This window comes from Pituophis catenifer, unplaced genomic scaffold, assembly GCF_029215685.1.
Source record: "Pituophis catenifer annectens isolate HBS135680 unplaced genomic scaffold, rPitCat1.0.hap2 SCAF_13, whole genome shotgun sequence".
NCBI classification, from domain to species: Eukaryota; Metazoa; Chordata; class Lepidosauria; order Squamata; family Colubridae; genus Pituophis; species Pituophis catenifer.
This window is the reverse complement of record NW_027256893.1, coordinates 20,470,020-20,542,108: the sequence shown is the minus strand read 5'-3', so window position 1 is coordinate 20,542,108 and position 72,089 is coordinate 20,470,020. Positions and strand designations below refer to the sequence as shown.

General features: G+C 42.3%; 1 protein-coding gene across 2 annotated transcripts; it reads right to left on the bottom strand.

Moving 5' to 3' along the window:
* Nucleotides 1-45,238: 45,238 nt before the first annotated feature.
* CYLD (CYLD lysine 63 deubiquitinase) lies at nt 45,239-71,426 on the bottom strand. Of its 2 annotated transcripts, none has more exons than XM_070953244.1 (17): nt 71,290-71,426; nt 65,815-66,488; nt 64,428-64,730; nt 63,253-63,358; nt 61,332-61,427; nt 60,011-60,127; nt 58,141-58,523; nt 57,166-57,331; nt 56,686-56,827; nt 55,872-55,994; nt 55,453-55,544; nt 55,013-55,079; nt 53,509-53,641; nt 51,989-52,097; nt 51,107-51,225; nt 50,251-50,467; nt 45,239-49,091 (listed from the first exon to the last, which is right to left on the bottom strand). In XM_070953244.1, the coding sequence occupies exons 2-17, from the start codon at nt 66,322-66,324 to the stop codon at nt 48,907-48,909; spliced, it is 2,868 nt and encodes a 955-aa protein (XP_070809345.1). In that variant the 5' UTR covers nt 66,325-66,488; nt 71,290-71,426; the 3' UTR covers nt 45,239-48,906. The 2 variants fall into 2 exon arrangements, with proteins under 2 accessions (XP_070809345.1, XP_070809346.1); XM_070953245.1 differs by having other exon boundaries at nt 64,563-64,730.
* Between the last annotated feature and the right edge of the window lie 663 nt (nt 71,427-72,089).

The window sequence follows — 72,089 nt, the reverse complement described above, 5'->3', positions numbered from 1 at the left end:
AATTAAATGCAAGTGAACTTAGGCAAGAACAAAACTGATTTCTGAGTAGGTGTGTGACAATTCACCACTATATCAAGAGATAGATAGATAGATAGATAGATAGATAGATAGATAGATAGAGACAGATAGAGATAGAGATAGATAGAAAGAAATAGAGATAGAGAAGAAGATAGAGATAGAAGAAATAGAGATAGATAGAAAGAAAGAAATAGAGATAGATAGATAGATAGATAGATAGATAGATAGATAGATAGATAGATAGATAGATAGATAGATAGATAGATATAGACAGATAGAGATAGATAGATAGATAGATAGATAGATAGATAGATAGATAGATAGATAGATAGATAGACAGACAGATAGACACACAGATAGATAGATAGATAGATAGATAGATAGATAGATAGATAGATAGATAGATAGATAGATAGATAAGTTCAAAGACCAGTTGTGCGGCACACAAGCGCGTGCTGAAACCCAGAACAGAGCAGCTGGCCAGTGTGCATGCATGCGATGGAACCCCGAAGAGCCACTGGCTGCCACGCACATGTGCACCGGCCAGCTGTTCTCTTCTGGGTTCCAGCACACCAGCAGGTGCACCCACTCCAGTTTTGGCACTTGGTGCCGAAAAGGTTAGCCATCACTGCTCTAGAATATGATGGTCAGAAATAATTGTACAGCACTAGCACTGTTTAAAATAGTATATATGCTAGTTTGTTTTTAACCTTTGTTTCATGGCAAGTGGAATACCAGGACAACTGCACTGTATTCCATATATTTATGTCTAAACAGTAAATATATATATATATATATATATATATATATATATATATATATATATATATATATATATATAGCTTGAAAATGTAGATTGCTGCATACAAAAACTCTACCTTGACGGAGTATTTGGGTAGCGTTTGCATAATCGTTAATCTCCGGAGACCTCCTGACATGACTTCTCATGTAGCTAAAGGGAGGCCAGAGAAAAACATTGCAGGACAAAATGCTTGATCAGCCTCTCTCTGCTTTTGCCTGGTTCCGGCAGGTAATTGAAAATTGGGAGAATCGGGAAGGGTTTGCCATCTCTGCAAACGGAGACCCGTTAAAATCTATAGCCCATCACCTGTATCGGCAGGAGGCCCCCTGCCTTAATTACATAAATACAATCCTTCGGCTGTTGCAGAGTAAACATTACGCAGAATTGCTCTTGCCAGCTATGGATTCTATCTGGAATTTTTTTTTTTTTAAAGGAAATAAATAGCTCACTGCCAACCATCAGCACAAAGTGCGGCAACGGTTTTGCCGGGCCCCGTTTCAGCATCGGTGAAGCAGGAGATCCAGTTCCCAGGGCAAGTCATCTCCGAGGGACATTAGCAGAAAAGAGGGGAAGACTGGTCATCACTGAATCCAGTTAAGTTGTATTTGACACTTTACGCCAGGGGTATCCATCCTTGGCGAGTTTAAGACCTGTGGACTTCAACTCCCGGAATTCCCCAGCCAGCAGTGCTGGAATTCTGGGAGCTGAAGTCCATAAGTGAAACAGAAACGGAATAACAGAGTTGGAAGGGACCTTGGAGGTCTTCTAGTCCAACCCCCTGCTCAGGAAGGAAGCCCTGTGCCATTTCAGACAAATGGTTGTCCAATATCTTCTTTAAAAATGAGCCACGGTAGCACAGTGGTTACAGTGCAGTACTGCAAGCTACTTCTGCTGACTGCCAGCTGCCTCCAGTTTGGCAGTTCAATCTCACCATGCTCGACTCAGCCTTCCATCCTTCCGAGGTGGGTAAAATGAGGACCCAGATTGTTGGGGGCAAGAGGCTGACTGTAAAATGCTTAGAGAGGGCTGTAAATCTCTGTGAAGTGGTATATAAGTCTAAATGCTGTTGTCCTTCCTTCCTTCCTTCCTTCCTTCCTTCCTTCCTTCCTTCCTTCCTTCCTTCCTTCCTTCCTTCCTTGGTGGTACAATGGTTAGAATGCAGTATTGCAGGCTCTGCCCACCGCCAGCAGTTCGATCCTGACAGGCTCAAGGTTGACTCAGCCTTCCATCCTTCCGAGGTGGGTAAAATGAGGACCCAGATTGGTGGGGACAAGAGGCTGACTCTGTAAACCGCTTAGAGAGGGCTGTAAAGCACTATGAAGTGGTATATAAGTCTAAGGGCTATTGCTATTGCAATAGCCCTTAGAGCATCCACAACTTCTGGAGGCAAGTTGTTCCACTGATTAATTGTCCTCACTGTCGGGAACTTTCTCCTTAGTTCCAGGTTGCTTCTCTCCTTGATTAGTTTCCATCCATTGCTTCTTGTCGTGCCTTCAGGTGTTTTGGAGAATAGGTTGACTCCCCTCTTCTTTGTGGCAACCCCTGAGATATACTATTAGTATATCTAGTCCTTCTTTCCATTAAGTTAGACATTTCCAGTTCCAGCAACTGTTCTTCATATGTTTTATCCTCCAGCCCCCTAAACTTCCCCTATTCCCCAACTTTAATAAGTCCTAAAGTTGTCAAGGTTGGACATCCCTACCGTACACAGACAGCAGCTTGGTTCTTTAGGATTGTTTTCTGTCCTGCTTCTTCCTAACCATCTCAACCGACCCAGTGATACGACGTTCTCTGGAAAACAATAGAATGCCAGGGCAGGAACCTTTCTTTTTGCCCTTATCTGGAGGCCATATTTGTGGAACGCTTTACAAGCATTTTCTATTTGCAGTGTGTTGATTCCTATTAGATATCATTAGGTACACAATAATTATTATAATTATGTGCACTGCTTGGGCTGCCCTGCCAAATAACAACCACTTTTATTCAGAAGTCATAATTGCTGCATCTAGACTTTAAAATGAAATCTAATTAGATGTCAGTTTTAGCCTTCGAACCCCTGTCTAATCCCTGCTGGCTGGCATACTGGGTGAAGTTCTAGCCTCTGTACAGTTCAGAAAAATCTCATTCCGCTGGGGTGTATTAGGTGCACATTGTTACAACGCGCAGCAGCCTTCAGATCTGTTGAGTCTACCAGTCCATCAATCATCGATCAGAATAGAGCCGGAAGGGACCTTGGAGGTCTTCTAGTCCAACAGGAGACCCTACAGTCAAGCAGGAGACCCTATACCATTTCAGACAAGTGAAGACAAGTTACAGTGCCAGTAAACATTCAGCTGCATTCAGTTGCCCTGACTCCATCCCACAAGGGATTATGGAGTCATTAAAAGGCGATGATGATTTGCATGCTTTCGAACTGCTAGGTTGGCAGGAGCTGAGGTGAGGACGGGAGCTCACCCTGTCACATGGAGCTCAGGTCTCAAACCCGGGCTGTTAGTTTTCCAGACAACAAACCCATGCATACTTAGAAATTATGAACGTAATTTGTATAATGGAGAAGACTACAAGTAGGTGATATTGTTTTTTAAAACAATATTAAGATAACATTAACACCGAATATGTCTAGATAATCCCAAGTATTACACCAACTCCTTTCAGTATCATGGACATTTCTGCCTTGCAAATGCATTCAAATTATTTCTAAGAGACATTTATTCATGCCAAGCAAGTGTATTTTTGTTATTGTTGTTGGCAAACCAAACCACAATAAAAAGCATTGTTTCATCCTGTAAGCATATTATTCTTGCTATCTGTAACTGTACCTCATGTTCCCCGCTCAAAAGCACACAGAAGAACATAATGCAGATTGGAATCAATCTTACTCATCATCACATGAACACTTGAGTTAATGGTGCAACAGTTTGCACAATTAAGCTACTGTTGTTGCACAATTAAGCCACTGCTGCTGCTTTTTGTAGTATTTTTAGTCTGATCATTGTCGAGGCTGCTTATCTGTAGATATACATCGATGAGAGAGAGAGAGTGTGTGTGTGTGTGTGTGTATGTGTGTGTGTGTGTGTGTGTGTGAGAGAGAGAGAGAGAGAAATTTGGTTTTATCCAGAAACTTTAAAGAAAATGAGCTTCTGGATTTTTGCAGAGTCAGAGTTCTCCAGAAACGTTGCCAATCTGTGAAAAATATCCTAGCAGGGAGATGCACTGCAGGTTCCAAGAACTGAACCAAAATTTAGATCTGTGAACATTTGATAATTAAGCTCATTCAGGGTGGGAATGGTTGCTTCTCAGGATAATTATTAGACATTTCAGATGCTAGGGAGGAAAAAAATCTCCTTCTCCTCCTCTTCTTCTTCTCCTCCTCTTCCTCTTCTTCCTCTTCTCCTCCTCTTTCTTCCTCTTCTTCCTCTTCATCTTCCTCTTCTCCTCCTCTTCCTCTTTTTCTTTTTCTTCTTTTTCTCCTTCTCCTTCTCTTCGTCTTCCTCTGCTTTGTCTTCATCTTCTTCTCCTCTTCCTTTTTTTCTTCCTTTTTCTCCTTCTCCTTCTCTTCTTCTTCTCCTCCTCCTCTTCCTCCCACTCCTCCTCCTCCTCCTCCTCCTCCTTCTCTTCTTCTCCTCCTCCTCCATCTCTTCTTCTTCTCCTCCTCCTCCTCCTCCTCCTCCTCCTCCTCCTCCTCCTCCTCCTCCTCCTCCTCCTCCTCCTTTTTCCTAAGGAACTCTAGCCAACCCCTGTGGGACACCATGTGAACTTGCTGTCTTATTGGCCAAAGTCCTCAAAGTTCTTCTTATGCTGGAAGAAAAGGCCGACATCTTTATTTATTGCAAGGCCAACTGGCCATTCAGAAATCAAAACTAATCATCAAAAAAAACCCAAAATCTCCAAACTCTCTTCAGGCATGTTCACCTTTCCTCAAAATACTTTTGCGTGCAAAGGAGTTTATTCGGGTTCTCCCGTCAGAAGGGCTTTAGGCTTGTCTCGTGGAAGACTCGCTTCGGTTAACTGGACCCTGCTGCCACATAGTGGAGAGTTGGCGCATTCTGCCTTCCTGACGCTCGACAATGTGTCCCACATCCCTGAAGATGAAATAATGAGGCTTGTTCATTCCTGTAATAATTAACGGTGCATTTGCACTCCACGTGGATCACTGTTGATGTTTACTGTTTCGTCAAGTATGATGGATGCCTTGTGTTTGCAAATTCAGATTAGCATAATTTCTTAACCAAGGGACCCATGGAAAGGTTCAATTATGAAGCAATCTCATTAATACCAGGGCTTGTTAAACTAATAGAACAAGACAACCTCAACAGCTCTGCTCTGCTCTGGATGCATGTGCTTCAAATATAATTAATGGAGAAGGACTCGGGGCTTTGAAACAAGCTTTATGCTATGAAATATGACATGCTAGCATAACTGTATTAATAATGTTATCATGCTCAAAGCTCAGTGGCTTTCCCCCACCCTCCCTTTAGAAATTCAGTAATTTGTTCCAAACACGTTCAATTCCAAAACACAGACACAGGTTTATCAAGTTTAAACACCAGCCAGAAAATTCTGCTTAAACCCGGATCTCCAATTCTAATATAAGCGAGGTAAAATTCCATCTAGTGACGTTCCCTTCAAACATTTCGTCGTGCAGTTTGATTTGCTGCGATCATGAATTGGGGTTTGCACCCATTTTCTGAGCTTTAATCGGGCTCTATTCGCAGGACAAATTCTATTCACGGATATCTCTCCTCTTGACCCTCATCCACAATTTCATTTTGCTGAAAGTATGTGTCAGGGTAATGGAGATTTAAAGCTGACCAGCCCCTTTAAGACTGAGGATGAGTCAGCAGGGTTATTGCCCTTTAAGAAGCTGTCTATATAAAAGAGGCCATTAGAGGGCGTCTCTTTCTCTCTCCTCGTGATGTTCTATCTGCATTATAGTTCTCCGTGTAGAGTTGAAGAATGATTGCTTGTCTGGTATGTGCCTACTACTTGTATGTCTGTATATAGAAGTCTTGTATATAAACCACTGTTTGTAATAATAATAATAATAATAATAATAATAATAATAATAATAATAATAATAATAATAATTTTATTTCTATACCGCCCTTCTCCCGAAGGACTCAGGGCAGTGTACAGCCAATTTAAAAACACAAGACACAACAATAATTAAAAATTAAAATAATTAAATAGATTTGGCCGATTTAAAACCCCAAAAATTAAAATACCCCAATTTAAAATTATTATATTGACAGCCCTGCCTGGCGGAACAACAGGGTCTTCAGTGCGCAGCGGAACACCCGGAGGTCGGAGATCTTACGTATTTCCGGGGGCAGTTCATTCCACAGGGCTGGGGCTCCCACAGAGAAGGCCCTCCCCCTGGGTGTCGCCAGCGGACATAATGACAAACTCTGTGTCCTGTATTTTGCTCCTGAGTGGTTTCACAACCGCCAATATGCTATACCCACTGGCACACGGTTTATTGGGCTTTTCAACCCCCAGTAGGCCAACCATGGATAAATCCAAGAAAAGAAAAGTTTCAGAAGAAAACAGAATGTTTAATTCAACTACATATGCTAGTTTTCTGGCCACTCAAGAAATAGTCAGGCACGGGAAAGGTTTTGTGGCTCCCGGTGTTTTCTTTTCTGTGGGAAATGGATCCAAATGGCTCTTTGAGGGTTTAAGGTTGCAGACCCCTGGGGAAGACCAACCCAACTGTCAACAACCAGGAATGAAAGTTTGGTATAATCTGTATTCCTTCACAAAGCCCAGAAAGAAATTGGATGGCCCTCAGAGGCTGACTGATTTTAGGAATCATGTTTCCCCCCCCCCATACCTGTGAACCACCACTAATCACTAATTTTGCTGAATAAAGTCTCCAACTAAATAAATATTCTCTCTCCTCAACAAATGGCCCAAAAGAGTCTACAGCAGGGGTTTCAAACTCGATTTCATTGAGGGCCACATCAGGGTTGTGTTTGACCTCAGGCGGCTGGGTGGACATGGCCAAGGTGGGCGTGGTCAGCTTAATGTCACTCATTGAGGCTCTGTTTTCGGCCATGACAGCCTCCTGCAGCCCTCTGCCAACAAAAACAGAGCTCGGGAGGGCCATGCATGGCCTCCCCAAGCTCTGTTTTCGCTGGCAGAGGGTTGCAGGAGACGGTCGCAGCCCAAAACAGAGCCTAGGAGGGCCGTGCGTGGCCCTCCTGAGTTCCTTTTCCGCTGGCAGAGGAACTGCAGGCTGGTCTTTGCTGTTTCCAGAGTGGACCCGCAGACCAGATCTAAGGATCCCATGGGCTGGATCTGCCCCCCCCCCCCAGGCCTTGAGTTTGACACCCCTGGCCTACAGTTAAAGCAATAGAATCAACAGTAATTTTTTTAAAAAAAGCAAAATAAGATCAGTGATGCCACTTGTAAATTGAACCAAGAGATAGTTGAAAAGATAATAAGGCTGCTCCATTTTCAGCGCTGCATGCAAAGCGCATGCTTACCGAATCTGTTGTTAAACCAGCAGCATCCCACCACTGGGTAAGATGTTTACAGAAAATTAGTTTTGATGTATGGACTTAAGACAAGGCAGTCTGAATCTGCCAAGTATGGGCAGAGTTTGGATGAAATTTTTCTCAAAATGACGTTGGCCTGAAAATGTACAATCTAAAAATCAAGTAAAAAGAGTGAAAGAATAAATTTGGACGTCTCCAAGTATTGTCAGCTTGGATCCCATGAGAAACTGGAAGCTTTTTTTTTTTTTTTTTTTTGGCAGCTTCCACGTCCTTTTCAGCAAAATGGGTCATGTGGAAAACACAATATCTTCCTAACAATTCATTGTTGAGCCTCACACTTGCTTCCTCACGCTAATGTTTGTTTCCTAGATTAATTATCTCTGTGCCATTATGCATACGCTTGCTGTCTCTTTCTCTTAATCAACAGGATAGGAATTTTAAAATCACGTTGCTTTTTCTCTTTCTCTCTCTCTTTTTGTATCACCAGGGACCAAAAATAGTTGAGGAAAGATAAATGATTCAGATTGCTCAATTCTGCATCTTCAGGGATGCAAAACTCCACTGGAGAAAAATTGTGCCTCCCATTGCAAAAAACCCACATTTTTTTTTTAAAAAAAAAGTGGGATTTTATGGCTCAAAGTCTGTAGAGATTCTCAGTCATCTAGGTTGTGGTTGTTCCAAAGGTGCTTTTTTCAGGAGGCAACTGGATTTTCTTGTTTTTTCTCTTTGAAGATGTTTCGCTTCTCATCCAAGAAGCTTCTTCAGCTCTGACTGGATGGTGGGGAATGGAAGGATTGATATTCCTTGCAGACAGCTGGTCATTTGCATCCTTTTTAGAGGGTCATTGAAGCACTTGGAGGTTTACCTGTGTCCTCAGGGTCCCACCTGAGTGATGCTCCTGGTTCCTGTAGTCAGCAACTTTTTTTCCTCTGGAAATCCATTCTATTTTATGGTTCATTACAATTAAAAGAATTCATTAAAAACTGGTTTAGTTTTTCGGCTAAGGTTTGTCAAAATTCCGGTAACCATCCCTATGCATCTATGTGTATTTTAAGCAAGATAATGAAACTTAAGAAAGGAAAGCAAGTTTGCTAGATTCAATTCAATTTGTAAATGTTGATTAATTCCATGCAAGGAGGTTAATGATCCAGAGGAGAGGAAAAAAATGATACTGGAAATGAGGTTCAAAGAATATAGCAACTATGGACAAAAACTCTGTAGCTTGAAGTTACAAAGTGTATTTTTGAGGTTTGATGGTTAATAACACCACTTTTTTGGGGGGGGGAAGTTTCAAGATAATCCTATTCCACTGCTGGAATGGCCTGGGAATAGCCCAGACCTTAACCCAATTGAAAATCTATGGAGCCGACTAAAGAATCTTGTTAGTCAGAAGTGACCCAGCAATAAAACCCAGTTAATAGAAGCCATCCTTCAATCTTGGTTTCACATGATAACAGCTGCAGAACTAAAAGACTTTGGTTCACTCCATGGGAAGACGTTGTAAGGCCATCATTCACACTAAAGGTTACCCAACGAAGTATTAACTGACATGGTGATCGTTTTTGCATATCTCGTTTTTTCTACGTGTTTCACTTTTCTTCTTTCTACTGTAACTGCTATTCTAATAGCAAATCCTTCATAAAAGTTGTTGCATCACATTCTTGATTCAATGATCTTTCCATTGATATCTAATTTTATGGTACTACTAAAAAAAAAAAAGTGGTGTTATTAGCTAGTTTTAGAAAATACGCTTTTCCCAAAAGGTTTCCACAATTTTGACCACTTCTGTACCTTCATTCATCTGAAGCAAGGATACTGTTTAATTAAAACTGCTGGGTTAATGGTATCACTGTTGCATTGCCATTATCACAAGTGACAGGCAGTGCGGTTCTCCCAGCCGAGCAGGGATCAGGTGGCCATCTGGTCCTGTAAATCTGCCAATTCTTGCTGGCCTCTTCTACCAGATCTATTCATAGATTTCCTGTCCTGGGTTGGATCAACACTCTCTCCATTTTCGTCTGTTGGCTATTAGCACTGGTCCAGGATTCTGCTCTGAAAACTAATTCCGTTTTTGTATTTCCATCACTCTCTTACTCAAATTTTCCCCTTTCTCCTTTTCACCTTCATTATTGTTCTGACCTAGGCTCACTTAATCATTACAAGACACAATTAATCCCAAACAAAACTGTTTTATTATAACAGCTGAGAATTACTTCATTCCCAGTTTAGTCCAAATTAATTCCAAAACAAATCCTTCAGAAAAAGTCCTTCGGGCTTATCACAAACCTTTATCTTCTTTGGCACCCTGCCAAAGGCCTTTCTTGGCAAAGCCCCATGAAGTTCAGAAACAAGAGACACCGACTGGAAACAGATTTAGCAATGTTGCTTTCCTACAAAGAGCCCAAGAGCCTTTGCTGCTCTTTTAAGCCTTATGGGAGGGGCCAATCATCTCCTGGCCTTACTCCCGAGTTGTCCTTTTTGCTTTAGCTGCTCTTGCCTTCTGGCAGCTCTGCACATGCATGCACTAGGCTTCTCCTGTTCCTCTGCCTCTCTGCTGTCTGACTCTGGAGGCTCCGGAGTCCGCGCATCACTCCCAGATGGCCCTGGCCCCATCTCTGCCTCTGATGCAGAGCCCTCATCCGGGCCTTCCCCAGACTCCAGGACTGGCCCACTGGGAGGGAGGGTGGGAGGGAGGGAGGGAGCAGGAGTGGAAAGAAGGAGAGGTGGAAGGAAGGGAGGGCGGGAGTGGGGGTGGAAAGGAGAGGTGGAAGGAAGGAAGGAAGGGAGTGTGGGTGGAAAGGAGAGGTGGAAGGGAAGGAGGAAGGAGGGAAGGAAAGGAAGGAAAGGAACTGAGAAGACACACCTGCTTGCAGTGCTTTTAACTCTACTCAGCAGGTACTTATGCAGATACCTGTCAAGAAAAGGGAAAAAAATCATTTTACATTTCTGTCTGAACAAAAAAATCAATAATTTTGATTATACGTCAGGGAAAGTGATCTTTGAAACCATCCTTGGTGGAAATAGAAAACATAATCAAATCAGACCTCTGAAACGAGATGTGTCAACACCAGTTGAACAGAAGGCTTTACCTGATAATGGCAGGCTTGGAGGCGAAGCCAGAGAAATCACTGCAAAACAGAATATTCAGCTCTGAAACTTTGGAAAGTCAGAGGCGAAGCTGATGATGATGTGCTGACGGGCCTTTCAAAAAAACCTTGGGTGAGCACCAATGGAAAGAAAAAATGAGATAACAACCATGCAACCAAGGCAGAGTTTCTTCTTTGAGGTTCATAATTAACAACATTCAAAATCCAGATACTGAAAAGAGAAAATTGTGAAAATACAAACACACATATTTCCAAGGTACTGGAAAATTGGTAAAAAAAATAGGCATATAAAAAGAAATAAACACCAAAAGGTAAAAATATCTGAGAATATAATGTCCAATGGAGAGGAACGTAAACGGTAGTTTGTTCTCTGTATATATATATATATATATAGGTGTTTGTATGTAGGTCTTTGGTTATTCGGGTTTTCTCCCACGTAAAATTGGAAGTATATATATACATATATATGTATATATTGGAAGTACATATATACATATATATATTGGTTCTGGGAAGGAAGGAAGGAAGGAAGGAAGGAAGGAAGGAAGGAAGGAAGGAAGGAAGGAAGGAAGGAAGGAAGGAAGGAAAACAGAGAGGGAGGGAGGGAGGGAAGAAGGAAGGAAGGGAGGGAGGGAGGGAGGGAGGGAGGGAGGAAAACAGAGAGGGAGGGAGGAAGGAAAGAAGGAAGGAAGGAAGGGAAAAGTGGAAAGGAAGGAAGGAAAAACAGGGAGGGAGGGAGGAAGTTGTCTTATATGAATTCAAATATTTCATTTCATAACCTCAACCAAAGAATTACATGCTAGTTAATGGCATTCTGTACATCTGAAATGGAGATACCTTATATTGATGATAAGACAAAAGAACAATCTTTGGCATCTGTGCAGCTATTTATCGTTAACTTGCTTATAAATCCAATGAATGTCCTACCAGTTTTATTTCAACTTGCATATAATTTAGGCCAAGAAGAAACTGAGGGGGTGTTGAGCTCTCTATTCTGCTCCTGATAATATCACCAAATTTTAAATCTCCTATTGTAGGAGAGAAGGAGAAGACGGTGGGGTAGCGGAAGCCCCCCTCATTTCCTTTCCTTATGGAAAGAGCCCAATTTCTCAAGCAAAAAGACTTAGAAAAATGTACAATTTTTCTTTAGTTATCCTTCAAGCTACTGTGGCCAAGCCAGACCTACTGACTGGAATTCAAAGAGAATTCAGCTTCACAGCTTTGTAAGCCAACAAAGCTTCATTGTGTAACTCGCACAACATTAAAAAAAAAAAAATCCATGACATGAAACTTAATTTCTACTGTATCTTAAAGGGGGGGGGGAACCACCAACCACAACGAAAAATAGGAATCAATAATATCTTGAAGGACACGAAGTTATAGTCTTCTTCCCTTCTTGCCAGCTTTCTCCCTCCGTCTTAATAAGAGGCAAGGATTTTCACAGGCAGATCCATGCTGAGTTTTTGACAACATGTGCAAGGTACACAATGGCCAGGGAGATTAATCACAGATCTGGTGAGGTAAAGATTCCCAGGAGGAAAATATTCAGTGTCTGGTTTTAATATCGGCTCGGTTTCTGAAGGGCAACCTGGAAGATCGCTCGGTTTTGCAAATCTTTCATTTTGTCTGATAACATAAAATAATATTTGGGGGAGGGGAAATGAAAATGGAACTGCCTGTTGAGTTTTGCAGAAGTTGTTTGAAGTTTCGCTCCCCTTTACTAGGATCCACCCGGATCTAAGAGGATACCTAGGTAATACAGGTAGTCCTCAATCTATAACAGTTTGTTTAGTGACCGTTTGAGGTTACAGCGGCAGTGTTGACTTATGACCGTTTATCACACAACCACTGTAGCTTCCCAATGGTCATGTGATCAAAATTCAGACGCTTGGCCACTGACTCATATTTATGATGGTTGCCGGGTCCCAGGGTCATGTGATCCCCTTTTGCAAACTTCTGACAAGCAAAGTCATTGGGGAAGCCAGATTCATTTAACAACCATGTTACTAACTGAACAGCTGCAGTGGTTCACTTAACCACCATGGCCAGGAAGGTCGTAAAATGGGGAAAACACTCACTTAACAACTGTCTCGCTTAGCAACAGAAAGTTTGCCCCCAAATGTGGTCATAAGTCGAGGACTACTTGTACAGAGACAAGGCCCCATAACAATCCCATTAAGAACTCCTGAGAAAAATTCAAGTCATGCATTATCCAGCTTCTTGTAATTTCCTCTCTAACGATGAAACTAGCTGCAGAAATTAATTAGGTAAAACTGACAGTGTGTCCTCCAATCAATGGTCCCCTTAGATTTGAAGGTATCCTAGCAAAACACTCTCCAGTCCATCTTCCTCCTTCTCGACTTCATTTGCACATCCAATGTTCCATATCTTATTTCTCCTCGTTCTTGTGAGGACTTATTGTTTTACTCTGACTTAAACTTTGGATTGTTTGCTTTGATTACGTCGCAGATACATCGCAGGAAATCCTCGGTATAATAGATCTTAATAATCCAGAACTTCCACCATAGGGACTAAATTGGAACTGTCCAAGGTCCTGATTTCTGTTCTGCTCTTTATCAGAAGAGATTTTTGCTCTGGTTTGGACTTCAAGTAAGAATTTTGTCTGCTGGCCTCCTCAGGTAGAATTGGGATGGTCTCCATATTTTATTCACAGGTGTCAAGATCCCAGCTGACATTATCTCAATAACCAAATAAGTAAATGAAGTTGCTTCCTTTATTCCATTATTGCATTCTAGGAAAATGTACCGTACTTTTCAGAATATAAGATGCATTTCCCCCCCCCAAAAAAAAGTGGGTGAAAATTGTGGTGCATCTTATACACTGAATGTTGACAAAGCCCCCCCCCACCCCCCCCACCCTTTGGCTGTTTTTGGCCTCCACATGTCGCATTTTCGGCCGGTTCCAGGTGGTGGGGATGGACAGCGGCAAACAGGTGCAAAAACAAAGGAAGGAAGGAAGGAAGAAAGAGAAAGAAAGAAAGAAAGAAAGAAAGAAAGAAAGAAAGAAAGAAAGAAAGAAAGAAAGAAAGAAAGAAAGAAAGAAAGAAAGAAAGAAAGAAAGAAAGAAAGAAAGAAAGGGGAGGGAGGGAAAGAAAAAGAAAGAAAAAAGAAAGAAAAAAGAAAAAGGAAGGAAAGAAGGAAGGAAGGAAAGAAGGAAGGAAGGAAGGAAGGAAGGAAGGAAGAAAGAAAGAAAGAAAGAAAGAAAGAAAGAAAGAAAGAAAGAAAAGGGTGGGCTGTAACATTAAGGCAGCTGGATTATCTCCTTCAGATAAACACAGTCACCAAGAGGAAATGTTAGTTTCCATTTTAAAATTTTGATTGTGTTAGCTTCTCTTTTAAATAAGCAATTCACTATTAATGCCCATTTTACAGATGAGGGTTTAAGACTGATCACTGTAGAACAGTATTTCTCAACTGTAGCAAATTCAAGACCCAGAATTCCCTGGGTTTCAGCATGGCCATCTGGGAAATCCTGGGAATTGAAGTCCACTCATCCTAAAGGCCCTAATGGTTGAGAAACACTGCTGTAGAGGGTCTAGAAGTAGTCTCTGTGTTAATGGAAGCTCTGGACAAAAGTTCACCTTTTGAAAGCTGACCTGATCGGCAGAGCAAAAAACAGAGGGGGCCACCAACCCTAACACCTACCCATTTTTCCCCGAAAATAAGACCTTGCTTATATTTTTTTTGAACCCTGAAATAACCACTTGGCCTTATTGCCATGCGCTCAAAAGCCCAATTGGGCTTAAGAGAAGAGGAGAGGAGAGGAGAGGAGAGGAGAGGAGAGGAGAGGAGAGGAGAGAAGAGAAGAGAAGAGAAGAGAAGAGAAGAGAAGAGAAGAGAAGAGAAGAGAAGAGAGGAATAGGAATAGGAATAGGAATAGGAATAGGAATAAGAATAGAATAGAATAGAATAGAATAGAATAGAATAGAATAGAATAGAATAGAATAGAATAGAATAGAATAGAATAGAATAGAATAGAATAGAATAGAATAGAATAGAATTCTTTATTGGCCAAGTGTGATTGGACACACAAGGAATTTGTCTTGGTGCATATGCTCTCAGTGTACATAAAAGAAAAGATACGTTCATCAAGATTATCAGGGGATGTCTTATTTTGGGGAAAACAGGGTACGTCTCAACCTCTGCTACGATGCACCGCAGGAAAATGAAAGCTTAATGCGACCCCCTTCCACACGCAACCCTATTTGGAACAGCAGCCCTAGGAAAATAAATAAAGGGGATGGGGGGAAGGGGAGCCACGGATGTCAAATGTAGGCTGTGGACTCATCCAGGGATGACTCGGTTTCCCCAAAACCTCCCTGGAGTTTTCAGCTCCTATTGAAGGCAAACAAGCATTGATCCCTCCGCACATCAAAGCAGCTGCCATTAAAGCCAAGCATTAGAAGAGGATTCTATCGATTCTGCTTTAAGGTTCCTGATATTGACCAAAAAGTGTGTTCCAGCTACAATATGGTTGGCATCGCCGGAGAGGGAAAGGAGGAGAAAACGGGCCTCTAAATCCCTTGTCTTCTGGGTATCAATTACAGCGTTTTCACCAAAAATACTTTATTACAGAGACTGGCAAACAAGGGGGAAACATCCCGTGTCATTTGCCATGTCTCAAACCCTCTGTGTCAGAGATAACAATAGGTCCTTTCTGTACGCTGACATATTTTTTGTTTTCTAATGTATTCCACCCTTTTGTGCCGGAGAGTATTCTTAAATAACAGGCACAGATGTACCGTTTTCCAAAGGTCTTTGACTCATCATGAGGCTACTGTCCTTCCCAATGAAATAAATTGATTACTAGCGACAATGTTAACTGTTATACAAAGACCACAGCTCGGGGGGGGTCCTTTGTTGCATTTTTAAGAGCAGAGGGGGGGTTGTGGGGGGGGAGGGTGAAAAAGCGATTATTTGTTCTTTATGACAGTTTGCAAGATTTGCCAGATTGGGAGGGGGGGGAAAGAAAGAAAGAAAGAAAGAAAGAAAGAAAGAAAGAAAGAAAGAAAGAAAGAAAGAAAGAAAGAAAGAGGGAGGGAGGGAGGGAGGGAGGGAGGGAGGGAGGGAGGAAGGAAGGAAGGAAGGAAGGAAGGAAGGAAGGAAGGAAGGAAGGAAGGAAGGAAAGAAAGAAAGAAAGAAAGAAAGAAAGAAAGAAAGAAAGAAAGAAAGAAAGAAAGATTGATTATGGGGGCAATAAGCTGACTTTGTATAAAAAAGAACACCGCTTAGAGGGGGGCCAAAAGCCCTACTAAGCAGGTATATACAAAAGTATGAAGGCTGTTGCTTAATGCATTGTAAGCCATCCTAAGTCTCCGGAGAAGGGAGGCATATAAATTGAACAAACAAACAAACAAACAAACAAATAAATAAATAAATAAATAAATAAATAAATAAATAAATAAATAAATAAATTTGTCTGGAATTGTATAGGATTTCCTACAAGGGGTTGGACTAGAAAACCTCCAAGATCCCTTCCAATCAGGGGTGAAATCCAGCAGGTTCTGACAGGTTCTGGAGAACCGGTAGCGGAAACTTTGAGTAGTTCAGACAACCAGCAAATACCACCTCTGGCTGGCCCCAGAGTGGGGAGGGATTTTGCAGTATCCTTTCCGCAGGAAAACCCAGGCCAGTATCCTTTCCCCAGGCCACGCCCACCAAGCCACGCCCACAGAAGCGGTAGCAAAAAAAAAAAATTGGATTTCATCACTGCTTCCAATCCTATTGTTCTGTATCCTTTTAATGAAAATGCAATAATTGCACACCAACATATTTTGCTTCCCTTTCATGTCTTCCAAACTCTACCGTCTGCGGCAGCTGATTCGTCTTCTTGGCGATAGGACAGGTGGCCCTGGCAATATTTCACCTCGCTTTGGTTCCTATTGGCATATTTTATATAAGTCTCCAATTATTCACTATGGCCTCTGGCATCTTTTTTTTTTTTTCCTCCCATGTTTCTTCCATTACTTTAATCTGGAAATAGTCTTAATTGCTTTATAGGGTAGGCGTCAACTCAAGAATAATTCAAGCCGGCCGTGTGGCTGTAACAGGAACGGTAAGTGTAAGAATCAAACATCTTTATGGGGAAGATTGATATAAAACCATAAAACTTCCCCTATTTCAACCCACTAGGCCTAACCGCTTCCCAGATAAAGTAAATGAAAATTCATGGTAGCGTAGTGTGCCCAAGAGCCAGCTTAACTACCGGCAATATACAATTATTTATAGCTGGGAACCATCAAAGAGAATTGCTTGCCCACCTCCTTGCTCTGCGGGGTAATTGATGTGAAGTGAGGCATCACTTCCCTGGTGACCCCAGTGGAGCAAAAGTCAGATGGATTACATCTGACTCGATTATGATTGATATGATCAAAATCCGTGATGCATAACATGCCATAACAAGCTTTCTCAGGGTAGCCATTGATTGACTCAGCTGGAGAGGGGCAAGGCGGGTAGGAATATCGGGGGGCCTTCCAGCTTATGACAGGGAAGCCGTAGGCAGAAGGAGCTACGCTCTCACTGGAGCCCAATGTCTATATCAGTGACGGCTAACCTTTTCGTTGTCGCATGCCGAAAGCGCGCACGATCGCGCGAAACAGCGCGCACGGGTGCCTGCACCCATAATGCAATGCACCAGTGGTAGGTTTCAAAAAAGTTTTTACTACCGGTTCTGTGGGTGTGGCTTGGTGGGTGTGGGCTCATCTTGGTGGGTGTGGCTTGGTGGGCATGGCAGGGGAAGGATACTGTAAAATCTCCATTCCCATCCGACCCCAGGGGAAGGCTACTGCAAAATCCCCATTCCCACCCCACTCCAGGGGAAGGATACTGCAAAATCCCCATTCCCACCCAATTCCAGGGGAAGGATACTGCAAAATCCCCCATTCCCACCCCACTCCAGGGGAAGGATATTGCAAATTTCTGACCACCAATCAGAGTGCATTTCTTACACAGGAACAGGAAGCTCTAGGGTGGGGCCCATAGAAGACATAAAACCAGGACACTCTTAGCATCTCTGCCCTTTTTCTGTTCAGGAACTCAAGCCGTGTGATCCTGTTCATCAATAAACCTTCTTTCCAAGCAACTTCCATGGATCCAGGGTCTTTTTCCCCACTTGGAACTGAACCCAGAACGATATTTCTTCTAACAATTGTTCTCAACGGTCAGGAAATTTCTCCTTAGTTCTAGGTTGCTTCTCTCCTTGATGACTTTCCATCCATTGCTTCTTATCAGGCCCTTCCGTGCTTTGGAGATTAGGTTGAAACACACACCACTCTTCAGAAGAAAAAGAAGACCCCAAGAAACATTTTGCCTGGAATTTAATTAAGCGTGACAAACCACAGATTGCTGTGGCCCGCCAGCGGCCTGCGCAGATCGTGGCTGATCCCGACAACGAGGAGGCTGGTGTGGTGTCGCGCCAGCAGCCTGCGCAGCTGGTGCTCACGTCGGACAGCGAGGAGACTGAAGAGGATGTGGGTGCCAGAGGCAGAGTCTCAGCCAGGGCCTTCAGAACCTCCAGAGGCTCCTTCAAGTGGAGAGAGCGAAGTGGAGGAGTCTCTCCTCGATGCTCGAGCACGCAGGGCTGCCAAAAGGCAGGAGTGGCTACTCAGGAGGAGGAGGTCTCCTCGAGAGTAAGGCTTGAGAATAATTGGCCACTCCCTTAGTCTATTTAAGTCACACGCCTTTAGTAAGTTTCTTGCTGGAAACAACTTGTAATTATCATCAGAGCATTTTTGGAAAAGTCTTATCGTATCTTGTTTTCTGGGCTGGTTGCCAACCTTTGCTGGACTTTGGTTTATTCTTGCTACTTAATAAATTTGATAAGGACCATTGGTGTGTGTCAATATCCTTGGAAATCCGGAGCTGGGGGAGAACACAGATGTTGTAATGACTGGCTGAGGAACTCCGGGAGTTGAAGTCCACAAGTTTCATGCAATGAAAGGCAAGGTATTCACCCCTATCCTTTCACCCTCTCTTCCTTAAAAAGTGCAAGGATACCATCCTCCCTCCCATGAGAATTTCTATAGATCACCTCCTCTTAGAAAGAAGTTCTAAACTGATTTATTTTTCATCAAGTTGGGTGAGAACTGGTAGGGATGAAATGCAGGAAAATTTCCTGGAATGGCCCTCATACGTGGGACTCTTTCTCCTTGTCTATGTTCTTCGAAATGTTATTTCTCCACTGGGATACCAGGCCATATATAATATACAAATCTGATAAAGCTGACTATGAATATTACTGAAATGCACATTGTAATATAAATCGTGTTTAATGCAGTAATGTATTCTTGATGCCCAAACTATGTTTGCAAAATGATATCGGAAGCCACTAAAAAACCTTTTGATTGCAGTAAGTAAACATTCCATAGATAAATAAATATCCAGAATGGTTTTGTAAAAACTTATTTATCGAATTTACATGCCATCATCATTACCTTATCAGCTCAAGGTAGGTTATGCTAAACCAAAAATATCTGCAGTATGTGATAAATATATAAATAAGATTTGCACAGTAAGTTTGAAAAAGAACACCCGTACCCCAGAATTAAAGCATCCTTATTAAGAACAAATAATGTCAAACCCATAACATCACAACACAATTAACTTATAATCAAACTCACTTTATTTGTCACACTTAAGCATAAAAGAAAAGTACACAATTAGAAATCAGCCAACTCCAGCAAGGCAATGCCTACCACCAAAGAAAACAGTGTTCATTTCCAATCCAGAAAAAGGCTCACTGAGTCTGTTTTGTCTTTTGCTCAGAATCCAAAACTACTACTACTACTACTACTACTCCTTCTCCTCCTCCTCCTCCTCCTCCTCCTCCTCTTCTTCTTCTTCTTCTTCTTCTTCTCTGCCTCCTCCTCTTCTCCTCCTCTTCTTCTTCTCCTCCTCCTCCTCTTCTTCTTCTCTGCCTCTTCTTCCTCCTCTTCTCCTCCTCCTCCTCTTCTTCTTCTTCCTCTCCTCCTTCTCCTCCTCTTTTTCTTCCTCTTCTCCCCCTCCTCCTCCTCCTCCTCCTCCTCCTCCTCCTCCTCCTCCTCCTCCTCCTCCTCCTCTTCTTCTTCTTCTTCTTCTTCTTCTTCTTCTTCTTCTTCTTCTTCTTCTTCTTCTTCTTCTTCTTCTTTCTTCTTCGTCATCTTCTGCCATATCCATCATCGGATGTTGACGATCATGTTGGCAGTCCTATTTTTATCAACAGCCGCACAAAAAAGTGCTGTTGAGTTTTGTCCAAACCAGTCTCTTACATTTTGAAGCCACGATGTTCTTCTTCTGCCTGGTCCTCATTTGCCTTCAATCTTTCCTCGGAGGATTAAGTGAAGTATAACATATTTTTCCGGGTGTCGTATCACATATCCAAAATATTTAGCTTTTTAATGGTTTTGATGATTTCCCTTGGCTTTCCCAGGTGACTTACCACCTCATTTCTTATTTTGTCAACCCAGCTTATACGTAACAGCCGTCTGTAAATCCACATTTCAAATGCGTCTAGTCTCTTCAAGTGGCTTTCTGTCAGAGTCCAATTCTCCACTCCGTAGAGCAGGATAGAGAAAAGATGTAACATCTGGCAAGCTTCATTTTCAGTCTTAGGCTTATGTCGTGACTGCAGAGGACCTTTTATCATTTTGAAGAATGCTGTTCGAGCTTTCTCGATCTTTGTTTTTACTTCAGTGGTCATGCCCCATCTTTCATGTAAATTAGAACTGAGATACGTGATCTTTTCAATTTTTTCTAGCGGTCCAAAATACCACCATGCATGAACTATGAAGATACGGATTTTACCATTCTAGATTTTTATCACTTGAATTCTACACGAAACAACCACATGGACGGACACATCCCTCCGAAAAATGTACATCTGAATATGTTGTTCTACAAGAGAGAAAGGCCATGGCTCAAATTGTTAACCATAGATGGTAGGCTTCAGCGTTTCTTCAGTTCAGCAGAATGTGAAAACAAGAGAAGAACATCTTCAACAACATAGTCCAGTTGCCTTTTGAAAAAGCACTTTTAAGGCCACCATAACCTGGATGACTGAGAATCTCCATAAGGTAAAGGTAAAGGTTCCCCTCGCACATATGTGCTAGTTGTTCCCGACTCTATGGGGCAGTGCTCATCTCTGTTTCAAAGCTGAAGAGCCAGTGCTGTCCAAAGATGGCTCCATGGTCATGTGGCCAGCATGACTCAACGCCAAAGGCACACGGAATGCTGTTACCTTCCCACCAAAGGTGGTCCCTATTTTTCTACTTGCATTTTTTACATGCTTTCAAACTGCTAGGTTGGCAGAAGCTGGGACAAGGAACGGGAGCTCACCCTGTTATGCGGCACTAGGGATTCGAACCGTTGAACTGCCGACCTTTCGATCAACAAGTTCAGCATCTTAGCCACTGAGCCACTGCGTCTCTCCATTGTCGATCATGTTATGTATGTTGACAACGGCAAGATTACTTAATGCATAACAAAACAAAATCCAGATATCTAACATGTTTTGTGAACAACTCATGTAATTAATTCCCACTTCAGTCTGTTATGCAAACTCCCAAGGTGAGTTAATTAAGCAAATCATGGTTCATCAAACTCTAGGTAGGTATGTCCCACAGCCCAACCTTGGGGAAAAGAACCTAAGAATAAAAGAAATTGCAAGAGCCATTACTAACTCTCCCCCCTTCCCACACCTCAATAAGCATACCTACCAGAGGTGGGTTTCAGCAGGTTCTGAGCAGTTCTGGAGAACCGGTAGCGGAAATTTTGAGTAGTTCGGAGAACCGGTGAATACCACCTCTGACTGGTCCCGCCCCCATCTATTCTCTGCCTCCAGAGTCCCAGCTGATCGGGAAGAAATGGGGATTTTGCAGTAACCTTCCCCTGGAGTGGGATGGGAATGGAGATTTTACAGTATCCTTCTCCTGCCATGCCCACCAAGCCACACCCACAGAACCGGTAGTAAAAAATTTTGAAACCCACCACTGATACCTACCATATTTTCCATTTTGCTCTCCTTGGCTATAATCTTAATTTTTACAAGGGAGGTAGCAGAATGAGAAGGGATATTTTGCTTGAAATCTGTATCTAATTTCATCTTGTTCAAAGGCTGCTTTGAGAATGGTCCTTCCAACATCCCCAACTAATGAATTAGTCTAAACCCTCAGGATTCCTTCCGTAAGTTGAGTTTCTTGTGGCAGACACAGTCCTCTACAAGCACAGAGGTCAGTGCCCGACCCACCTGTTGTAACGCTGATGAAAGCCGGTCTTTGAAATTCATAAATTCAGGGGGAACCTGTTCTACCTGGACTGATAGCGCGGTATTAGTTGCATGAAGTTAATGAGGTCCTGTGTTTGAGTAGGACCAGATTAAAATGAAAAACGAACTACATTACATTCTGTTTCAACAATTATTATCAGTGGGTTGTAATATAAATATGCAAATTTCCCCGGCTTGAACTTTCACATCCTCCGTTGAGACCATTCATCTCTTTAAAGTATTAATTTAAGTTGGAAAAGGATCCATACATCACCGCCGTGTCATTTTGAAAACAAATATTAATCAATTTTAGAACGGGGGATTGCCGGGGTGCAAATCCAACGTCCTCTTACGTTAGCAGCACGGCGACAACGAGAACGATTTACATATTCATCCTGGGCTTAAGAAGTCATACGATAAATACAAGAACAATCTCCAGGAACTGAGCGGACTTAAGACCTTATCATCCTCCAGGCTAACGGGGTGGAAGAGAGGGAAGCCTGGCCCCGCATCTTCAATGCAATAAGCTCCTTCTTCATATCTCTATAACCTTGAAAGCTTGTGACACTTGATGTCCAGGAATAGGATCCTCCTTCTCGCTCGAAAAGCAAAACACACGACGTACACACAAAAGCGTGAAGAGGCCGTTAACTTTTTCTTTTCTTTTCCTTTTTTTAAGAGCCAGGACAAGTTTCAAAGAGGCCTTCCTGAACTGTTCTTTCTTCTGTAGCTCTTTTTCTTTTTCTTTTTTTTTTTTGTCTCATGAGATCTGCAAGGAATTGATAGCCCTATGAAAAGTTGCAACTGCTTTTTTGTTCCTCCTCTCCCTCCTCCTCCTCCTCCTTCCCTCCTCCTCCTTCTCTTCCTCCTTCTTCTCCTCCTCTCCCTCCTCTTCCTCTCTCCCTCCTCCTCCTCTCTCCCTCCTCCTGCCCTATCCCTCCTCCTCCTCCTCTCTCCTTCCTCCTCCACCTCTCTCCCTCTTCCTCCTCCTCTTCTTCTTCCTCCTCCTCCTCCTCCTCTCTCCTTCCTCCTCCACCTCTCTCCCTCTTCCTCCTCCTCTTCTTCTTCCTCCTCCTTCTCCTCCTCCTCCTTCCTCCTCCTCCTCTCCCCACCTCCTCCTTTTCTTCCTCCTCTTCCTCTTCCTCCTTCTCCTCTTCTCTCCTTTCTCCTCCTCTCCCCACATCCTCCTTCTCTTCCTCCTCCTCCTCCTCTCCTCCTCCTCTCTCCATCCTCCTCTTCCTCTCTCCCCTTCCGCCTTCTCTTCCTCCTTCTCCTCCACTCCCTTTTTTGATCCTAAGCCTAAGCTTCATTCAGGCCTTAATCTGAGGCCCTCCGTTGCACACATCCAACAGGTTCCCATGATAACAGCAAAGCTGCCAGAAGAGGCTACCCTTAGCAAACTCCAAGAGAGAGCCAGGGAAGTCCACTCTGCTAGTTTATTAAAATGCAGTGCCTGATATTGGCAACTCAATGTGCTGGGCAGATGGCAGAGGGGGAAAAAATGCTGGTTTATTCAGAAGCACTGCTGCCATCTGCTCTTGAAAAGTCTTCCCGGAGTGAGTTTGGGGGCAGCAGAAGAAGCAGGGGGAAATAGCACTCTTTCATGGCCAGCAATAACAGTACGTGGAAAGGAAAGGACTTCGATAGGTTTTCCATTGTTCAAGGAAGTTCTCCCCCATTCCAAAAACTGTTGCGCAAGGATGAAGTTTACTGTTGAGATCAAAAACCCCAATCTTGCCCTTTCCATGCTCTTGTTTGCAATGATTGTGAACTGAACCTGGTCAGAAATTCCTGGACATCATCTTAAGAAAGCCAATGGAATGAGTTTCAATTACAGGACCCCCGACCTTTGAGTGTTACAGATCTATAATATATGCAGGTACATTCCTAATTCTGTATTTATTTATTTATCTGGTCATGTTTATGCTTATATTAGAGGTGGAGACCCTTTGAGAGATGTATGCAACGTAATTTCATTTTAATGTATGCCGATTAGTGTACATTCAAAGTGACCTATTCTATTCTATTCTATTCTATTCTATTCTATTCTATTCTATTCTATTCTATTCTACTCTACTCTACTCTACTCTCCTCTACTCCACTCCACTCCACTCCACTCCACTCCACTCCACTCCACTCCACTCCGTTCCATTCCATTCCATTCCATTCTATTCTATTCTATTCTATTCTGTTCTGTTCTATTCATCTTGCTTCCAAACAGAACTGAGACATGATTTCTACCTGCTCCTGTCCGTGTTGAGATTTGGTTAAAGAATATTTTACAAAGCACAACGCTGATGCGTCTGAATGCATAGCAGCGATACTGAATCAGTAGAAGCAGGAGAGAGAGAGACAGAGAGAGAGCGAGAGACAGAGAGAGAGGGTTCTCTGCTTGGTTGCTGGGTGGGCGTGACCATGGTGGGCGTGGCCTAGTCGGCCTCCTGCACCATGTCAGGGGGGGCATTTTTGCCCTCCCCGGGCTCCAGAGACTTTCCTCGAGCCTCCGGGAGGACGAAAACGGCCTCCCCAGGCTCCAGAGGCCCTCTGGAGGCTGGAAACATTCCTGAACTTCCAGAAGGCCCATTTTTTCGCCCTCCCCGAGTCTCCATGTGTGCCCTGCACTTACCTGCATCCAAAACAGGCCGTGTGGAGACTCCTGGGAGGGGAGGGGTGGGGCCAGCCAGGAGTGGGATTTGGAGGTTCTCCGAACTGCACAGAATCTTATCTAGAGGTTCTCCCGAACCCCTGTGAACCCCCAGCAGCCCATCCCTGAGTAAAGCATCTGACTTCTGCCCCCCTGATCGTTTCTGCAAATCCTCTTTGCCCCCGTATGCATATTTGGCAGCCAACCGTAAGACCCCCAGAGCTCCTATCCATCCCTTCCTTGTCGTGTCAACAGCTTTTTTTTTTTTTCCTCTTGCACTCGGCATAACAAATATTAAAAGCAAACAGAGTCTATTAGGCAATTACCGAGGGGGCCGGGAAGCGGGATTCGCCCCTATAAAGCCAATGAAGTTATGACAGCTACAGCCCAGGAGGAATCAAGGCAGCATCAAAGACGGTCTCTGCGCCAGACAAATGATGATAAAGTGTGCCTTTTAGCCGGCAGTCAATGGAAATTGACAATGCCAAACCTTGGAAGAAACGAATGGGTGGGCGGGAGCCTTTGCTGTGACGCCTGGCCGAGTTGGGCTGCGAAACTTTCCTCTGAATCTTCTTGAGAAGATCAAGACGGAGTTTAAGTAATCGTGCGAGTTGTTTGCCTTCCCTTTCTTCACATCCTTCCATCCGTCTTCTTTTCTTTATTAATTTGGAGCGCATGTTCCAGGGTGCCCGTTTGTATTAGGAAAACTGGGGAGGGGGGGGAGAGAAAAGACATTGGACAAATCCAAACTCCAACAAAATAAAACCCACCGGCCATTGAGTGCCATTGGAAAGTTTATCAGGAAAGCAAAAAGGTTCAGATTCAGCTGGTGCAGCGGTTGGAGTTGAATTTCTTTCCTTCTTTCCTCCCTTCCTTCCTCCCTCCCTCCCTTTGTATCTCCCTCCCTCCCTCCCTTCCTATCTCCTTCCCTCCCTCCTATCCTCCCTTCCTTACTCCCTCTCTCCTCTACTCTTCCTCCCTCCCTCCCTTTCTATCCTTCCTTCATTCCTTCTTTCCTTTCTTTCTTCCTTCCTTCTTTCCTTTCTCCTATCCTCCCTCCCTCCCTCCTATCCTCTTTCTTTACTCCCTCTCTCCACTACTCTTCCTCCTTCCCTCCCTCCCTTCGTATCTCCTTCCCTCCCTCCCTCCTGTCCTCTTTCTTTACTCCCTCTCTCCTCTACTCTTCCTCCCTCCCTCCCTTTCTATCCTTCCTTCCTTCGTTCCTTCCTTTCTTCATTCCTTCTTTCCTTTCTCCTATCCTCCCTCCCTCCAACCTATCCTCGCTTTGTTCCTTCCTTCCTCCCTCCCTTCCTATCTCCTTCCATCCCTCCCTCCTATCCTCCCTCCCTTCCTTACTCCCTCTCTCCTCTCCTCTTCCTCCCTCCCTCCATCTATCCCTTTCTCCTATTCTTCCTTCCTTCCTTCCTTCTTTCCTTTTTTCCTATCCTCCCTCCCTCCCTTTTCTATTTTTCCTTCCTTCCTCCTTCCCTCCCTCCCACTCCCCCACAAAGGGTGGCCGTATCTCCATTTGTGTCCATCTGGAGTATGAAAAAGGGGACTGGAAAACTGACAAGCAAGGCCCCACTAGAAGACAGCTGAATCCTGGCTAATAAAGCACCCCTCCTCCCTATGCCTGAATATTTATCTGAATGAAAAGACAGATTCAATTGATGAGCGGGACTGGGAGTTGGGTGGGTGGGGAGGTGGGGAAGGTATAGATTGACTTCTGCAGCATCGAATGCCTTTGAAAACTGGATCCACCCCTCCACTCCCAAGCAGAATAAAGAGGAGGTGTGGTTTTAATCAAATCACCGCCAGGCCCATGTCTCGTCCCGTGTTTTGCTCTGAAAAAACCTCCTTCCTCCAAGTTCTTCCATTCTTAGAGATTCATCCCAACTCCAGAAGACCATTTCTCCCCCACCCACCCCCAATGGACAGAGTGTGTTACATCCAACAGGCGTGGAGGGTGTAGCAATCACGCACAACAAAAGGACAGCTGCACATTAATAAATATGTAATGTTTGATTAAAAAATATGGATTGTATTTCTCTCGTTTCTCTCCACCACCACCCCCCCAGGCTCCCCACTCTCCCCCCCCCCCCAAAAAAACCCCAGCTTGGTTGCCAACTACCCCCCCAAGGCAGGAGCTGCGAACTGGCACGCGTACTTCTTGCTTGGCTTTGGAAATCCAAGCCTCAAATGTTTTCCTGTCCCAGCTGTTTCCCATTGTTCCTCTTTATCAGCTCAAAGGGCGAAAAGAGGAACAAAGACGCACCAAAATAAAAAAAAAAAAATAAAAAAAAATCTCCCTTGCATTTCAAATGTGCCAGTCAGTCAGTCCATTGTTAAAAGAAGAACGCTGAATTGTCTTTCCTGCCAAACTTCTTTTTGGTGACTGTCCAGTTTTTAAGAAAAGCTATTCAGCTGTGCAATTTTGTTTAATACATGCAGGGAAAGGGGGGGAGGGGCGGCGCATGAGATCACATGTTATGCGGAAGGAGGGGGGGGAGAAGTTAAAAAAAACAAAAAACCCATATCTATACATTTTGCAGATTTTGTAAGTTTTTGGCTGCCGCGCTGAAATCGGGGCCTTGGATTGAGAACAGTCCGGCCAACTTAAATTATTAATTGGCCACTTTCGGGAAGACTTCAATCAACAGTAAAACATCTGACAAATGACAGTTTGGTCAAGTGGATAAGCCACCAGGCTAGAAACCAGGAGATTGGGAGTTCTAGTCTGCCTTAGCCATCAAAGCCGGCTGGGTGACTTTGGGCCAAGCACCAGGAGACTGGGAGTTCTAGTCCTGCTTTAGGATGAAATCCAGCTGGGTGATTTTGGGTCAATCACCAGGAGATGAGGAATTCTAGTCCCATTTTAGGCATGAAAGCCAACTGGGTGATTTTGAGCCCATCACCAGGAGGCAGTGAGTTCTAGTCCTGCCTTAGGATGAAATCCGGCTGGGTAACTTTGAGCCAATCACCAGGAGACTGGGAGTTCTAGTCCTGCCTTAGGCATGAAAGCTGGATGACTTTGGGCCAAGCACCAGGAGACTGGGAGTTCTAATTCTGCTTTAAAGATGAAATCCATCTGGGTGATTTTTGGTCAATCACCAGGAGATGAGGAATTCTAGTCCCATTTTAGGCATGAAAGCCAACTGGGTGATTTTGAGCCCATCACCAGGAGGCAATGAGTTCTAGTCCTGCCTTAGGATGAAATCCGGCTGGGTAACTTTGAGCCAATCACCAGGAGACTGGGAGTTCTAGTCCTGCCTTAGGCATGAAAGCTGGGTGACTTTGGGCCAAGCACCAGGAGACTGGGAGTTCTAGTCCTGCTTTAGGATGAAATCTGGCTGGGTGATTTTGGGTCAATCACCAGGAGACAAGGAATTCTAGTCCCATTTTAGTCATGAAAGCCAACTGGGTGACTTTGGCCTGTCACTCTCTCTTTCTCAGCCCAACCCACCTCACAAAGTAATCCCTTGTTGTGAGGAAAAACAAGAGAAGGAAGGTGTGTCGGATACGTTCACCATCTTGAGTTACTTATAAAGAAAAAGGTGGGATCCAAATAAATAAATAAATAAATAAATAAACCTGCCCCAAAGAAATTACAGTCAGTGGTTAAAAAGGACACTTTTTAAGCTAACCTGCATTCCCAATTGTTAGAGATCTTCCCCTCTCAAAAAATAGTTATTTCTCAAAAATAACTTTTTAAGCCTGAAGGGAACTTTCAACATTGTTGTTGTTGTTGTTTTTTCTGAAGCAACCTGAAAGGAGAACAGTCTCCACCAGACCACTCCAGATCAGGGGTCCCCAACCTTTCGGACCTCAGGGACCACTAAATTCATAATTTTAAATCCCGTGGACCACTAATATGATCTGCCTAATGACCAGCTGGGTGGGCGTGGCTAGGTGGTCATGTGACTGGGTGGGCGTGGCCAACTCGATGATGTCACTCACATCAAGGGGCGCCTCCCCGCCCTCTACTCGCCCTTCCCCTCCCAGCCACTCCTTGCCTCCCTGCCCGGGCTCCTTAGGGCCCAACAGGAAGCAGTTGTTGGAGCTAAGCAGCCACCACGAGAAAGAGTTGGCAAAACAGCTCAGTTCAAATTGGATCTGGCCAAGAAGGAGGCTCAGCAGAAGCACCTCACTGAGGACTACGAGCATGGGCTTTCCAAGCAGAGGGAAGACCTGCGGGGGTGCAAGACCAGGTACTGGTGCCTGGAGGCTCAGAGGGCTGAGATGGTCAGCCAGTTCCAGGCCATGATGCAGTCCCACTGGAACAAGATCCTCTGGCTCTTCGCCACCCGTGGCGCTTCCCTCCAGCCTTCGCCCAAAGCCCCGCACCAGGAGGCTGAAGCAGATCCCAAGTTGGAATTTCTGCCCCCCTCCGACCCGCACAAAAAGACTCCGAAGGGGGAGACTCTCTGCAGCAACACAAACATTCATTGCACGTATCTGTCTCAGGCGCTGTAGATTGAGGACCCCTGATTTAGTGCAATATAAAAAATGCAAATAAATTTTTCTGCAGACCACCAAAATTTTCTCACAGACCACCAGTTGGTGACCTCTGCTCCAGATTCCTTCTTTTTGGAAACAGAGCTGCTTTGATTTGGGGTTTTTCATTTTGTTTTTTGCAATAAAAGCAGAAGACGTATTTTGCTTGATATAAGAGGAGAAGTTTCTTCTCATTCTCCCCTACTCCCTCCCCCCCCACCCCGATGTGGACTTTTTTGTGGGGAGGGGCAACAAGCCTTTGTCTCCTGAGCCATAAAGAGTAAATTGGCAGGTCTTGGCAAAGGCAGTGATCTTATTGAACCTGTAATTGTCTCGTGCCTTTGTTTACAAGTTGGAGAGTCAATACGATATGATTGACACCAGCTCCAGCTGCATTAATGTCATATGCAAAAACTGGGGATGGGAGGGTGGGGAGATTAACGGATCCTTTTGAAAGACCTGGAAATTTCAGCTTTGGGCTAATTAAGCAAGCAAGCAAGCAAGCGAAGAAATGCCACCAGCGGTTTGGGTGACAAGAAAACCGTTTCGCTCTTGCGATCTGCCTCTTTTCTGCCCTGCTTGGATCAGTTGGCATTGGTTCACGATTCACTCTGTTAACATAGAACAACGTTCTGCGAATCACACGCTGGGAAATTTGCAATTTAAAATTCTAAGGTTCCAACGTTCTAAAGATGCAAAAAAGAAAAGAAAAGAAAAGAAGAAAAGAAAAGAAAAGAAAAGAAAAAAGGAAAAGAAAAGAAAAGAAAAGAAAAGAAAAGAAAAGAAAAGAAAAGAAAAGAAAAGAAAAGAAAAGAAAAGCTGAATGACTAAATTTGTAAAAGACTCTTGAGCGGTTCCCAAAGGGATCGTTTGGGATTTGGGATTTGGGGCTCAGTGGTGAAACTGGAAAACAAATCAGAGGATGGGACACGGGAGCTGGGGAATAGATGTAAGGTTCTTGAAAAAAGTAGGACGGTCATTAAAAATGCTCCTTTCGTAACATGTACGTCTTTGGCAACTGTGGGATAAGAGTGGGAGGAAAGAAAGCATTGAAGCAAAATCAGGCCCACCAGTGGCCAGTGGAGCTGGCAGCAGATTCGGACAGTGAGGAGGTTGGGGAGGAACATGGGCAAGTCCTGGAGTCTGGGGAAGGCTCTGATGAGGGCTCTGCATAGGAGGCAGAGAGGGGGCCAGGGCCGTATGCCAGTTATCAGCTGCCTTCAGAGTCAAAACATCAGTGAGGCAGGTGAACAGCTGGAGCCTGTTCCCAGTGTGTGCATGTGCAGGGTTGCCAGATGAAGGGAACAGCTAAAGAACAAGGGTCGACTTGGGAGTAAGGCCACAGGTGGACAATGAATGGCCCCTCCCAGAGGGAATAAAAGAGGAGCAAAAGGGGAGGGGAGTTTGCAGGAGACAATTAGTTTGACAATTAGAGCCGAGGTGGCGCAGTGGTTAGAGTGCAGTACTGCAACTACTTCAGCTGACTGCTAGTTCAGCAGATCAGCGGATCAAATCTCACTGGCTCAAGGTTGACTCAGCCTTCCATCCTTCCGAGGTGGGTAAAATGAGGACCCAGATTGTTGGGGGCAATATGCTATTTAGTATACTGTCGATTGTTGTAAGCCGCCCAGAGTCCTCAGAGAGTGGGCGGCATAGAAATATGAATAATAAAAATAAAATAAATAAAAGTTTGCTTAATTGGTTCGTGACCAATTGGTTCGTGAGCTGCCAGGCCGATATCTTCTTGCCAAGTTTTGAAGATATCGGCCTGGCAGCTTTCCAAGCCAGATAAGGTCTACGACTCTAAATTCTCCCTTGAAAGACCTTGCTGGATGTGAATGAGAGGAATTCACAGTAACTTAATAAAAAGGGGTTTTTGCTGGGACAAGGAGTCTGCTTCATGCTCTTGGGAAGCCGAGGTCAGAACAGGACAGAAGAACAGAAGAACAGAGTTGGAAGGGAGCTTGGAGGTCTTCTAGTACAATCTTCTTCCTCAAGCAAGAAACCCTACACCACTTCAGTCAAATGGTTATCCAACCTCTTCATAAAAACTTCCAGTGTTGGAGCATCCACAACTTCTGGTGGCAAGTTGTTCCACTGATTAAATGTTCTAACTGTCAGGAAATTCCTCCTTAGTTCTAGGTTGGTTCTCTCCTTGATTAGTTTCCATCCATTGCTTCTTGTCCTGCCTTCAGGGGCTTTGGGTATTTCCTTCTTCTTTGTGGCAGCCCCTCAAATATTGGAATACTGTTATCATGTCACCCCTTAGTCTTTCTTTCCATCAAACTAGATATACCCAATTCCTGAAACCATTCTTCATGTGTTTAAGCCTTCAGTTCCTTAATCATCTTTGTTGGTCTTCTCTGCGCTCTTTCTAGAGTCTCAACATCTTCAACTGCAGGTCAATAAAATAAATAGTGATTATTAATTGTCACAACCCGCTTAACCCACCCCCAAAATCTGAAGCAGGGACCCCAAAACAAATAGACCGCGTACAACCTATGCTATGATAGCAATCAAAGGGAACGGCTAGTCAAACTTTGCTATTTGATGTTATAAACATAGCTGTAGGCGGAACATGTTCAGCTGACACCCCCAGATAATCATCAGTTTGGAGTGCTAGGCGATGAAATAGTTTCTGCTATCTTCAATTGAGGATAAGAGGAATTTGAAGTGGACCAAACACTGCAATGATTGGGTTTCAAGGGCCCGAGAAATGTGTGCGAATATCTTGCTTGGCCTTCTGTAATTCTCTCTCCAGCAGTCCCCGTCCGTCCCCCCCCCCCCCCGGGCTTCTTATGCAAACACAAATTCCAAAGAGAACATAGAACACTGTCACAGTTGGAAGGGATCTTGGAGGTCTTCTGGTCCAACCCTCTGCTCAAGCAGAAGACTTTATACAGTTTCTTTCAGGCATAAATGACTGTCCAGTCTCTTCTTAAAAGCCTCCAGTGTTGGAGCACCCACGACTTCTGGTGGCGAGCTGTTCCACTGGTTGATTGTCCTCACTGTTAGGAAGTTTCTCCTCAATTCCAGGTTGCTTCTCTCCTTGGTCAGTTTTCATTCATTATTTCTAGTCTTGGCTTCTGGTGCTTTGGAAAATAGGTTGCAAACCCCCCCCCCTTCTTTGTGGCAGCCCCTCAAATATTGGAATACTGATATTAATGGTAAAGGTTCCCCTCGCACATACGTGCTAGTCGTTCCCGACTCTAGGGGGTAGTGCTCATCTCCGTTTCAAAGCCGAAGAGCCAGTGCTATCCGAAGACGTCTCCGTGGTCATGTGGCCGGCATGACTCAACGCCAAAGGCGCATGGAACGCTGTTCCCTTCCCACCAAAGGTGGTCCCTATTTTTCTACTTGCATTTTTGACGTGCTTTCGAACTGCTAGGTTGGCAGAAGCTGCAACAAGCAACAGGAGCTCACCCCATTACGCGGCACTAGGGATTCAAACCGCTGAAATGCAGACCTTTTGATCGACAAGCTCAGCGTCCTAGCCACTGAGCCACCACATAATACTGCTATTATGTCATCCCTAATCCTTCTTTTCACTAGACTAAATTTACCCAATCCCTGCAACTGTTCTTCATATGTTTTATCTTCCAGTCCTCTAACCATCCTTCTCTGCACTCTTTCTAGAGACTGGACATGGCGAACCTATGGCACACGTGCACAAAGTGGCATGCGGAGCCATGTTGCCTGGCATGTACGGTGTCGCCCGTTCCTCTTCCAGGTTTCTGGCACGCATGCACGTATGATGATCAGCTGACCTTTTTGCATGCGGCAGTGCCAGAAACTAGATCTTTTAGCTGGTCTTCCGTTTTCCTGCATGAGCACGCGCGCCGCCCAGCTGATTGCCGCATACACATGCACGCCAGAAACCCAGAAGAGTTGGCTGAAACCGGAAGTTCAGTAGTTGAAACCGGAAGTTCATCTTTGGGCGCACGCATGCACCCTGGGCAGCTCCTCTTCCGGGTTGCAGCCCAGATGCGTGCGTGTGCATACGCTCCTTTTTCGGCACTGAGTGCCGAAAAGATTCGCCATCACTGTTCTACAGAAAACAATCTGCAGAAAAAACAGTTGCTACCAACCTGCCTTCCATGGAGGACCTGTATACGGCACGAGTCAAAAAGAGGGCTATGAAAATATCTACAGACCCCTCGCATCCTGGACATAAACTGTTTCAACTCCTACCCTCAAAACAATGTATAGAGCACTGCACATCAGAACAACTAGACACAAGGACAGTTTTTTCCCGAACGCCATCACCCTGCTAAACAAATAATTCCCTCAACACTGTCAAACTAGTTACTAAATCTGCACAACTATTAATCTTCTCATTGTTCCCACCACCCATCTCCTTCCACTTATGACTGTATGACTGTAATTTTGTTGCTTGTATCCTTATGATTTATATTGATATTGTTTCCTGATTACTTATTTGTACCCTATGACTATCATTAAGTGTTGTACCTTATGAATCTTGATGAATGTATCTTTTCTTTAATGTACACTGAGACCATATGCACCAGTTCTCCAGGTTGCACACGACAGTCCTGCATGTCAAGCCAGCCTCCTTCTCCTCCTCCTCCCCACCCCCCAGTCTTCCTCCTCACATTCTCTTTTTCCTGCTCCATTCCACACACTCCACTCCCTTCTAGCACTGATGATATTACCTAGTTAGGTCATGAAATGTCTGCAAGAAAACAAACTCAGAGAGTACCAAGGACCCCACAGTCCTCCTCCTCCTCCTTTCCTTCCTTCATCTTCCTCCTCCTCCTTCTCCTCCTCCTCCGCCTCCTCCTCCTTTAACCTCCAAGAGCAGTCTTTTTCTTAATTATAGTCACTCCACCACTCCGTCCGATTCTCAAACATATTCTTATTTATTTTAGGCCTCTGGTTTCTCCTCCACCCCACCCAGGTAATGAAATGTCAGAATCCCACTTTTTCTGGTTTTGTAGTATGTTGATCAAAGTGACCTTTGAGTGCAAGCAGACACAAATCAATACCGTGCAGAAGCGACGTTTGACAGATAAAGGTGCAACATATAATAAATGACAATCACCGACGAGGAGAGGCCGAAAGCACCTGCCAACTTCGGTTCACACCGGCAATTTTCAGACAATGCCGCGTGTTATGTTCAAAGCGAAAATTCATTTGTCCATCTAATAACAGAGATGGGGGAAGATATTAAAGGACTGGTTTGGTTAAAGAAATGTTTCATCCACAGTAATAATTCAGAGGCCAAGCAGAGGCTGCGATGCTGCTGGTAAAGTTATTAAGTTTTGAAAAGCAGCCAAATGGAGGCATTCACAGGTAAACTTCAGTCCTCGTTTACCTGTCCCCGAGCCAAATAAAACTCCTAATGAATAGCTAAAGAAGGCAGAGGGAGCCAGCCAAGAATGCAAAGAATTGAGGTAGTCCTTAATTTACAACAGTTTGTCTAGGGACCATGTCATATTGTCACCGCTACCGGCTCCGCGGAACCGGGGCGAACCGAGAGGAACCCACCACTAGTTTGCATGGATCTCTTCTTTGACGCATTGCCCATTGGCTGCACTGCCTTTCATCTCTTGGGGTTGGACTAGAAGACCTCCAAGGTCCCTTCCAGCCCCATTATTCTATGCTTTCTTTCTTCAACATCTTTTCCACATCCGAGGGTTGTGGAAAACACAACTTGAAGGTATAGATCAAGTGATTACAAGTTTGCATGCATTATTATTTATTTGTTTGTTTGTTTATTCATTCATTCATTCATTCATTCATTCATTCATTCATTCATTCACTTTATATCTTGCCCATCTCACTATCTAGACAGGTGATGGAAACATTTCTTAGGATAATTTTTCTTGCTCACTATTTAGGATATATATATATATATATATATGTGTATAGTTAATATTTCGGGTTTCTTCCCGTGTAATTGTGGATATATCCCTAAAAGGGTAGAAGCGACGTTTCGGCAGAATCCCATCTGCCATCATCAGGCTTATGCCAGTAGTCATTTTTGTTAGTGCAAAATGACTACTGGCATAAGCCTGATGATGGCAGATGGGATTCTGCCGAAACGTCGCTTCTACCCTTTTAGGGATATATCCACAATTACACGGGAAGAAACCTGAAATATTAACTATACACACATACATACCCGTGAAAACTTACATAAACAAATATATATATATATATATATATATATATATATATATATATATATATATATATATATATTAACAGAAGTTTGACTTCTAGACTTCCCCGCTCCTTTTTTGAAAAAAAACTTCATATATTAAAATATGTTAGGACCTTACCCAGCCCAATTGCTTTCTCAATTGTCAAAGTCTTCCTACTGGCAAACGGTGAATGGTAAACAACAGATTTATAAACTGACATAATTAATTGCCGAGATAGTGACATTTCCCATATTATAGACAATCATGAATTATGAGGCCGGCTGGTAGCCATCTCACTCACTGAAATCGGTTGATAAATATGTTTATTCGAGGTCAGCCCAGCCTCATCCATTAGAAATATTGTTTTCTCTAAACATTACATTGATTTAATTTAGCTCTAATCAATTTAAAATGGTTCTGACAATTAACAAAAGCTTCAAATATGACCTTAAAGTAATAGGATTCATTAGCTATGTTTAGGATTAAAGTTATCCTAATAGAGCCATTTTTCTTCCAGAGACTGACTGGTGGTCAGTCAAAATGAAATCAATTATTATAAATTATACAGTTTAAGTTGATTATGTAGTGCTTGCTAATTTGTATAAATAAGGACATCAAACAATGGAAGCCATTTATTAATAATTCTCCATCACAAGAGTTTGGTGTCATACTTCCTGCCTTGTCATCTGTTAACTATGAAATGTTATATTCTCTGCTGCCAGGCATGTATGCTAATTAAACCTGTAATTAATTGTAACAGTTATAGTTAAAGTCAAAATGCTGATAGCATTCCTTGCCCTATTATTCACGGTAATCAACTGAATCAAAGGGAATCTAATCAACAATTCATATGGTAGTCAGGGGATCAGAATACATGAAAGCGAGGACTACAGCTGGAACTCATAAGTCGTAGGACATAATAAAATAATGATTGGGAAAAGAAAAAAAACCCACTCGCATTGCAACATACCGGCTTGAGCTCGGTGTTGTCATATTGCAAACCAGCCAGCGCTAAGAATTCAAAGCTTTGGCAAAAATAACATGCTTTTTTAACATGCCAATAATGCAAATATATATATATTAAAAAGTCAAGCCATGCCTTATTGAGACACAATGTTAAGAAACCCATCCCCGCCCCCCCAGACTTTTTCTTCTAAAGAATTTAGAATTTATGTTTAACTGAAACAGTTGGGCACATACAGATGCTGCTTTATCTTTTTAAGATTGCATTGGAGATGGGAGCTATATATTTGAGGTTAAAACTCTGGAATTGAAGAGAAGAACTGTTATCTAATTAATTAATCAACGTCATGGCCTACGTTTAAGAGAAAGCTGTAGAATAATAGAATAGAATGGAATGGAATGGAATGGAATAGAATAGAATAGAATAGAATAGAATAGAATAGAATAGAATAGAATAGAATAGAATAGAATAGAATAGAATAGAATAGAATTCTTTATTGGCCAAGTGCGATTGGACACACAAGGAATTCGTCTTTGGTGCATATGCCCTCAGGGCACATAAGGAGAATAAAATACACTCATCAAGAATAAAAAGATACAATACTTAGTGATAGTCAAGGTTACTAATAAGCTATCAAATCGTACTAGGAAAGAAATAAAAACAATATAATTGAAAGATACAAGCAACATGTTTATATTCATAAGTGGGAAGAGATAGATACTAGTAAGGAAGAGAAGAATAAGAGTAATACAGTCTTAGTAAATTATTTGACAGTGTTGTGGGAATTAGTTGTTTAGCAAAGTGATGGCATTCGGGGGAAAACTGTCCTTGTGTCTAGTTGTTCTGGTGTGCAGTGCTCTATAGCATCGTTTTGAGGGTAGAAGTTGAAACAGTTTATGTCCAGGATGTGAGGGGTTGGTAGATATTTCACAGCCCTCTTTTGACTCGTGCAGTATACAGGTCCTCAATGGAAGGCAGGTAGGTAGCCATTGTTTTTTCTGCAGTTCTAATTATCCATTGACATCTGTGTTAGTCTTGTTGGGTTGCAGAGCCAAACCAGACAGTTATGGAGGTGCAGATGACAGCCTCAATCATTCCTCTGTAGAACTGGATCAGCAGCCCTGTAGCCTCTTAAATATTGGCCATTCAATTTTCAACTAACCATATAATAAGGCACATTGCAGGTCCCATCGATTAGGAATGGGACCACAGAAAAGGGCCTACTCGGTGGTGGGCCCTTCTCTATGAAACATCGCTCCTTCCAAGGTACCCCACCTCGTTACTTTTCCAAAAAGGTGGCTTCGTCAGCGGGCCTGGGGACTGCAAATAGCCCTCGACTTAGAACCACAATCGAACTCAAGCTTTCCATTGCTAAGCAAGACAGCTGTTCAGTGAGTTTTGCCCCATTTTGCAACCTTTCTTGACACACTTGTTAAGTGAATCTCTGCAGTTATTAAGTTAGCCACAGGGTTGTGTTCAGTGAATCTGGGTTTCGCAGACTTTGCTTGTCAAAAGGACACAAAAGATGATCATATGACCCCCCCGGGGATACTGCCACCGTCATAAATACATGTCAGTTGCCAAGTGTCCGAATTTGGAATCACGGGAACATGGGAACGCTGCAACAGTCATAAGTCTGAAAAAAATGTTCAGTAGTGCTGTTGTTAACTTTGTACAGTCACGAAACGAAAGGTTGTAACTACCTGTACTAACCCTGGGTTGCTGGGAAGCGGCGATTTTAAATTAAAAAGTTGGAGTTGTAAGCTGAGGACCTCCCAGTGGTGGGTTCCTCCCGGTTCGGCCAAGCCGGTAGCGGTGACGATATGACATCACCGAACCGGTTCTGCCCCCCGCCGCCCCCGCCCCCCGCATTATTCTTACCTTTTATTTGGCCCCACCCCCAATCTATTGCTGCCTCCTGAGTCCCAGCTCATCGGCTAGAAGGAAAAAAACTGTTTAAACTCTTGCCGTACAGCTGATTGGTGTTAAAAGGCAGTTTGGTGGTAGACCGGTGCCTCCAAAAAAAAATGAGTAGACCGGTGCCTGCAAAAATAAATGGGTAGACCGGTACAGCTCTGCAAGCAATTAAAAGCCTGGTAGACCAGTACCTCTGCTAAATCCTGGATAGGAGCCTGAATATCAGCAGACTAATGCATTGTAATTTAACTCCAGCTGTCTGCAATTAGTAAGTTCGAATCTCACCAGGCTCAAGGTTGACTCAGCCTTCCATTCTTTCTAAGGTAGGTAAATTGAGGACCCAGTTTGTGGGGGCAATAAGCTGACTTTGTAAAAATATACAAAAGTATGAAGGCTATTGCTTAACGCATTGTAAGCCACCCTGAGTCTCCGGAGAAGGGCTGCATATAAATCAAATTTAAAAAAAAAAATCCTAAAGAACTGTCACATGACCATCAAGCCACGCCTACAAAATAAGCCACTCTCACAGAACCGGTAGTAAAAAAATTTAGAACCCACCCCTGGGACCTCCCATATAATTTCTATTATGCACCGACATATCTGGCTGGGCAACACTGTCAATTCCAGGTTTGGGATCTAGCATAAACAATAGGCAGGGCGGGGGGCAGGGGAATTGCCTTCCTTTGACAATTCTCAGAAATAACCCCCAATTTCTTTCGTGTCACCTACACCTTTCCCTTCCTGGTTCTTGGAAGTTAATGACTGGCTGGAAACTATGTCAAGACAACAGCTGGAAAACAACACTTCCGTGTCGCTTTATGTGACAGCATATGCCAGCCACTCAGAACATGTGATAATTCAAACGGGGGCTGACTGTAGGAAAAGCAGATGGAATGAAACATTATTATTCTCCCTCCGCCTCGCCCCCGGCCCTTGAGGGAACCCTAAATAAAATCAAAGCAGATGGACCATTACGGGCTCATCTGTGTTGAGCAACAAGCAACACCATCACCTCCGAGAGAGGTGATATACACCACCTTGATAGAAAATGAGAGCGGGGTGGGACGATGACCTCATGAAAACGGCGTCCCGCTTGGAGAGAGCGAAGGAAGGAGGCTGGAGGAAATATATTCACAGAGCTCTATTTATCACAAAGCAACTTTTGCCACACAGCCAGGGAAGATCTCAGCTGCTGGCCTGGGCCTTCTCTCCTCTGCTTCACCTGATGCACGCTTGGTACAAATGCCATCACATGCGGAGGCACTCGTGCAACGGAATGAGAAGAGCCACGATTGCAGAGATGATGGTATGACAGGAAGGGGGTGGGTGGTGGGATTTTCTGGGGAGAGGGTGGGAGGATTGTAACAGGTACTGGTCCTCTTTGGCTTACAACAGTTTATTTAGTGACCGTTCCTAGTTACAACGGCACCGAAAAACATGGCTTAGGACTGTTTTCCCACTTATGACTCCCTGATCATGAGATCAAAATTCAGATGGTTGGCAACCGGCTCATATTTATGATGGTTGTGGCATCCCGGGGGTCACGTGATCTCCTTTTTGCCATAATAGAAGTAGTCCTTGACTTACAACAGTTCATTTAGTGACAGTTCAAAGTTACATCGGGATTGAAAAAAGTGACTTATGAGCGGTTTTCACACAGTGGCCAGTGGATCTGCCAGCAGATTCGGACAGTGAGGAGGTTGGGGAGGAACATGGGCCAGTCCTGGAGTCTGGGGAAGGCTCTGACGAGGGCTCTGCATCAGAGACAGAGATGGGGCCAGGGCCATTATGCCAGTTATCAGCTGCCTTCGGAGTCAGGGATCAGTGAGAAAGACGAACAGCTGGAGCCTGTTCCCCGTGTGCGCATGTTCAGAGTTGCCAGATGAAGGGAACAGCTAAGGAACAAGGGTTGACTTGGGAGTAAGGCCACAGGTGGATGATGAAGGGCCCCTCCCATAGGGAATAAAAGAGTGGAGTTTGCAGGAGATAATTGGTTCATTCCTGCATTTTTGATGTCTGAAAGATATTGGCCTGGCCACTCTCCAAGCTTGATAAAGGTCGGTAATTGTGAACTATCTTGAAAGACTGTGGGAGAGGAAAGACTTTGCTGGAGAGGAATTCACTGTAAATTAAATAAAAGGGGTTTATCGGGATGAGGACTCGGCTTCGTGCTGCTGGGGAAGCCTAGGTCAGAACAGCCGGTCCCTGGTGCCCAAAAGATTGGAGGCCGCTGCTTTGCAATTTCTAACTCCCAAAGCTACTGATACGTGGTGGCACTTCCCAGCTGCCTCTTCTCCGAAACATCCTTCACCCACTTCTTTCTGCAAAATTTGCATTGCTCATAAATCCCCTCCACGCTGCACAATCGCGCTGCACGAGCAGAAATCTCAGGAGGGCTAACTTGCTCCCGAGGACTTCTCTTTCAGGAGATAATCAGTTACACATTGCTACCTCTTTCGGTATTCAGGGAGGAAAACCATTAGGGAAGAGCCCATATGATTGCAATAATGGGGCCTAGAGGTAAGGATTTACGATCAGATTCCATAAGGACGTTGGGCTTTGCTTACATTTTCAACAGCTGTTCTTCCGTTTTCATGATCTTAGATCATTACCTGGGTTGGAAAAGGTAACAGAGGGACGGGTGCTCGGGGGAGGAAGAAGCAGTTCATCTTTCGGCATTTATTAATAATTATGATTGCCCAACTCATTATTACATTTAAATGCTGCGTAATGCATAACCTGTTCAGTGATTTATTATAATTGAGCCCTAAGAATATGTTTTTTTTGTGGGTTTTTTTGCAAATCGCTTCCATGGTCTTGAGGTCAAAAAAGGCAGTAGGTAGATAGGTAGGTAGTAGATAGCAGTGGTGGGTTTCAAAAATTTTTACTACTAGTTCTGTGGGTGTGGCTTGGTGGGCGTGGCAGGGGAAGGATACTGTAAAATCTCCATTCCCTCCCCAATCCAGGGGAAGGTTACTGCAAAATCCCCATTTCCTCCGATCAGCTGGGACACAGGAGGCAGAGAATAGATGGGGCGAGCCAGTCAGAGGTGGTATTTGCCAGTTCTCCATACTACTCAGAATTTCTGCTACCGGTTCTCCAGAACTGGTCAGAACCTGCTGACTGGTAGGTAGGGGACGCGGTGGCTCAGTGGCTAAGAAAGGTTGGCAGTTCAGCAGTTCGAATCCCTAATGTCGCGTAACGGGGTGAGCTCCCGTGACTTGTCCCAGCTTCTGCCAACCTAGCAGTTCGAAAGCACGTAAAAAAATGCAAGTAGAAAAATAGGGACCACCTTTGGTGGGAAGGGAACAGCGCTCCGTGCGCCTTTGGCGTTTAGGGAAGCTGGGACAAGTAACAGGAGCTCACCCCGTTACGCGGCACTAGGGATTCGAACCGCTGAACTGCCCACCTTTTGATCGACAAGCTCAGCATCTTAGCCACTGAGCCACCCCGTCCCTTTTGAAGCAACAGTAGAACGCTGCAAATCAGTAACACCGAATAGGACAGCCACAACAAAAGAACCAACCAAACAAGTCTGTGTTGCCATAAAAGTCATTTTTGCATTGATGTTTGTCATGTATAAACAGAGTTAAGATTAAAAATTGTGGCTCAGGGAATAAAGAGCCTTGATAGTACAGGGGTTTAGTGCACCCTGTTATTAACACAGCTGCCTGCAATTTCTGCTGGTTCGAATCTCTCCAAGGCTCAAGGTTGACTCAGCCTTCCATCCTTTCTAAGGTAGGTAAATTGAGGACCCAGTTTGTGGGGGCAATAAGCTGACATTGTATAAAATATACAAAAGAATGAAGGCTATTGCTTAACGCATTGTAAGCCGCCCTGAGTCTCCGGAGAAGGGCGGCATATAAATCAAATTAAAAAAAAAAAAAAAAGATGAACCTCAGGCTCTATCGACAATTGAATGAACTGAGCCGGTGGGTCTTTTCCAAGGCTGGTCCTTCAAATCCCTCCCCTTTGATTAATTAGGTTCAATTTTTGTTTCAGGAGGGACTTTGGCCAACTGGTTGTGCTCCGGATGCTTCCGCCTGCCAGGAGTTTGGATGGCAAATAAATGGCTTTATTAAAAGTCCATTTTTTCCCCTCCTCCAATCCAGAGCCAAATTCCCTCAAGGTGGTCTGTTTGCGTGGGACCTGATCACCAGAGCTTTTAATGAAAAGGACTAGGGGAGACATGATGGCAGAGTTCCAATATCTCAGGGGCTGCCACAAAGAAGAGGGAGTCAAGCTATTCTCCAAAGCACCTGAAGGCAGGACAAGAAGCAACGGGTGGAAACTAAGCAAGAAGAGAAGCAATTTAGAACTAAGGAGAAATTTCCTGACAGTTAGTCCAATTAATCAGTGGAACAACTTGCCTCCAGAAGTTGTGAATGCTCCAACACTGGAAGTTTTTAAGAAGAGATGGGACAACCATTTGTCTGAAGTGGTATCGGGTTTTCTGCTTGAGCAGGAGTTGGACTAGAAGACCTCAAAGGTCCCTTCCTATTCTGTTATTCTATATTCAGGGCTGAATCAAGCCATCATGAGACCACAAGCCCAAACAAAGGATTTCCAGTTTACTATCTGAGACTTCCTTCTCTTCTCCTCAAGCAGCGGTTAATTCTCAAGTGTGCTTGTTCTTGGTCTCTCTCAGAGGGCTTGCGATAGTAACTTGCAAAATGTAGAAAACTTGAGCGGCTGTGACCTTAGTGACCAACTAAGGTGGGTTTTGATTTAAGGTGGGAAGTCAAAATCTCCGTAGAATAAATTCATTTAAAAAGAAAAAAAAAATCAACTTGCTTTTTCCAGAAAAGAACTTTTCCAACTCCTGTTGAGGATTAATACACAGTAAATCTGGAAGCATATTCCATGGAAAAAAATTCAAGGAAATTATTTGGTATTGCTTGCCTCCTACTGGTCACGGGCAAAGATTAACTGAGGTTAAAAGGAGTTATCAGGCTAGACTCAAATAGTGCTAAAACATACTGATAGTGCAATTGCTACTTTCAAGCATATTCTATAGCCTTCAGTAGCAGTATTGGTTACTGTTTCCTTGCCCCTATTCCCGTGATGGTGAATCGGTGGCACGCGTGCCAGAGGTGGCACGCAGCGCCCACTCTGATGGTACACGAGCCGTCAGCAAGCGTGCAAGCGTGCCTCCCGCTGGCCAGCTGGTCTTCAGGTCTCTGCTGTGCACGCACTAGGGGGCGTGTGCACATGTGTGGGGCTGCAAGGCGCATGCCGGGTGTGTGTGTTGCACACGCATTGAACGAGTGTTTTGGGCACTCGGTCCGGAAAAGGTTAGCCATCACTGCCCTATTCCAATTTGTGATAAAGAATAAGGGGCATCTACAGGTAGACCTCAACTTACGACCATAATTGAGCCCAAATTTTTTATTGCTAAGTGAGACAGCTAAGTCAGTTTTGCCTGATTTTATGACCTTTCTTGCCACAGTTAAGGGAAGGACTGCAGTTGTCAAGATACAAAAAAATGGCCGTGACTTCCCAATTGACTTTGCTGGTGAGGTGGTCACAAAAAAGGGATCACATGATCTCAGGACACTGTGACTGTCATAACTATGAGTTACTTGCCAACTCTCGGAGTTTTGATCACGTGATCATGGGAACGCTGCAAAGTTTGTAAGTGTGAAACATAGTCATGAGTCACTTTTTTCAGTGCCGGTGTAACTTTGAACGGTCACTAAACAAACTGTTGTAAGTAGAGGACTACCTGTATATGGTTATGTGCATAATTTATGAGTGTCTCCATAGAAGTGATCTAATATGCTCAATGAACTGATCCATAGTGAAGTATGAATTTTAAGTTGAGTCACAATAACAAAAATGTATATTCTGTTTATTATGAATTCATAAAGATTGCCTTAAAAAAGTCTCAAATTTCTTCCAACCCCAAGTAGAGCTACATTCTAGCAACAGCAGTTCTAATCTCCACGAATATTTCATTTGCACAACTGCCATACAGAAAGGTTGAGCTGGTAGGATATTCACTTCTTCATAAAGACACTAGATCTCATTATTTCACAAGTACAGCCAGGATGTCAAATATTTTAAACAGCTAATGGTATTTCCTTCGGCTAACCTTACTGAAAAAGCATGAAATACAAGTGCAAATTGTCTCACACACTAAAACTTTTGGGTACATTTTTTTCAATAAAACCCAGTAATTGTACTACTGCCTCAATATGTACAACATCTGGGTATATGCGAACAAATTAATTGGCACTTAGAAAAATTAATGTGGTGCAGTTGCATTGCAAATGTTACTACAAAGCATTCCAGTGTTTGCCCCCCCCTCCCCTTTAAGGTGTGTGTGTGTTAATAATCAACCAGCAGTTGTGTATTAATTCCACAAGGTGGCATCTGGAACATATATATATATATATATATTAACCTAATGTAGCTGCAGACAAAAACTGAATACAAGGTTGTCTTTCAAACATCAAGATATATTAAAGGAGTTAAAAAGTAGTTTTGCTGCAAATGCACTTATGCTTAGAAACCCACAGTTGAAATTGGTGTTGAGAATGTGTAACGAGGGCATTAAAGCTTGTCAGGCAACGAAAAGACATGCAGTTTTATGTGTCTATGGCAGCTTTGATAGCCGGAAGCCTGTAACAGGCATAAGATCATAGAGAAATGTCTTGGCTGTCAGATTTTGGACCATTTAGACCAGGGCTGTCAAACTCCTAGCCGGCCCGCGGGTCGGATGCGACACGCACTGGCCATGCCCGGATTAGCGAAGGGGGAAAAAGTCACGATACGTCATGTGACGACGTTTGACACTCCTGGTCTAGACCATCAATCGGTCCATCTTACACAAGATCAGTAGAAGCAGTTTGCCCATCTTCCATTCTCCACCAGAAGGGATATGCTGATGACGTCCGTTTATGAAAGGCACCAGAGCTGCAAATTGCAACCATAAATGCAATTGTGCACTAGGCCATTCTGTTCTAAGGAAGAGCTTTTCAACATTTGAAACAAAAAAAAAATAAATCATTTCCTTACATTCTCTGTAAAGTTCCTTATTTTGGAGGACTCCTTCTGGGAATATATCAAAGGGTTCCGGTCATTTTCTTTGCACCTTGGAGTCTTGCAAAATGCTGAACCCAATGCACAAGGATTGGCATAGGATTCAGCATAAATAAGCTTTTAGGCTGCAATTGTCAGGTCTGCATGCTTAAATCTAAAGCTTCTTCAATTATCTTATCACTCTTTTCTCTTGCACCATATACAAAAGATCTCCCACCCCCAAAAGCAGCGAGTAAAGTAAAGCACAACATTTTTAATGTGGTCATCCTTTTCCCTCAAACCTTGGAAACCTGTCTAGCATTCTAAATAAATGACACAGCCACAAAAATGATGGGTTTATTAAATATTAGTACAGAAATAATATAGGGTATCATTTATTTTCTCGTCTGAAGAAATTAAGGCTTCACACATGCAATCTGAAAAAAATGTCCTAAGCTCTCAGTTGAGACACTCAATAGAGGAGACAATGGCACTCAAACCACAAAATCTTTATTTTTGTTCTTCTAAAAATTGTGCAAGCCAATGCAGAACGTAAGTTTGTTACAATGGCAGAATAAATAAAACCCAAACCTCGAAAGAGGCCATTCAGGTCAAGATAAAAATCCAATTCAGCTTTCATATTGATTCAAGCGCTGTTCTTTGTGACAATCTCAGCCCCGGGGAAACCAAAAGACGACACTTTATAATGTCTTGCTTACACACCAAAGTCTGTGCGGACATAGAAAACATGATCTCAAAATGAAATGATTTTCACTTCTGTTGAGTTCCTTCTGCAGGGCAATGGCTTAAAAGTTCATTTTTCACAGTAACCGCTGGAGACCTTTTAGAGCGGGGTAACAAAATGCCAAAATCACGACGGATGAAACAGAAGAGGAAATAGAAAGGGCAAGGAAAGGGACGGGGAGTGATTGCCACGTATGTTTTATTGCACTGCACATTCAAAAAGGGAGAATCTATCACAAGCGAAGACTTTCCCTTCGACTGCAACACCAGGAAACAAGCTGGAAAAGATCATTATATATCAAAACCACCGAACTATATCTCATACACCACCTCTGATGTGATTATTTTAAAAGGGAGACAGTTTCCAAGATTCAGCTGGCCAACAGCTTTCTAGACCCTGTTGTTTTACTCAGATCTCACCTCCACATAAACTTTTGTCCGCATCCTCAGATAACCCAAGAATGACTTTGGATGATGCATGGATGTGTTCCTGTCCTTATTCTCCACACCCCGGAGCTTGTTTTCTGATAGGTATCTCTTTCCGCTGAGTTCTTTCTATTACTGCTCATTACCTGCCCACATTCTTTCATCCTACTGGTCCATCAAGATTGCCATTTTCCACTCAGTCCAAGGCAACTGGAGTTCGACATGTTCTCAAACCCACAATTTCCCAACTATCTTCTGAGTTCCCACAAATGCTCAAAGGAAAAGCAGGATAAGTAGGAACAAGAAGGGCATCCAATCATGAGTTACACAAATGAGAATTAATGCAATGAGTTGGCAACCCTGCTGTGCAATTAGAAACCACTGAAAAAAGCTTTAGAGGCCTAATGACTCTCTCCATCAGTTTCTCTACAGCAAGCTGATCTTAAGAGACATTCAGCACCCACCATCCATCCTGAAGTTGTTTTTATATATATATATTTATATATATATATATATAAAAAAGTTCTACTTCATAACATACAATCCGTCTCTATTTCATTCATGGGGTTTTTTTTCCCTCACATCACACAAGCCATCAGCTACTGTTTTCAAAACGTACCTAAGGCAACGATAGCAGGTTTTCCTCCATACTGCAGAAAAGCTATTGCATCTACAGTTCATAAAAATACTCAATACGACATTGAATACTTCAAACAAGCTAGTAATGTTTTGCCGTGTACTGAACAGCAAGTCAAATGATTTAACTACACGCTGGCTCAATATAATCCTTTGAGATGATAAATGTGAGAGTACGGTTTTAAAGCGCAAAACCGGAAAAAAAAGATTTCATTTCCATGGCATTCCCTGAGACAAAAAAATAAGTGCACAATAACAACTAGCAACTGAGGTCTTAAACATGCTGCTATTACATATGGTGTCTATGGGGTACATTTATCCCAAATGTACGATATGCTGACTATTGCCCTCGCAATCCTGCTTTGTAGACAGACACTGGAATGGGACAACTCGATGCAGCAAACTATCCACTGTCAACTTGACATGACCAACTTGACATGACCAACTCACTATGGCCAATTCTCTATGGTCAACTTGCCATGACCAACTCACCATGGCCAACTCTCCATGATCAACTCTCCATGGCCAACTCTCCATGATCAACTCACTATGGCCAACTCGCCATGGGACAATTCAACAATTCAATTAATTAAAATAATTTTTAAAAATATTTTAATTGTTGTCATTCACATTTCATTTTGTCCCTCCTTTGGCATTCTTTAAAGATTCTATTCCACTATTTCTTCAATATTAGTGTAACTCTTGTCCCACAGCAAGTTGGCTGTGGCGAGTTGGCCGTGGTGAGTTGTCGTAGACCTGAAGACACTGTCAAATCCACCCAATCAACATACAGTACCTAAAAGTCCCATTGGGCTCATCAACTATAACCATAAAAGGCAGCCTAGTGCTGATAGCGAAACAGCAAAGAACATCTTGATGGGATTAAACTTGAGTCATATTCCCTCGGTCAGAACTGTGGAAGAAATGTATTAGAAGACTGGATTTATTGTGTAATCCAAATTTGCCCTCTCGATGCAGAAGCATGCGAACCCATAAGCTATTACCTAACGGAACTCAGAAAGATAATTTAATGGAGTGTTTTTGAATGATCTCTACGATGGCTCTTGAACCGATATGAATTGATCTCATCTCCTGTTTACCACGCTGAATTGCAAGCTGTCAAGAGGGTCTTTTCCCCCCTGTCACTGGAGGAAAGGAGAATAGCCTCAGACCTTCTGAATAATTGGGTACTTTCTGAAAAATTGACCAAGATTCTTCCCTAAGGCATGCAGAACACATGCTGAAAAAGTTTCCAAAACTCATTTAGAAAAAAAAAAAAAAGGTTTTCAGGATTCTTCCATTATGGAAATCAAGCTTGAAGATAGCAATGGAATTAATGCCTTTCAGGATTAGCTTTGAAGATGGGCGTGTCCATGGAAAGTACAACATACTGGTTCATCCACACATTCCCAGAAATGACCTTACATCAAATGCATGGAACAGGACTCAGGAAGTTGTGCAAGGGAGGCAAATCTTGCCAAGGGAGGCCATTCCGAGTACCGCTGCAAGGTTGCGAGATCATTATTCTTCCTTTTCCTGGAAGGTACCCATTTGCTACAAAGAAAACAATGAGAATTCTTGGTCCAGGGCGACTGGACTGATGGACCGATCACCTATATCTGCATGGGTACAATCAACTCGGTGATGTTTTGGGTTTTGTGATTTAACTTATTCCAGGTCAACATAAGAAGCAAAAGTCCCTTGATGCCAAAGTCATAAGGCTGGTCTTACAGACACGATGGATACAACTCTGGGAAACATACAACCCCCAAAATATAGTCCTCTTCCTTTAAGCTGTGCAGGATCAGAAGAATCAGCAGAAGGCTCCAGAGGGGATGTTAATCTTCGGACTATGTAAACAGTTTCTCTAAAACACAACCTAAACATTACAATCGCTTCATTTAGACTTTTTTTATTTAAAAAAACAAATAAACAAACAAACACACACACACACACACACACACACGCACGCACGTCCAAGAGCGGAAACACTTGAGTGTTTTAGCAACACAACACCGCACCATTCCCCCTTTCCGTTAAAATAGCTGCTTCTTCTTTCTAGTTCTTTGATTTCCATACCCTTCGAAGCATCCATTGCCAGCAACAGATGCGCAAGCTGAGAAGCCGACAGCTCCGTTGAGCTTCCTTGGGCCACAGTTCCAGTCCCTGGGAAGAGGCTAATTCCTCACGAGAGTCCTCCACGTCTTACTTGTACAAACTCATCGTAGGGCTCTGATACATGCACATGTAAGCATCGCAAAGGAGCCTCCGCGCACAGCCTTGAATTCTCCTCGAGTCCAGAGAGTGCAATTCATCGAGAGACATTTTCAGATACTCGCCAACTTCTGGGCACGGAGTCACTTGAGGGATGTTAAAACCATTTTGACCTCCTTGGGAGAGAAAAGAAGGCAGGACACGGGATTACCCCAGCAGGACAATAAGACAGCCCAAGCTATGTTGTTCTGAGATGACCACATGTCTATGGATATTCTCAAGCATCCAGGTCATGGCTGTCCCCAAAGGTGCTTTTTTCAAGAGGCAACTGGACTTTCTGGTTTTTCTTTGAAGACGTTTCGCTTCTCATCCAAGAAGTTTCTTCGGGTCTGACTCTTGACGTTCCCCACCATTCAGTCAGAACTGAAGAAGCTTCTTGGATGAGAAGCGAAACATCTTCAAAGAAAAACCAGAAAGTCTAGTTGAAAAAAAGCACCTTTGGGAGATGATGACATCTACATGTAATCCCAGGTAAGAAGCATTCTACTTCATGCCAATTTAAACTCCAACCTGTGTCCAAAATTATCCATTATGGAATAAACCACATGAGTTTCACAAAAAGAAAGAGTGCAAAGAAGAGCAACACAGATAATTAAGAGACTGGAGGCTAAAACATGAAGAACACTTGCAGGAACCAGGTTTGTCTACTTTAAGGAAAAGAAGGATAGGGGGTGACCCGATAGCAGTGTTCCAATAGTTGAGGGGCTGCCACAAAGAAAAGGGGGTCAACCTATTCTCCAAAGCACCTGAAGGCAGAAGAAGAAGAAATAGATTGGAGCTAATCAAGGAGAGAATCAATCCAGAATTAAGGAGAAATTTCCTGACAGTGAGAACAATTAATCAGCTGTCGGAAGCTGTGGGTGCTCCAACACTGGAGGTTTTTAAGAGACTGGATAACCATTTGTCTGAAATGGAGTAGGGTTTCATACTTGAGCAAGGGGTTGGACTAAAAGGCCTCCAAGGTCCTTTCCAATTCTATTATTCTATTATATTGTCTCCTTCAACTTTCCATATCCTGCTACCATCCAATTTCATTTTAGATGTAATTTTTGGAATTCCCTGGCCTTAGTCTACAGCATTAACCTTGCTTTTCTCAACAAGGTGCCCTACAATCTGGGGAACATCGACAGGGTTTCAAATGTGGATGCCGTGGTTGAAAGGTTGGGGAATGTTGCTTCAACTGTGAGCTGCCTCACAAGAGATGTTAAGCGCTAAGTAGTTCATTAATTTAAGGGCCAGGCTAGCAGTTGAAACGTCACAAAAGAGAATACATACCATCCCTATCAGCCATACTATCAAAAAAGAGCCAAGAGGAGTCTTCCTTGCCATATTTAACAAAAGCCACATAGTGGCTTGTCTCTATACAAAGAACGGCAAAGAGGTCCATCTTCTGACAAGGTATGCAGCTGTGCCTCCAATCCCAGTCCGGTAAATCTTTCGGAAGTGACACTGGATTGAATTTATGACTCTGTCTTTTGGGGTGAAGATGAACCTATCAAGGGATGGAGGGAAGAAACGTTTAGCAAAGGGAATTACATTCTTGCCCATTTCTGAAAGAACCCAGTTCTCACACAAGACAGCAATAAGAAAAACGAATTCCTAGGGCCGTGATGCCATCGCATGCCAAAAATGTGGCGAGTGCGGGGGGCTCCCGCGTGCGCATGCCCATGGCCATAATTCTATGCACCATGCCCGCCCATGCATGTGACCCCCGTACTCCCCCTGCTTTTGGCACGCAATGGCCCGGTGGGCCCGGTAGGTCTGTTTTCACTCTCCCCAGGCTCCAGAGCCTTTCTAGGAGCCTGGGGAGGGCGAAAAGAGCCTTCCCCAACCCCACCCACGGTCCCACTGGAAGTCGGCAAACGGGCCATTTCCTAGAAAAGCTCTGGAGCCTGGGGAGAGTGAAAAACGGCCCTTCCCCACCCCTCTGGAGGCCCTCCAGAGGCTGGAAACAGCCTGTTTCCTGTAGGCCCAGAAGGCCTGAAAATCAGTTGGCTGGTGCACACATGCCCGCCGGAGCTGAGCTCGCGTGCCCACCGATATGGTTCCGCATGCCACCTGTGGCACGCGTGCCATAGGTTCACCATCACGGTCCTAGGACATTTGGGAAAGAAAAGGGGAAAAAAATTACCTGTGTATTGCAAGTTTTGCAAAACTGCTTGATTTTACCAGAGGAAATGTCAGAATCTTCGTAGCATTCCCGACATTCGTACATTGCAAGTCCTCCACAGATACGACACTGCCTTGGGGCTGCATTATACAAGAGGAAAAATACCCATTGTATTGGATGCTACTATTCTGAATAAACAGAACCCACATCTACAGGTTTTTTTAAAAAAAATAGAAAATTTTACTCAAAAACTTTTGAGTAAAAGAAAATTAGCTCACTCCATTCGTGCACAAATATTACAAATTTAAAGAATGTGTCCTGTCATATTTGCAAGTTTAGAGTTCTTCTAGATTTTCTATTGAGAATTGAACAGGTGTGGCAGATAGGAAGGGATGGGTGAAAACAAGAGCTGAATGGGGGAAAAAAAAACTTCACAATTTCTCCAGGAATTGTTGGAAAAATTAAGTCTTGTTCATTCTGTGTTGATACAGTGGGCGTGCAACAATACATTCCATCATAATCCTAACAGAATAAATTAGCCAGTAGACAAGCTAGTAAAAGCTTGTTTCCTAAAGAGTTAGGATACCTGTATTCTTTATTTCCTAATGGCAGTTAGAACTTGTTTCATTTAGGAAGCTGAGGAAAAGGTATTATGAACAAAACTGGAGCAGTCAACCATTGGTACAGTTCTGCTAAAGTCTGCAATGAAGATTTCAGACCCTGATTATATTTGTGTATCTGCATTGAAACAAGATTTTTAGGATCCACAGCAACTCCATTCTGCATTATTCTGAAGGTGATTCATTTTATTGATGAAGTATCCAGGTTCATCAAATGTCATGGAATTCATTTCAACTGAAAATGGAGTCTTATTGCACTATCATGAAGCATATTTAAACTTACTGTCTTCAAGCAGGTCTGTGATATTCAATTCCAGAGAAGGGAAAATTTTGTTGAACATTTTGAAGTCCTTGCCAAATCGAGGCATCTGAATTATCAGACATGATGGGGCCTAGTAAAACCCAACAGAAAAAGGATATATGTTTTAGCCAAGAGACTTCATTCTCTCTGTTTCAGTTTATTAAATCCTGATGCCCCTAATGTAAAGTTAAAAAATAGCTTTCTCAAAAGCAAGGAACCAAACAGACATTAAGGTTTGATATACATATAATCAGTCATACAGATTAGTCCTATCTTTGGCTTAATCTAAAGCAAGGGTGTCCAACTAGGCCACTTTTAAGACTTGTGGACTTCAACTCCCAGAATTCTGCAGCCTCTGGGTGTTGAAGTCCGCTGGTCTTAAAGTTGCCAAGGTTTGACACCCTGATCTAAAAAACAAGGAAACTAATGGGCCTCCAAGTGATGCTGAACTAGAACTCCCAGAATCTCTTTTCCACTGGTCATTCACACAATGCAGCAGTGAATTTAAGCTGAGGAACATCTGGATATGTTGAGTTCCCTGTCTATGCTTTAATTAATAAATCATTTCCACAAATAGCTCAAGCAAAGCACCAAGGAAGTTCTTCTGATATCTACTGAAGAAGCAAATCCCTCATTTGTCATAATGAAGAGTCATCTCCTAATCCAGGGGTCTGCAACCTTAAACACTCAAAGAGCCATTTGGACCCGTTTCCCACAGAAAAGAAAACACCGGGAGCCACAAAACCCTTTCCATGTATTTCTTGAGCGGCCACAAAACTAGCATATGTAGTTGAATTAAATGTTCTGGTTTCTTCTGAAACTTTTTTCTTGGATTTATCCATGGTTGGCCTACCGGGGGTTGAAAAGCTCAATAAATCGCGTGCCGGCGGGTGTTGCATATTGGTGGTTGTGACGCATATTTTGAGTGACAGGGAGTCACAGCCGAGGGGTGAAAGAGCCACATGCGGCTCGAGCTACGGGTTGCTGACCCCATCCTAATCAATTAAGATTTTATTGAACTACTCTGGAGACACTTGCATGAGCCTCGGTGGTGCAGCGGACTAAAGTGCTGTTAAGTGCTAGCACTTAGCTGCCAGCTGCCTGCAATTAGTGCAAGTTCGAATCTCACCAGGCTCAAGGTTGACTCAGCCTTCTATCCTTTCGAGGTAGGTAAATTGAGGACCCGGATTGTGGGGGCAATAAGCCAACTTTGTATAGAACAACACTGCTTAGGGGGGGCCGAAAGCCCTAATAAGCAGGTATATACAAAAAAGTATGCAGGCTATTGCTATAATGCATTGTAAGCCGCCCTGAGTCTATGGAGAAGGGCGGCATATAAATTGAACTAACTAACTAACTAACTAACTAACTAACTAACTAACTAAATAAATAAATAAATAAATAAATAAATAAATGCTTCAGCTTCTCAAAACTGAACAACCCCAGCCAGCAAAATGTGCACTGATTGGTAAAACTATAAAAAGAGGAAACTTTCTCCAAACCTCTGCAAATTTCAAATTGCTGTTGATGAAGGACCATTCCAGTAACTGCTGTATGGTAGGCACTCCAACTTTCTCGTTCTTGTCCATAAAAATCTGATAGAAATAGCAGTCTTGGACTTTTTGTCCTGCCGATCTAAGAAGAGAGACACAAGTGTATTTGACAATGGGGACGCTTCACATTGATTTAAAAAAGTACAATCTACTACTACAACCAGATTTGTCTTCAGGGTTACAGCAGAATCCTGTAGCAATAGATTCCTGCATCTGGAAAGAAGACAGATCACTTGGATTTTCCTTTCCAAACCTTTAGTTATAAATATAAGAATAAATTATTTATTCATGTATTTATAACAAATAACACACTCTGCTAAAGAAAAGTTCCCTGGAGATAGACTCCAACACCCATCTAAAAGCTCGGAAAACTAAGCCTCTGGTTTCAGTGACCGACCCAGATTTGATTCTGGAATAAATTTTTTATTTTTTATTTTATTTTAATTTGATTTATATGCCGCCCTTCTCCGAAGACTCAGGGAGGCTTACAATGTGCTCAGCAATAGCCTTCATCCTTTTGTATATTTATACAAAGTCAGCTTATTGCCCCCACAAACTGGGTCCTCATTTCACCTACCTTAGAAAGGATGGAAGGCTGAGTCAACCTTGAGCCTTGGCGAGATTCGAACCCTGCAGTAATTGCAGGCAGCTGGTCTTAAGCAGCTTAATAACAGGGTGCCTTAAACCCTTGTACTACCAAGGCTCTTGGTATTATTCCCTAAACGGATGAAGAGGTTATTTTAAATAGCTGATATGTACCAGTCTGTGAACTATTGAATTTACATTTATAGAGAGAGACTGAGTCTATAGATAAGTGCTGCAAGTTGTAATTTAGCTGACCACAAGTTATCCACACCTGATGCTATTATAGCAGATACAAGATTGAGACATAACTGACATTTATCAGTGAAGTTAAGTAAGCAAAATGAAACAGCAATAAAAGCTTTTGAAATATCCCCAAGTTCTCAAGATAAAGGCATAGCTAAATGTTCACAGTTTACAAAACTAAACACAATTAAAAGTAATGAAGATGCTCGCACGGTGTTCCCAGCTATAACTTTTTTTAAAAGTTTTTTTATTTTAAACACATTAAAACAAACACAAAACAAACAACACATATATACATATCATTTTTCCGTTGTTAACAGCTCATTTAAGGTGATTCTTTCTTATTATTTATATAATAATAAGGGAACTGAAATAATACTGTATTGTTTATTTTTGTGATAATATTGCTTGAATGTGCTGAAGATCAAAGTAAAGAGAAGTTGACATAAAGGGAATTGGATTATGTAAGTAGATTGAGATAAAGTTAGAATATATGTAAATAATAAGAAAGGATCCCAGCCATAACTTTTTGTCGGAAATTATCCTCAAGATTATAAATTATAGATAATAAAATAACTTTTGTGACTTCAAAATTTCTCTTGTGTGAGCCAAGGACCATATTTACCTTATTTTTAAGAGTGGTTCTACTCTTAAAATATGATGAAACAAAATATTCAAAAATTCTTCTGGATCTGGAAAAAAAAAAAGACAGTTTCACCAGGATATCAAAGCACAGGCAACCAAAAAAATAATAGCAAAAATACAAAGTTACAAAACACTGCCAGAAACCAAATCTCAAAACTTGGTTTTAATAGCAATTAAAAATGTGAACTCTTAACCACGTAACTGGGATGATCTGACACTTGTCTTTAATCATTTTAAGAATCTGCAGATGTAGAACTTCATTAATCTGTTATTTTAAGCACAGTCTTTAAAACAAGGATGGGCTACCAAATGAAGATAAAGGGATTAGGGTGGTGGCAAAATCTTATCTAGACTTATGTTTAATAATATGAAACATCCTTTCAGTTCTTCCTCATTAACAATATTACAGAATGAACTTACCTTTTTCTTCAGATGTGAATCCTGACGCTGCTTCAACTTTTTCCAGGACCTTTCTCAGCTTCATTATTTTTGTGGCACACACATATCCATATCTAGAAGATAAAAGATGAAAAGTCTGAAAAGGCACACCGAGCCCCCAAGAGGCAGAATCAGAAGAGGCAACGTGGTCTGGAATATTATCTACAACCACTTGATCTGCCGCCCGCAAACCAAAAGGAGAAACAAGCAAAAAGAAGTAAAAAAAAAAAAACTGTTAAAAACTGTAGAAGGGCCAGAAGTAGTCAACCAAAGCAGGGGTTTTCAAGCTTCTTGTTCCACCTTCCAGAAACCATTTCAAACATCTTCCTCTTTGCAGAAGAAGCTTTCAATATTTCCCACCGAAGCTGGCATGTTATCACAGGTCACTCATTTGTACTTACATTCGAAGAGGATTTACTATCTCTGTCCGTAACAGTTCTTGAGTTTCGCTGTAATATTCTACATCATTCTTCTCTTTGGGCCGAAGCAAGACTGTATCCAAAACAGAACTGAATGCAAACAAGCTGAAAGAGCAGGGAAAAAAATACATTTCAAACGGGAAAGGGGACAGGGGGGAAAGAAACCACCTTCAGGTTGAGAACTGTCCCAAAATCTATTGCAGAAAGAGATGCTTTTAACGGATTCTGTGAGATTCTGACAAATATCTGTTTCCAGGAACAGCATTTATGTTTTGGAAGAGTGTAATCTGAACCTTACCAACAGCTAAGATCACCATGTTTAAGTCGAATTTGAGACAATTTTGCCTTAGAAAAGAAAATGTGAGCCATGCCAAATACCAAAGGCTCAATCAGCAGCGAAAGAAAGAGAAAGGAACACTTGAACAGAAAAAAATCCAGGACAAGAAGTAGTTATTAATTTTGATTGTGTCTTAAACATAGTGCCTTTCCCAGACTGTAAACTAAACTCTGGGCAACTTACACGGTTAAAAGAAATCCCTAATATACACAGTATTCCTCACTTAATGACTACCCTGTTTAATGACCATTCAGTTATGAAGGCACTGAAGAACTTCTTGTAGTCCTCACATATATGACCATCACAGTATCCCCACAGTCAACTGATCACATTTTGGGCATGTTACAAAAATATAATGCATGTGCTATTAGGTTCATGTAACTTCGTTGAATTTTTAAAAATGCATATCATTGTGTTTTCTTCATCTCAGGCTTGAAATGCAGTTATTTCTTTATTTACCAGAATAAGGTGGAATCTAAGTAGCAGGAGTTATAATGACCCTGGATCCCCTTTTTCTTTCCAATCATTGTTTCCAATCCTTCTTTTTCCATTTTTGGAGGAGTGTTTTCTTCAACCACTTCGCTGAGATAGCCTCCAAAAGCTGAAAAACAAATCAGGAAATCAAAGTTACATCTGTACTCTTTCATAATTCCACATTAGAAACAAGCACAATGGAAATGTCAAAAGCCCAATACGAAGTCTAGTGAAGTCACAGATCCACCCACTTCTCCTTTCTTGTGACCAGCATTGTTTTGACAGAAACACGTACACTTCTCACAAACGTGCACATATATACAAGCTTACAGCCAGAAGTACACACACACACACACACACACACACACACAGACAACTTCCTTGATCATTAGAAATGGTTTTTCCCCCCCAATTCAGAATTAAAGCAAAGCTGTACAGAGAGAGAGAGAGAAAGATAGACCACACCTAAGGAATTGCAACGTTCAATCTGATTAGACACCGGCTGCAATGAAGCAAATCTGGAATCAGGTCGACAGCTCTTCAGTTTGACAAAAAGAGCTTTCTTTGGTGCGCAGGTAAAGTAACGAGTCCCTTTAAAAGTCCCATCGGTGCAACCTGCACATTCATCTTCCTGAAAAAACAAATGAGAAATTTGCACTTCTCGATCAATAGAAACCACACCAATAGAAATTGTAGCGATATGAGACACTCTCCTCCGTATAACCTTACACTTCCCAACTCAACCCTCGAACAGCACACTCACATCATCCACACAATTTCTGACAAAACTACAAAGCTTAAATGTAGTGTCCCTATTTACATCCGTCCCTCCCCACTTAGCACAATGGGTCTTAGAACTGCTAGACTTTGACTTGCAACCAGTCATTCAGTGACTGCTCAGAATTACAACGGATCCAAACGGGACTGATGACTCGGTTTTGAGGTTCCAAAGTCCAAACACACACACACACACACACACACACACACACACACACAATCATGTGGCATTTTGGGCCCTTGGCAACTGGCCTGCATTTATGGCTGTTTGCCTGTGGTCACATGACCACAATTTCAGACACTTTTCCTGGAAACCAGCATTTATTTCCCCCAAAAATTGCCCCGTAGCGAACAATGGGTTCACTTAACAACGGCTGCAAAAAAAAGTTCATTAAAATCGGGTCTGATCACTTGGAGACCTACGTTATGACCATCATGACTTACAACCGTAACTGCAGACTCAATTACGGCCGTAACTCGAAGACTATCCGTACATCAGAATTCTGAGCTGGCTTCAGCCTGGCAGTAAGTTTTCACCTGGCCTGACGTCAGAGTCAAGCTGTAGCCAGGAAATTAAAGAGAAAGGCAATAATGAAAAGATCCTGCAGGGTTAGAGATGGACAGGAATTGCCCCCACAGGTTCTCAAATCTGACAGTAATTACCAGTTCAAGCCCAGCTAACACTTCGTTGACCCCCGGCGGCTGCCCGATCCAACGGATTACTCCGTAGAAGGGTGGGTTTTCTTTCACTTCTGCTAAAGAGCCAGCTTCGAGGCCATGCATGTTGATGGGGGCTACAGTCGCTGGTGGGCTCTCCTGGGTTGGCCCGGAAGTCCCTTCTCCAATAACCGACTGAACAGATAAGGAGAGCGGGCTGTGTGATATAGAACTGTTGGCGGTGCTTGACATCTTGGTTAGGCTGAAAGGCAGGGAATGGAATCTGTTTTCGGAAGATAAGCTATTTGACGGGGCAGGCTGCAGCGGTGGGGAAGAATTTCCAAAGCCAGAAGAGGAGTCGTTGAGGGATTTTGCAGAATCTTCAGCCACTGTTGAATTGGAGGCAAGCAAAGAAATCGGCACAGATTACAAACGACAACTTTTATTAAGGTACCTGAACTGATGTAATGCACTTTTCCCATAAAATGAGTAAAACGTGCTGGAATCTCTCTCTCTCTCTCTCTCTGACTAGATTCTATCATGTAAGAATAAATTGCTTTAAAACAGCTCATTGGCACTTGCTAAGCACAATGAGCTAACAGGTAGATTTTACTAATACTATAATCAAGGACTATAACCAAGAATCTGAGCTTCTGCTATACCAATCAGCAAACTGAATAAAATTTCATAAATAATTATTACAAAGTTTCTTAGTGATAGATTACAGCAGGTGACAGCAATTCCAAACTTGGGTGGAAGAAACTGGGATCCTGGACTCATTCCAAGTTCATACAGAACATCATGTGAGCTTAATACATTCTCCAAATAAATTGGGTATTGTCCCTCAAGTTTTCTCAGACTCCTACGCTCTATGGCAGCTGGGCACAGCAGAAAAGCTGATGTGACAACAACAAAAAAATCTTGAGCATGAAAACTTTGAAGCCACAATTCCATCTTATTCAACACATTTAAAGACTATTTAATATTCAAGAGTTATTGTGTATTTTGTGTCAGCTATTTAAAAAAATGAGGTTTATTGGTCAACTTTAAGCTATTTGCTTAAAACTGCTATTCTAGATTGTGCAGGCTAGGGAATTCTGGGAGTTGAAGTCTACGCATCGCATAGTTGCTGGGAAACAGTGCTCAAGATCTTAATCATTGGGAAACCAAGATTTACCGGGAAACAAACATGAAATGTACACCTCTCGTGAATTCATACAATCAGTGGCGGAGAGGCCCTAAAGGACACATTCACCAACTTGTCTCCTGAAGACACATAAATAAATCATGAGTCAAAGCTCAGTGCATGAGGTCACAAACTGGTATAATAGCACATTACTATTTATAAGCCTCTTGCACGCTCTGCCTGCAACCCAACTGGTTTAATAAAGAGAATAAGATCAAACTGTCATGCAATGTTGGGCATTTTCTACCACGACTGAGAAATTATCATAAAACCTGGGCCGAAGGAAAAGTCTTCAGTTATCTGACAAACTACAGCCATGAACGAAGGAACTGGGAGTTAACCAAAAGAGATTTAGATTTTGCCCAACCTCTTAAAGCCATGTGACTGCTTCTACAAGGAATTGCTTAAAAAAAAAAGTCAAGGGCAACTTTTAAAAACTGTTGGTGATAAGTTGCTGAATCCAATGAGAGTGTAAAATAATTCCTCTGAGGTTGTGGAAGTAAATAGTGGATGATGGACCATGCCAATCTTGACTCAAAGCAGCAATACAAGGAAAGTTGTGGTTTGAAGAAAAAAGAAGGATGCATCAAAGCACATCCAAAAATATAGGTCAATACAGTTGTCAGAATGCTCTGCATCATTAGTGTCATATTTTGTTACTACATCTGTGATCAAAATCCAGTTTGTTACCTTCATCAATATACCATGTATTTTTTGATTTTGGCTGTGCTTGAGAATCTACTGAGGAGCCATTTAAAGCGTAGAAAAATTCTGTTCTGTTTCTGTTTCCAGGATCAGAGAGTGCACCTGAAAAACAGGCCATGTCAGAAGGGAAGAATATACACAAGTAAGCTTTGATGTTGTTGGCAAAGTCTGTAAAACTGCTTCAGAGCTGTATGACTTTTATGGAAGGAACACAACTGCAGGTTGTCTGGTCCAATCGCTACAATGCTGCATGATTTCATGCGGTCCCAACCCTTTAACAGAACAGCTCTGTTCTCAGCTTACATTTCAAGCTATACACATAGTACCCTTTAGAAAGCAAAGCTACATCAGGTAACAATTCTGTTTAAGCTTAACGAAACTGCTTTCTCAATAATGTCTGTAAGATTAATACCACGTACGGATCACTGATTTCAGACTTAATATTTTAAAAGAAATGAACATCAGTAGGTTATTTAAAATTACATGCCACCAAATCCCCAAAACTCATAACCAACATTTTGAACATGAGAGATATGAAGTGTTTAACTGTAGTCATTGTAATACTAATATGCAAGGCAGAAACTGCCTATATCCAGTCTTGTTCAGTAGACTGGAAAGATCCACGGGTTAAGAATGGTACAACCAAAATTTCTTCACAGATTGCTTCGCATAACTTGGGATAACCCTAGAAATATGCCCCTATGCGAAGGTTCTCATGATTCCTGCTGAAATTTGAACAGCCTTTTGCAATACATCTAACCCTTCGACGTAAACCCCTCTTCTTGCTGTTTTACAGATGACATTCGTAAGTGAGGAGCAATTTGGCTCCTTGTATTCCACCGGAATACAAGCACAGGAAATTCAAGCAGTGAACCTAGAGGGTTCAAGGGAAAATATATCCATTTCCATTCCTATCTATCTATCTATCTATCTATCTATCTATCTATCTATCTATCTATCTTACCTCTCTCTCTTACCTATCTGTCTATCTATATCTATTTCACTTATCTTTCATCCAACCATCCTAGGAAGTCCTTTAAGTATCACTCCGAGGACTCCAATCATAATTGGTATAATAACACATTTATTTTTCCATATATACAGATATCAATTAAAATTGCTGATATGCTCAAACCTTTATAAGGAACACAATAAAGTACACATTAAATATCTTCACAGATGTTGATGGAGAAGCTGTTTTAGTAGTCAAACTTGCCTTTAAATAGCAACATAAGGAGATTGCACATAGCAATCCTCGTTTAAGAAACAACACTGTAAGTTTCGCTGAAATGTCGAGTCAAAGTACCTGTAGACTTTGGCTTGCTATGACCGAAGGTTTTGTCACCACCACCTCTGGAAGTATAAGCGAGTTTGGGAGGTCTCCTGTCCTGAGACACAGCCTCTAAAACAGAGCAGAGTTTAGATATTTCACAAAGTATAAGAGCACACTATACAACAATATAATGTATTAGTTTCAAAACATTAATCAAAATAGGAAACACATTAGACATTCCTCAGGAGGGCTGAAAGTCCTGACATATAAGATTTTACATGTAGAAATAAGCCAAACTGTAACATGATACCTCAATTATAATACCTGTCATAATGGAACTATAATATAAACTACAATTCTCTAGGACTGATGTGGAAGTTTGTTTTAAAAAACTCGGTGAATGATTAAATATTAAATAAGGACTTTCTCAGATGGCCATTGTTGGAACAGTCTGTCAGACTAAATAAATCTTTACACTAATCCATCTGAGCAATTCTAATGTTTTTTACACCTATCTGCATCTCATCTCTTTCAAATTCAACCAATGAAATCTTAGGTTCAGTTTACACCTACAAAGCTTCTGTCTTTGTCCTGACCATCCAAAACGTAAGCCTCCTAATCCAGCTGTCCTTTCCCTAGATATATATGATCTGCTGGTTGCAAAGACTGCTCACATATTTCAGTTTCCTTGGCAATGCAGCCAAGTAAATAGTTTCATCGCCGAGTTTGAAAAACCATGGAAGGGCCGTCTAGTAACGTAAGATTCTTGCTAAGCAAGTCAGCTAATCTCAGTAGATCCTGTTCAAGTCACTATATTCCTCCAGTGCAAAGTGGTTGACTCATGCATGCAGCATAGGGGTTACAGTATTATTAAAGCTTTGTGAGTAGAAAAACTGGCACTCTAATAATATGGAGAAAAGAACAGATTGCCTGTGGTTCCAAGCCCTTCTCACAAACACCAATTCTTTCATCAGAGCATATGTGGGCATCATTTGAACATATTCCTTTTAAAGGAAGTGTAACAATCCCGTAATCCAATACACAAACGCTGTACAAAAAAACAGAATCATCTGGAGAGTCCTTATGCAGTATTTCTTACAGTTTTTAAAGTGTTCTTAACTAGCCTTTAAATCACTATGCATAATTATTCACGAATGTGAACTGCAGCCGCATCGTTTCCATTCAACACTGTTCCAGTTGCCTAGCCCACACACTATCCTACTAAACAAAGACAATTTCTCAAGTAGAAAATTCACTGCCAGATAATGAGGCTTTCAGTCCTCAAGCTTTATCATCTGGAAATAGTTGAGAAGGCCAGCATCCCATTAAGACAAATATATTTGCCTTACAACGGTTCCTTTAGTGACTGTTCAAAGTTACTGGGGAAAAAATGACGGTTTTTCACTAACCGTTGCAGCATCCCTATGGTCACGTGATCAAAATCCAGATGCTTCGCAAATGACTCATGTTCATGACAGCTGCAGTGTCCCGGGGTCATGTGATCCACCTTTTGTGACCTTCTGACAAGCAAAGTCAATGGATTCACTTAACAACCGTGATACTAATTTAGCAACTGCAGTGATCACTTAATAACTGTGGCAAGAAAGGTTGTAAAAAGGGGCAAGACTCACTTAACACCTGTCTCACTTAGGAACAGAAATTTTGGGCTCAGTTGTGGTCGTAAGTCACGGACTACCTGTAATGCATTGTTGTAGCATCTCTTAATGAGTTTATGAAGAAAAAACACATGACATTTTAAAGATTCTGAAACATTTCCAGAATTAAAAGGAAATGCACATTACCAAAAAAAAAACCAACACCAAGTAATACTGAAATCTTCTTTTGAGAATGAACTGCAAAAGGCCAAATTTTAATAAAATCTAAAACCAGAACCAGACATTAATCAACCTGCTAAAATCTGGAAATTCTTCTCAAAATCGAAATAAAATATTACCTGGGATAACATCATTGATATGCAAAAGAAGTGTGCTTTCAACACTTGCAAAACTACAGAGCTGTTGTCCATTGTATCTTCCATCCCAATTTCCAATTGGATTATCCTAAAAAGCATTTTATAACATGTTTATCCTTATAGTTTAAGAGAAGAGCTGAATTACATTCAAGAAAACCAGGATGTTACTAAAATTTGCAAAGGCTATGCAAAGCTAAGGTTGAAAGCACAAACCATCACAAAAAAAGGCAGATTCTTTTAATACTGGCAACCCACTTCTCACAAACATAAACACAAAGGATTTGTCTACTAATAATCATATGTCACTATTAAGAAAAAACTGCCAATTATTGAGGTACAACCCAGTTTGTAAGAATTAGAGAAGTTACACAAATATAGCCATTCTCATTGGTTACCAAGGAAATAGAAAGGTTGAGGAAAAAGTTAACTGTTTTGATCTTTCATAGTTCTAAGTGGAACCAAGTGAGGCTATCCAAGCACAACCCATTATATTCAATGTGCAAACAGCATTTTGCTACATCGAATACCTATGGATATTTTGCCAAGTAGAACATTTGATTTTAGTATTTTTACTTGAAAGCTATTGTATGTTTCCCAATTATAGAAACAAACTTCAGGACAAAAGTGAGAACAGCAAGTATTATTGAAGTGCTCTTGAGCATTACAAATTAAGAGGTGGAATTCAAATTCATCCCGAAGGGTCTTTTTATATTCCTTCAAGAGGTTAAAACCTACATACATTGCCATTTTTCTCAGAAAAGAACTGAGTTCAATAAAACATGCTTATCATTAGAATCAAGGACAATAATTTTGGGGGGGGGGGGGGGGCAAGTCATTTTGAACAATAAGTAAAGCCTGTTAAAATCATGTGTAATCTTGTTCATTGTTTATTGCCCAACAAAGTAATACTGTACTGTAAGATTCAAATGCCCTAGAGGAGATTCTCTGGTGCTATAATATAATCCAAGAAGCATGATTATCCCCCCCTTCCAAAGCAAATTAACATACATTTTATCTGATACTAAAAAATATACTAGTGTGATTTACACATGGCAACAACTGCCATAAGTAGCTTTCAAGGATTCCACCAACCAGCAATATTGCATGTACTATTTTAAACACACATGCAAAAAATCATAAAAATCTTAATTTCTTACCATGTCCACTCCAACAACGTATCCTAAACTCTCGTTTCCTGGTATGACATCACAGAATATAACTGTCCCATACTCTATATTCTTCCCTATCTTCACAGAAACCCTGGAGTTGAGCTCCAAAGGAGGAAGGTCTACCTGCATTGAGTCAACTGGAGCTGCATAGTCATTCTCCAGTTCATTGTCATCATCTTCCATCAGTTCTAGTTTGTCTAGTGCAACAAACACTCCACAGTCCTCATCACATCTGAACAGCTGTTTGCCTTGGTACTGTCCATCAGTAAAGCCCTGACCACGACCTTCTTCCTGTATTTACAAAAGGAAAAGAAAAATGAATTGTGAAGTTCAGCCAAATATTGACCTGAGGAAGGCCCCAGGTTTCATAACCTTGATAGAAATTACAACTCACGGGAAGACCTTAGATTAGGGAGGCCTGTTTCACGCAATGTGCTGAACCACCATAAAAGAGTTTATTTTTAGCTTAACAAACTGCAGGAATCCAGCAAATGAGAAATTGAAATTTATGCAAAGCTATTCATAATAAAAGCAACTCATGTCTGGCACGTAGACATTCTCTCAGCACAGCCTACTTCAGCTACGTTGCAAGGATAAAATGGTACGGAGAAACATCCCACACAATCCATCAATCCTAAAAGGAAGAGAGGGGTACAAATGTAATGAATGAATTAAACCTAATGCTTTGCAGGTTTTCAGAATGGCACCCTCAACCATACCAAAAAGTATGTTTCACCAATGTACATGTTGTGGCCCACCAGTGGCCAGCAGAGCTGGCAGCAGATTCAAACAGTGAGGAGGTTGGGGAGGAACGTGGGCCAGTCCTGGAGTCTGGGGAAGGCTCGGACGATGGCCTAGGCCATCGAGTAATTCTTTGCTGCCTCCGGAGTCTGACATCAGTGAGGCAGAAGAACAGCCTCACTGTTCTGTTCTCACTGTTCCCAGTGTGCGCATGCGCAGAGCTGCCAGGAGACAGAAACAATTAAGGAAACAGAGTCGACTTGGGAGTAAGGCTTGGAGATGATTGGCCCCTCCCATAAGACATAAAAGAGAAACGAACGGGACGTGAGCTTTTGCAGGAAGCAATTAGTTCATCTGGCCGATTCAAGATTTGAAAATTCTGGTTGTGACTCTGGGCCAAGTTTGGCTTTGCCCTGCGTCTGGAAATTAGCTCTTTGGTAGCATTCCACGTGAGATAGGTGGGTGTTGATAACCTTCCTCTAAAAGACAGTTTATCAAGCCTTGCAGACTGTGCATGAAAGTAATTTACAGCCGTATGAATTAAAGAGGTTTGCCGGGACTAAGTTTGTGCTGTTTACTTTCTAAGGAAGCCTAGATCAGAACAGTACATTAAAAAAAGAAAGAGAATCCTTACCAGAAGCTCCACCCCGAAAAATATACCCGACAGAGATCTCTCTTGCATTAAGGGTCCTCTAAAGCGAACTATCCCAGGGTATTTCTCTTCTCCTGATCTCAGCTGCACTTTCACCGGGGAACCAACATCGATGTGGAGACCCTTACGCAGCCTGCTTCTGCTTTTAAATATACTGTATCTTTCCTCACAATTGGTGATGGCCAATAGCAGCTCGGCTCGTTTTTCATCTATATCGACGACCTCTTTCTCGTCAACATACAGGACCACGTGTGGCTGTTCCAGAATCTTGATTCCTATTTGCAGCTTCTTGCTTTTGGATGAAGGGTTGTTCCTGATGTGCCCACCGGAAGACCTGTCTTGAATAAACTGACCAATACTACCTTTAGGTATTTTTAATAGCTTCTGTGTCTGCTTGTCTATAATGCTACATTCCTGGAGAAGCAAATAAAATATACGCTCTTCCCAATATGGAGAGGTCGCTTTCTCTTGACTCCACAAACCCGAAGTCATTGTGGTTCAAGCTTTGTATAAAGATGGAAAAGAAGACTCTTCAAAAGAAACTTAAGTTGGCAGCATAACTGTAAATGAGGGCTTTTTAAAAAAAAGTTCCAGTTCCAATAATGACTTAATTTTCTTCATCCATGTCCTAATGAGCTAAATCCAGAATAGATGACCTGAAGCATAAAAATAAAGGGAAACATCATTAGAGGTTAAAGGATACCATAGTAAGAGTAAAGGACAGGAAAACAAGACACTTTTGAAAGCAAGCATCACCACTGATTTTTATAGACCTATGACAACATCCAGCTGGCAAGAATGAGAACATGTTTAGATAGCTACAAAGGTCATGCTGAAGAATTTCTCTGCACAATAAAATTGACTGACTAATAGATTCATCATCACACCACCGCCACCACAAAACTGACCATGTAGGTTTTATCTTTGCAATCCTTATTAATATCTTGAACTGAGTGGACAGCTGCTCTCACAAATAAGAGCTTTTTTCCCTCTTTTAGTAATCAAAACATTTTTGAATTTTCTGGGGAGAAAAATAAAGGTAAGGCAAGACTTTTGTTAATCTCACAATCTGACTATAGAGGAAAAATTACAAAAATACATGTTTAGGTAGTACTTAGAATAACACATTTTTGGCAAATATGGTATCATGGATATTTATGGAAATATCTGAGTGGCAGCACGTTTATAACCTGATTCAATCAGAATAATCTCTTAAGGAAGAAATGCTTCCAAATAAAAATCAAGCTAAATAAGATTAGACAAAGAAATCTGTAAAGCTATTAAGCAATTGGAAAGTCATCAATGCACTTCATAGTTTATTTACCAATAGAAGTCAAGATGCAAAAGAAGAATCACATCTGTAATCATTTGGAATTGAGGCGCTTGATCATTACCTAAAATAAACTCTACAAATCACTTGATTTTTCTTTCAGTTTAAGTAGAACTACCAATAATAATACATTATTATACACCAGCATTTCACAAAAGCAATATATTTTTTTAAGTATGCAAATAAATGGAAGCATCCCCTCAATCTTGGGAATAGGAATAGAAAGAAAGAAAAGAGGTAACTAAGAATGGAAGACTTTTCCAGGAAAGGCTAGTGTTACTTTCTGAAAGTCTAGGAGGTACGTAGACTTAAAACATCAGTAATTAACAGCTGCAACAAACAACCAGCTTCCAAACTTCATTAAAAGAAGTAACCTTAGGGTGTAATGTTTGAACCAAAGATCAATATAGGAATTGAAACAAAGGGTTCAGTTATGAGCCTGGGAGGCAAAAGAATGGTTAAAAATAATAGTTGCTGCTTTTTCCTCCACGTCAAGCACAACTATTTAAATGATCCAACCACATAAGGAGGGATGTAGAAGTCACTCTGACGCCAAGGTTTGTTTCGTTTCGAGTGGTTATTTTATTTTCATAAAATTTTACGGATTTTATAGAGTTGCAAAAGCCACCCAGAATCTGTACAAAATTGACGGTATAGAAATGCTATGAACAAATAAGCGTCCACAAATAACAACTGAGGTTCAAGTGCACCTTTCAAGACTAGTCTATGGTGAAAAACTACCATTACCACACACCTGAACCAGAAAACAATAATTTAGAAAAGACAAAATAACAAATATAAAACTCTGGTTTCTTCCCAAAGAACTATTAACCAAAGTTTTACCTTTAGTGTGGGGAAAACTGCAGCTCACTGCTAACTTTGTGGTTCAGTATGACTTACACAAAGAGACTCCATGTGATCATAAGACTTCCATATATAAGACTTCCATATATTTAAGCTCACTAAATTAAGACATGAACCACTTCAGTCTGAAGTTTCAGCCTGAGCAAACCAGTCGCCCCATCCTGGCTTATGTTGCAGAGACAGTTTCTAGTCCACAAAGGCTTCTGCCACAACACAGCTGCCCTTTTGTGCAGGCTAACTCACAATGAAGCAGGACTGAACTTAATAGACTTTATCCCAGAACAGGCATGATCATGACTCCCCTATAAATCTCTTTCTGTTATGTGATATTGTGACCTCAGTATTTGTTTTCTGATTGCAAAAGACAAACCCAAGAACTCTGCTGAAGTAATGTAAGTACTATAAGAAGAAATAGTTTTATAATATAGACATGCACACACACACACAAACCCCACTGTTCTCCAGAGTAAACATTTTAAAAGGGCGAAACCACAGAACCTTTGTCTGTTTTTAAGTATAAGATATCCATAGAAAAGTTAACAACTTTCTGAGGGAAAAATCTTAAGATCCTGCCTGGAAATAACCAAGATCCCTTTTTTGTTTCACCACCCTGAAGAAAACAAATCAAATGAAAAATGATGTGTGTTTGACTGGCATAAATACATACATACACACACATATACACATACACATATATATTTATACATATATGGTACACATATGGACAGATACCGGCACACGGGCACATACACACACACACACACACACACACACACACACACACACACACACACACTGTCAACCTGTCCAGCACAAAAGAAGGCTCCCTAAATGAGAAAGTGAAATCAGAAAGGGAAGACAAGGGGAGGAGGGAGAAAACTTTCTCTGAAATTGTACACAAAGTATATCCCAAACATTTTAAGGAGCTCCTTCTATGTCTCAAGCACAGAAAGGTATGTGTGTGTTTATATAATGGAGAAGACAACCTAAAGGAAAAGAGTCAACGAGGAGGGGGAGCAGCTGCCAGCACCATCATAACAATTTGAAGAATAACTTTGCCAACTAATTGCAAGAAGGCGAAAATTCAACATGAAACAAACAGCAAACAGTCGCCTTTGTAGTGAAAAGGATAAAACAATTGACTGTTTGATCAGAGGCTGCAGCAAAATTTCACAAACTAACCTCAAGCAACCACATGACCAAGTTGCAGAATTATTCATTGGAAACTTTGCCAAAAGTTTGAATTTGAATGGAGCTAAAAGAAACAACTTCCTGGGATCCTCAAGTTGGAAAGGTTTTGGAGAAACAACAGGTTAAGATTTTATGGGATTTTTAAGATCCGACATGCATCTTGCACATGCCTGCTACAACAGTAACTAAAAAGAAAAAAAAAAACCTGTTTGGTTGACGTTGCTATTCTGGGTCATGTTAGAACTGAAGAAAAAACAATTGGAAAAAATTACAAAATATTGGGACATGCAGATTGAAGTTGAATGCTTATGGGAAAAGAAATTTGCCATTATACCAATTATGATTGGAACCCTCGGAGTGATACTTAAAGGACCTCCTAGGATGGTTGGATGATAAATAAGTGAGCTATAGACAGACAGATGGGTAAGATAGATAGATAGGATGGACAGACAGGATAGATAGATAGATAGATAGATAGATAGATAGATAGATAGATAGACAGACAAGATAAATAGATAGATGATAGAAGATAGACAGATAGATGATAGATAGAAGATGATAGATAGAAGATAGATAGACAGACAAGATAGATGATAGAAGAAAGATAGATAGACAGACAGAGAGACAGACAGACAGATATATACAGAGGGGGGAGGGAGGGGGCAGATAGATATAGAGATGATAAGATTGATAGATAGATAGATAGATAGATAGATAGACAGACAGACAAGATAAATAGATAGATAGAAGATAGACAGATAGATGATAGATAGAAGATGATAGATAGAAGATAGATAGACAGACAGACAAGATAAATAGATAGATAGAAGATAGACAGATAGATGATAGATAGAAGATAGATAGACAGACAGACAAGATAGATGATAGATGATAGAAGATAGACAGACAGACAGACAGACAGAGAGACAGACAGATATATATAGGGGGGGAGGGAGGGGGCAGATAGATATAGAGATGGTAAGATTGATAGATAGATTGATAGAGATAGATAGATAGATAGATAGATAGATAGATAGACAGACAGACAGACAGACGGACAGACATGGATTGGATGGATGGATAGACACAGATAGACAGAGATGAATAACTAGATACAGAAATACATAGATAATAGATAGATCTAATCTATCAATTTATTAAGTAGACTGCCTTTATTGCTTTTTATAAATAACTCAAAGGTGGCAAACATACCCAATACTTCCTTTTCCCCACCACGAGAGATAGAGGGAGAGGGGGAGGGAGGGAGAGGGGGAGGGAGGGAGGGAGGGAGGGAGGGAGGGAGGGAGAGAGAGAGAGAGAGAGAGAGAGAGAGAGAGAGAGAGAGAGAGAGAGAGAGAGAGGGAGGAGGACTGGCCCAAAGTCACCCATGAATTCATCAGACATATACACCCTAATTTTACAAAACAAACCCCCAAAACCCCCAAACCCCTCTTGGCACTCATTAATTAATAATAATCAGCAGCAGCAGCATGGTTATCTTGTTTGCTGTGTATACTGTCATTTTTGTGTATAATAATAATAATAATAATTGGAACATTGTACATCTTAAGAAGGTACTTGGTTGATACCTAGGACGCTGGCAGCAACCCGTATCAACCATTAGCACCAGTCAATGGTCTTTCTGATGCATTTTTGAATGTTCCGTTGACTGAGTTTCATATTTAATGAATGAAGATAATAATAATAATAATAATAATAATAATAATAATAATAATAATAATAATAATAATAATATAATCAGCGACCCCAAAGGCCCCGTTTGAGCCCCTCCCCCCCGCGGTCTCCCCCCCACCTCACGCGAGCGAGTCAGGGCCGGCCGCTTTTCCTCTCAGGCCAGCCTACCTCGCAGGGCTGTTGTGTAGCGACCTCGAAGGAGCGCTTCACCTGCCGCCGGGATCTTTTTTTTTGGAGGGGGGGCATGAAACATAGAGGACCCCGAAGGAAAGAGGGCGAAGGGACCGAGCCCGCCGCGACGCGTTTCCCCCCTCAGCGCCATGTCCGACGCATCCCGCTCCTGACCGGCTACGATTCCGGCCGCTTCCCGCCATTACCGTTCTCTCGTCCCTTCGCAGGAGGCCGCAGCGGGGCTACTTCGCCTCCCGGCGCCCCGAGGGGGAAGAAGGGGAGCGACCGCGACGATCGCCACCATCCCCATCCCCTCAGGAGCTTCGCCGAGCGGCTTCGCCGAGCGCAACCTAACCCCGCAGGCTTGGGCTGCCAGCGCCCGCTCCGTCCCGCCCCGTCCCCGCGATTAGCCAATCAGAACACGAGGAAGCAGGCGTCGCTCCTCGCGACTGGTTCCTCCTCCCTTTCGCTCTCGCTTTCTGTCAGACGGAGGGAATTTCCATCTTTTTTTCCCCCTTACCAGCATGCTAGGTTGAACGGGAGCGACGACTTCGTTTGGATTGGCTGGCCGGGTTCGTTCCTGTTCGATGAGTGGCTAAAAAGGGAAGAAAGGCCCTCCCGATGCCTCTCCCCGTACGCGCCGAGATCGGTTGATTTGATTGGGCGGGTTTTCCCAGGACTCGCCTACTTCGCTTTCTATTGGATAAAAAGCGAAAGAGCGGAGGGAAAAGGGGGTGGAGGCTCTAAAAGGTAAAACGTTACCATTCCTCCTCCCCCTCCTGCCCCCGCCACCGGATTGATGACGTCATTCGGAGGGAAGGCGGGGCCATGTGTCTGTTGCTATTGTATATTAATAATCCGTAATCTGCGTTTATAGTTTATTCTGTAGGATCATTGTTGGGGGATACTTTGATTTATATTGTTTCTCCCCAAAAATAATAATAATAAAAATAACAAGGCACAGTTGAAAGCAAAGAATAAAAATGGAAGAACACGTGCAAATGCG

Coding starts and splice junctions, on each gene's coding strand:
- CYLD (XM_070953244.1), bottom strand. CDS start 66,324: ATGACTTCGGGTTTGTGGAGTCAAGAGAAAGCGACCTCTCCATATTGG. Junction 55,995..56,685: donor TTAGATTCCACCTTATTCTG/GTAAATAAAGAA, acceptor CTGCTCTTTCAG/CTTGTTTGCATTCAGTTCTG. Junction 51,226..51,988: donor CACAGACCTGCTTGAAGACA/GTAAGTTTAAAT, acceptor TGTATAATGCAG/CCCCAAGGCAGTGTCGTATC.